Source organism: Cinclus cinclus, chromosome Z (assembly GCF_963662255.1).
Source record: "Cinclus cinclus chromosome Z, bCinCin1.1, whole genome shotgun sequence".
NCBI lineage: Eukaryota > Metazoa > Chordata > Aves > Passeriformes > Cinclidae > Cinclus > Cinclus cinclus.
In genome coordinates, this window is record NC_085084.1 from 63,092,696 (window position 1) to 63,164,784 (window position 72,089).

General features: G+C 41.9%; 3 protein-coding genes across 9 annotated transcripts in view; all 3 read right to left on the reverse strand.

Annotated features, from left to right (window-relative positions):
- Positions 1–380: 380 nt before the first annotated feature.
- Positions 381–40,648, reverse strand: SERINC5 (serine incorporator 5). Its single transcript, XM_062513379.1, has 11 exons — positions 40,622–40,648; positions 27,822–27,989; positions 15,504–15,682; positions 15,209–15,291; positions 12,273–12,366; positions 10,491–10,702; positions 9,625–9,720; positions 6,203–6,329; positions 4,569–4,635; positions 1,821–1,860; positions 381–1,148 (listed from the first exon to the last, which is right to left on the reverse strand). Exons 1-11 carry the CDS (start codon positions 40,646–40,648, stop codon positions 997–999), a joined length of 1,245 nt encoding a protein of 414 aa, XP_062369363.1. The 3' UTR covers positions 381–996.
- A 9,588-nt stretch (positions 40,649–50,236) lies between these two features.
- Positions 50,237–68,064, reverse strand: CDK7 (cyclin dependent kinase 7). Of its 5 annotated transcripts, XM_062512730.1 has the most exons (12): positions 67,926–68,064; positions 67,665–67,724; positions 64,575–64,608; positions 62,712–62,779; positions 60,901–60,969; positions 59,482–59,592; positions 57,609–57,727; positions 56,494–56,593; positions 54,890–54,976; positions 53,003–53,152; positions 51,244–51,391; positions 50,237–50,443 (listed from the first exon to the last, which is right to left on the reverse strand). In XM_062512730.1, exons 1-12 carry the CDS (start codon positions 67,983–67,985, stop codon positions 50,418–50,420), a joined length of 1,032 nt encoding a protein of 343 aa, XP_062368714.1. In that variant the 5' UTR covers positions 67,986–68,064; the 3' UTR covers positions 50,237–50,417. The 5 variants fall into 5 exon arrangements, with proteins under 5 accessions (XP_062368714.1, XP_062368715.1, XP_062368718.1 ...); XM_062512731.1 differs by lacking the exon at positions 54,890–54,976; XM_062512734.1 differs by lacking the exon at positions 64,575–64,608 and having other exon boundaries at positions 67,926–67,956.
- A 1,936-nt stretch (positions 68,065–70,000) lies between these two features.
- The window catches only part of KGD4 (alpha-ketoglutarate dehydrogenase subunit 4), a 7,168-nt gene continuing 5,079 nt past the window's right edge, over positions 70,001–72,089 (reverse strand). For all 3 annotated transcript variants that reach the window (XR_009934139.1, XM_062512735.1, XM_062512737.1), the window contains 2 exons: positions 71,549–71,751; positions 70,001–70,274 (listed from right to left, as the gene is read on the reverse strand). Coding sequence is in view for 2 of the 3 variants with exons in the window: in XM_062512735.1 (XP_062368719.1) it covers positions 70,257–70,274; positions 71,549–71,751 (221 nt within the window). In the remaining variant the exon portion in view is untranslated. The remainder of the gene's footprint in view (positions 70,275–71,548; positions 71,752–72,089) is intronic.

The window sequence follows — 72,089 nt, forward strand, 5'->3', positions numbered from 1 at the left end:
TAGTAGATGCTTTGGCAGTCAGATTTTATATATTCTCTTATTTCTACAGAAGTATTTAGATATGTTTTTGGAAAAAAAATTATCTGGATATGACTTACAAGAATTATATGCTGTACAAAACAGCAGTCCAAATCATCACTGCAAACTGCAAAAGAAACAGACAATGAAAGAGTATAAAAAGGAATTAATGCATATTTGCTGGAGATACCAAACATTCATGGGAAGTAAGATACCATCTGCACCATGAGTTTTTCTCTTCTTGTCAATGAAACCAGAAGAGGATTGTCAGTTATTTGAAGAGTATTTCATTTATACAGTTTATGCATTATGCATAAAACTGTGTTTTCCACAAACCACACATAAGTATTGTAAAGTTTTGAAACAGATTTGTTCCCTTAGGCAATGCTTGTTCATGATAATAAAAAATGGTATAAAAAAAGTCTTCCATAATTTCTTTAGTCTGACTAAAAAGGTAACAACTGGTACATTATGGTAAGTGGGTAATAGGTGTTTCCTCATTCCACTTAAAAAAAAAAGGGGAGAAGAAGAAACTTAAAATTACTTAAAATGACCTTTTAACTGTTCACACTGAGAACTCTCTGGTTGGGCAACAGAGTGGAGCAACAAGAGTCCATAAGTATAGACAGACACAAACCCAACAGGAGACCATCTTAATCCAGAAGATAGACCAGGTTCCAGTGAAGAATTTTTCAATCTGAGCACTTTCGTAACTGTTAAGGAAAAAAAAAAAAAAAACAAAACCTGACATAAAAGACTTTAACTAGGTTAACCCATTACAGGAAGCAAGGGAGAGCAACCCTTTATAGAGCGAGATCTTGCTCAAGAAAGCCCAAGAAAGATTTGTAATGTCTCTTCAAACATCTACCATAAGGACAGGAAACACCCAAACAGCAGAATTTCCTGTTCGCATCTTCCCTCTCAACACAGAGAGATGTTCATTTATCAGCATTAAAAAAATGCATGAAAGAAATACACTTACTGGAACCAATGGGTTACTGTCATCATCACATAGAGAGAAGCCAGGAAGAAAACGAAGTGGAAGTAGGCATAACTGTACACTGTGCCCTTCTTCTCATCATAAACCACAGTCTGGCCTCCCCTTTTTTCAACATGCTCTTCAGCATCAACTGTAAGAGACAGGAAACAACAAAGGTTTGGAAATGTAATGAGAACTGAAAACAGCAGCTGGCTTCACAGAGAACACAGCAAAACATTTATGGTGTGATTTGGGAAAGTGTGATTGAAGCAGTAACACTTGAACATCTCCTCTTCCTCAGGGCATGGGCCTAAACCCTGGGCCAAAAACTGAAATCCTGCCTTGTAACAGCTTCCTGTGTACTGAGTAGATTTTGAGCGTTGAGAGCATTTTAACTGCTCTACCTGTGCAATATTCTTCTGGCAAATCCAAGCTGATAATCCTGATTGTACCAGGTCTGCAAACAGGACACTCCCTTCTTATCTCACTTCCAAACTGCAGTCCCTGCAGAGCTGCTGAGCCAGAAGTCCAGCAGCCAGTTACACCCATGGGCATGCAAAAACCTGAGATTAGTCTGTGTATGTTGCAAGATGAAATGTACTTTAAAGAATCATTAACTATCCTAGTATTTTTGAAACTGTGTTGTGACATTTCTTGCTTCCCTTTGTAGCCTAATTGGAGCACTTCATCTGCTTCAGTTTGCACTCAGTACTCTACTGAATGAGGGTATGAGCATCTCTCCCTCCACAGCTGTGTCCTTAGCCTCTCAGCTTTAGCCCAAAAGCCACAAATAAGGTAAATGGTGCAGTGAAAACATAATTACCATCTCCGTCAGGTACACAGCAAAAGCAGCAACGAGCCACCTGTGGAACAGAAAACAGGAAGGGGGTAAGAACCTGTACTACAGCAAAGCAGAAAGCTGGGGAAGGAAGGTCTGTTATGTCTGAGCTAAGACACTAATTTAGAAATTTTGGTTTGTATTTCCAACTAGCACAAAACTCAAATTAAGATTCGCCCAGTAGCTCAGAACTGTAGTTTCCAAGCTTTGGAAAAACCTGCTCAGTAATCTGAATAAATGAGCCAGTCTTTAAAAATGACCCATTTTACGTAACTCTAGGTCCAACACAGATGCAAATAATTATGACAAAATGGTGGAAAAGCTATAATGAAGCACATACATATTTAGGGGACTTATCTATTCAGATACACATGCAAGTGCTTTTTAGGATATTTCTGTAATAAGACAGAAGTATAAGGAACTTTTAAGCTCTGATGTATGGGTTGGAAATCACAACTTTACCAGTGTAAATCTGAAATGTACTTCTCTTTGCAAGATTTTGCTGAAATGGAGCCAGAATGAGCACAAGAATGAGTACAAGCTGAAACCTGTTTTTGCTGTTTTATTTAAATGAAGATTTACTTTTTTTTTTAACCTGGTTGAGAAAGAAAAGCTGTAATTTGACACTTCCTGTGTTGAATGGTAATGCAAGTGGAGAAAAGATGTTGACCATCCAATAAACAAATATAAGTCTATTTCCTGCACCACACTACAGTAAAAGTCAGCACTTTCTGTACTTAATATTTTCATCACAAATATTATTTGTACTGGTAATAACCTTCTCTGGGATTTCTTTTGCTTGTGGTCTGATTAAGATAATGAACCCTGTTAGGAAAATTCACTTCCCTATTACATCAATCAGTCTTTACAGTACAAAAGTGTATTAACTTCATTTATTTGTAGTAGTTCACAGTATAATGTTCAATGTAACGTTGCACTGGAATTTTACTGAAGACTTCAGTATTGTTCACACTTAAGTAAAACAAACTAAAGGACAGCCCAGTCCTGGAAATAAGGACACTGCTTCTTGGAAACTTAGAGCTGTCCATGAAGGATAAAATATGGCCCTGGACAACCAGTGTAATGCCAGCATCCTAGGGCCTTCAAAACATCCTTGAAACCATACTAGCATCATAGATAAGTAGCTATCTCAAGACTGACATAAAGGATGTCTGTATCGACAGACAAGCAGCAAGACTGCTGCAAAAATATAGTTGCTTTGCAAATTTTTATTATGATTAGTGTGATGATGGTGTGGGTGCCAGTGATTAGAAAAATCATGCTGCACCTGAATGTCTGAAGAGCAGCAGATTGTTGTGTAAAATCACATATGGGGTGCCCCAGTTTGGCTGGAACACCACATACACATGAATAAGTATTTATGCTTTGCACTTCTAAATTTTATTTTTTAGCTTATCCCCTCTTACAGGGACTGGTTGCATGTTTTCCCACACAGAACGTCTTTAAAGTAAAAAAGTCCAGCAGAAACATCAAGTGGCAGGTTTACCCAGCATATCCTTGATTACCTGTACTCACTGGCTTCATAAACTCAGGAAAACCCAAAAAGCTCACTCTTTTTCAAAGGACTCTTTGAGACTTTCAGTAAATCCCTTATTCTCCACCTCTTTCTACTCTTCTACTCCTCCACAGGGCACAGACCCACACCTCTGGTACAGACCTCCACAGGCTCCGCACAGTTGGCAGAGGAGGTGCAGGACCACAAAAGGCAGCTGTTTCCTCCCCAGTGCTCCCTGTCCTGTCCCTCAGCACACAGTGGGAAGGTATCAGGACCTGCCTGAGACAGGCCATGCCACTTCCCAGTGCTCCATGCCCAGCTGGCAGTGAGGAGTGGGCTGGCACTGGCTCCCTGTCCAGCCACAGCATCCTGCCACAGGGCAGTGCACACTGGAATGTGCAGTGCTGCCCCATGCCCAGCTACTGCAAACACCAAAGGCCTCAGCAGATACCTCCATGGTTTTGAACTCTCACACTCTGATTTAAAGACTTACAAAACAGAAGCTAAAACTGCAGATGCAAGTAACACCAATGCAGAGAGAGCTAGGGTTGGAGACTTATCTCCCAAACACACATGCACATACTTGAAGTGCATCACTAGCAAGCCTAAGCAAGGGGAAACTGTTACTTAGCAAAATCCCACTCATTTCCCGAGTTTTCTGGGTGTTCCTAAGACAAGAAAGCCAAAGAAACAGGCAGATGGAATGAAGAAACTTGTACAGCTGAAACAGGGACAAGAAAAATGATCAGAGATAAATTACAGGCAAAAAGAAAGGAACTACTTATGTATGGAAATAAGAACAAGAGATAAGAACTTCGGATCTTAGTTGCTTTGAGAACAAAGGCAACCAGGACTGAAAATGTTTAAGAATGCCTCCACTTTTCCTTCTGGTAGCTTTCCAGCATGCTTTTCCCTTAAATAAGAGGACATGAGCTTACGTCAAACATAAGATGTACAGGAAGTCTGCAGGATGCTGAATAAAGTTCAAGAGCAGCAAATCATTTCAGTACTTAAAGGCATCCCCACAGGACAAGCAAGACCTACAGAAGGGCCACTGTGGACAAAAGATCTGAAGAGTCCATACCCAGAGGCACATAGCATACATGCTACCAAGAACAGCTTCTGTTTTCAGATTACTGGCCACAGAAAAAAAAACAGCAATAAAAGCATGGGAAAAAGTCTGCATAAAAATCCTGCGTGAAGAGGCAAGAACTCACTTCGGTTTCAGCTGTTGCATATATTCCTTTCAGTGCCTCTGAGCTTGCACGTGTCGTTGAGGTCAAACTAGGAGGAAAAGAAGACAGTATCAAACCCCTGGCTATAACTATAGCTCAAACAGGGTAAATCTTCAACATCACAGCAAACACAAATAGTCTACTCCAATGTCTCAGCTAATCATTTGCCTGGATGCTATCATCAAGCACTAAGTATATGAAAAGTTTGTCCTGCACTAGATATAAACCAGCCTGGAAGATGGCGATTGGTCAGTTCAGACTAAATCATGAGCTTAAAAATAGGTCACTCCTGAAAAGTGATGAATTCACCACCATCTGACAGCAGCAAAATCTAAATGCCCCAATTTGCAATCGAGAAGAGATCTCCCCTGCTGTGTACAACCAGTGCTTTTACACTCAGTTCACAGCCATCACTTTGGCTCAGCTCTTCTGTAAAGGCTTTGCCAGCAAACTCACAGGACTCTGGCAGCAGTCAGTTTTCAAAAGTAAATTACCAGCAAGCGTTGTCAGTGTACCAGTTCCTAGAAATTATTTTCTTGCATGACTGTACTTATCTGGGGGGGAATCCTTTCTCCTTTCTTCTGACAGGAAACACTTCTTGTCCAGTCCTGCCCTTTAAGACATGAAATGCCAACTTCCTATTACCCACAGGAAGGCTTTGGTGTACACAACGAGCCTTGGAAAGCAATGCTTCAAAACACTCCCTCTGAAGGTACTCTTACCTCCCCAGCTACATGGTGCAGTTCAGTGGCAGACTACATGAATATTGTCTGTGTGCTGAAAAACCTTCCTGAAGCATTGGAAGTGTCCTTCTAATGTGAACTAGATCCATGATATTCATTTTTATGTATCTTGCATCAGAACAAAATTGAACACATATGCATATTTGATAAACAGAAGTTTCTTGTTTTCACTTCACAAAAATATGAAGGAGTTTCTGTATGTGAATTTTGAAGTGGACCAATTCAGAAGCAGAACCTGCTCAAAAAACTGCAGCAGAGAGGCAAGCTGCACAGCCAAAATAAATGACACACAACCTTTCAATCACCAGTAACTCCCTGTCCCACAGCATAACTTAATTTATTAAAGTGAGCTGCAATAATACAAGATGAACATCAAAGGTGTGCATCATGGGGACAAAGAAGGGTTTTTCTTAAAGCAGATCAGTGGCAAATCTTGATGGCAATACTATGCTCATCATTTGTTCACAGGAAGCCCTAAATCCTCCCAAACATTTTGTTTGTTTTAAAGACCTTCAAGGACAGTCATAGCCTCTGTCAGGAAGTTACAAAAATTTCAGATAGATTTTTCAGGTGGATGTAACTGCATAGAGTTTTATCGTTTAACAGTGAGATTATTTGAGATCATGGACAGGAGGAATTTTTTTCCCTCTGCCTCTAGATCTAAATTGCCTTATTTGATTTTAATTAGATATATTTGTTTCAGAAGTTATCTTTTTAGCTAGAACATCTAAAATTCTGAAGCTGATAACAATATGAACCTGCCAGCTTTATTCCACACCTCTCTGTGACTTTTCATGAGGCCTGGAATAAGCCCTCAGACTTTGGACCACAACATTGCATTTACAGAAAGGTAACTGCAAACTCCCAACTTACCAAGAATATAAAATGCAGCCAAACAGAATTGTAGTACCTAAGCCAGTAACCAGATTTTCATCTCTGTGCAGGCCTTGGCTGAATTCAGGTACACAGATTGTGATATTCCGGTTGTTTTCATCCAGGACTTCACAAAACAGAACAAACAAAAAGAACAGTTTGCAGAGCTCATTTAAATGCATTTTAAACTAATCTTCAGACTGAAGGCTTCAACTGAATTTTTATTATCTGACAGTAGGTAGGTAAATTTCAGTGGTTTCTGTGTGTCTTTTAGAAAGATCACAGAAAATAAAAAGGGTAAATCTGATCTGGCATATTCTGTGTTTCAGACAAAACAAAAATGCAACTTAGTAAGGTACTAAAATTTCCTGTTTGACCACAACAGACAAACATGGAAAAAAAAACTGTTTTGTGAACTAAGAAATAGGAAGTTGGAAATCTGCCAGCAGTTCACCCAAGGCTACAAAACCATGTAATACCAAGACAGTACAGACCTCAGACCAGAAATGTGACAGCAAGGGTGCCTTGAGGACAACTATTAAATCCATACAGTAAAGAAAAGTGGTCAGTTGTTGCCCAGTTCTCAGACTGACTCACAAAAGACCAAGGAAAAAAAGATGCACCAGTGGGGCTATCTGCCCCTCTGGCAGATTTCAGCCACAAGGTCTGTAAGCCCTGCCTATGTAGGCAGTCAGCTCTTTTGGGATTCCATCTTTGCTCACTGAGATCTTCCTCAGCTGACAGAAAGAGATCGGGAGAGCAGCACAGACTTCTTCCACAGGCTTTATTCTTCCATAAAGGGGAGGTCAGGCAGCAAATCCAAATACATGGGTTAATACAAGTTTTATAGGGTTCGGGTGGACTGGAAATAAGCCAATAGGGTACAAAATTGAAACATTATCCAACTACCTAAAAGTTCTATGTATAAAATAACCAATTACAAAAAATCAATTCTAACCGATTATCTTCTAAAAAGATAAGCAAGGGTCTAACATTTTTCTAGCTTTAGTCATTCTAATTAAGTAGTTTTTCTTATCTCAAAGAGAATACCAAGGGGGCCTCACAGGGGTATCTGCAGAGGAATCCATCTCCTCCTCACACCAGTTACAGGCAGGTTTTTATCTTGGCATGTAAGCACATCCTACTTTCGGGCCCCTGAAATGAAACCAATTCAGTCCTTGATGTTCCAAGTTGCATCTGGCTTTTTATTATTTCCCTGGAGTCAAGGCAAGTCATAGAGTAGCCTACAGCATCACCCCAAAGTAAGAGATGACAGCTGCACCTTAATATCAAATCAAGAGCTTTTTGAGTCAATGCTGCTCAACGCATTTCCTTTTACCCTCCAGCAACCACAAAGCATCCCTATTGAGGCAGCACAACTTTTTGTAGGGGCAGAGGGAAAAATGCAGCAAAGACTACATCCAGGTTAAAAATGAACTCAGAGTCATGAACCCTGACCCAGTGGGAGAGGACTTTGTATGGGCCTGCAAAAACAGCTTTATCAGCACACTGCAGGGACAGCACCAAGGGGAGAGGAAACAAAAGGATAACCAGACTTTACAGAACACCTTGGCCAGAGATGTGCAGATTCCCCCCACCTGTGTCCATTAATGACATGTCTGAAGCCAGGCACGTTCACAGTTTGGCAGGTGTTTTAGCCAACTCTGGCACCAAAAAAGCAAAGGTAGGCTGTAATTAACACAGATTCAAGGAAGATCACTTTCTGTTTGCCTATTCTTTCTAAAGACATATGCAACTCTTTAAGGGTGCTGCAAATACTTGTAACTTTCATTTTTTTCAGGTCTTCAACACAAGATGTGCAAATTGGAAATCCCTCCTTGACAAATGAGTCAAGGTTAGGCAAGCTCACGGCAAACCTGAATTACAAGGCTTGGGACACCACAGTAAGTGCCAGCACCTCACACATTCTCTAGCACACACCAGTGTGAAAGATGACAAGCAAATGTAGAGTCCTTATCAAACAGACATGCAAGGAAGGAGCATCTCTGAGAGCAAATGACAACCATCAAAATTCTCAGGCAGGAGAAGACAAGGAGGTCTAAGAGTGTGCTTGATGCATACTCTAAACAAATGCAATAACCACACTTGCAATATATACAAGAAGAATTAGAACATTCACTTAACTGCTGAAGACTTTGTGACAAGCATGAAGCAACATAAGGCAAATTATTTAATTCCACCTACTACTTTCTTCACCTTCTTTTTATTTTTACACTGTGGCAAGACTTTTGAGTATCTCAGATGAACTTGGGACTTCTAAATTCAATTCTGTGTTACTTCAAAACACTGCAAAAGTTCCATAAGTAAATTTTACACCTAAATGCTGTCTAGTTTACTTCCTAACTCTAGAAAACTCTTGTGTGTATATCTGTACCTACACAAGTATGACATACTTTTTCCCTCATCTCTCCCCCTTCTTCTTTAAAGATATCTGTATAAATTTTTCCTTCCGGTCTTTGAACTTATTTTCCTCTGGTTATTGTTGTTTCAGCTATTGAACGCTAAAAGCTGGGCAATAATAAAGAAAGGGTGTTTTAGTACTAACTCAAACTATCTTTTCACTTTGCTAGTGAAAAGAATGCTTCCATTGCAAATATAGGAACCTGACATTTATTTGGGTAAAGGAAAGTTTGAATTGTGCTCTGAAGTCTCGCTCTGGTTTTGTAGTGCAAAGAACTTGGAACTCTAGTGAGTGCCATACTCCTGAACTGCAATACCAGTGGCTGAAAGGCAAGTGGAGTTCAAGAACTCTGCTGAAGAATAGCATCATCTCAGCTCCATCATAACTCTGAGACACAACTCCAAGCTCTTTCTTGGAATATTTCCTCTCAAAACAAAATACAAGTAGTACTCAAATTTTTGCTTCATTAGGAGTCCAGGCCTACCTAGCAGACTAATTCTAGGGTAAAAAAGTGTCATGTTAGTATTCACTTGGATGGCCAGCACCTACTAATTGGACCTTATGAACTTTTGGATGGAGATCACCCAGCTTCTTCCAGAGGAATCCAGAAACCATTTGCTCCAATCCTTTCCTATCATGTGACCTTACACATTATGTATTTTGTCATATCCTATTTTATGAGAATGTGTACTTGTCACAGGAGGAATAGATTACAAGACTTTGGGAAATTTGTTCACAGGAAATAGGAAATGGTGCAACAGATGCAACTCACCCAAGGTAAATTAAGTACCCCTAGACTAAAACATTTAACACACACAGAGAGTGCCAATTGCATAGTCTCTTGGCTGCACAGATTTATTTGCACCATTTGCATTTTTTTCTGTGAAGACCAAACCTAGCATCTCTATATCCCTGAGTCTGTTAATACAGGTTTGCTAAATTCATGCTTTTAATACACAGCATGTTGAAAAGAATTTATATAAAGCATTAGATAACTTACTAGTTTCTGGTGGTTTGCTGGACAGTGCTGAGAAAGTGAGGTACATGACATAGCAGCTGATAACTCCTGACTGCAGCAAGCCAGAATGGGGCTGGCCTTTACAAGAAAGACAAAAATTAGTTATTTTTGCAGACACTTCAATGAACTGAAACAGAAATTTATATCCTTTAAAGAACAGCACATCACTATGTTTTATTTTTTACTTAAGGCCGTTAATAAGTGTTTGAGGCAGTTTTGATAAAGTTCCACTGTCCAATAAAGAGGAAAAATTCTATCCTTTAGTTCTGTGGGCTGTTTTAGAAAAACATTATAGATTCCTGTGGAAGTAAAGAATCACCCCTGTGCTTTTGTCAAACACAACAGCTTTTCAAAAGCTATTGACAAGCTGCCACAATAATTTTATTTGCCTGTAAAATCTCTGTTGGAGTCATTCCACTATTTTCAGACCCAAGGTATGCAAGATAATAACAGCACACATAGCATAAAATACCGCTGGCAACTCCACCAAGCCCAAACTTTACAAAATTATAAATCCCAAGAAGTCAGAAGTAAATGGTAAAACAGTAGTGAGTTTGAGATCTACCACTGCCAGACTTAGGTAAATCTCACAAGCAGTGACAGCCATCAGCAGGTGGGCCTTCTCTATACTACATGGCTGATGGCACACCCAGAGTGTCTCACAGCTCTGTAGTTTTAGCAGTCAAGCTGACAATGAGCAACAGCACTTCACGTTGTAGGTGAAGAGTCAAGAGCAGTACCAATTCAGAGCTACCTTCAGACTTTCTGCCCAGACACGGCTTATGCCTCTAGGCATACAATTGTGGCAGCACCAAAAATCCAGGAAGAGAAAAGGTCAGCGGACTCACGGTTCTGGACACAGGGTGATATGGCCACCAGGGACACAAAGAGGCACAGGCCCCCGTTCACCCCAATCAGGACCTTGTTGTACATGCAGCCCTCTGAGCGCGTGTAGAAAAGAGCCATGAGGAGCAGGGCAGCCACAGCAACAGAGTACAGCATGAGAGTGACCAAGGCAAGCAAACCATTCCACATCTGCTTGTGGTTTGCACCTGCAGTCCTGCAGGGAGAGAGAGACAAGCATCTTATCTTTGTCTTCCCTTACCCAGAACTTAAAATTCTAACAGCTGAAGAGCTCATATCCTCAAACACAAAAGACAGTGTTTACTTCCCCAAAGCATGCGTGTGTCACTATGCCAGCACAGGCTATTGCGAGGTTCCTACCCATGAAACAGAGGGAAACATTCTTTAGCATCAGTGTTTACCTTCTGTACTATCACAATCAGCTCCTTCTGTAATTACAGCCCAGAATGCTGACTCTTAGGATTCCCAGGAGTTCTCTGGGATCAGCCCATCAGCGTATCTCAACTCAACACTTCAGGGGTTTCCTCAGCAACTCCAAGCCTGCCAGGCTGGGCTAATGAGTGGTGCTCTCCACACAAGGAAACCAGAGGTTTATTGCTTGGCATGGCCTCTCTTCTGCTCCTTGTACTACACCTTGATAGTTTCACTACTCTTTCACTCAAAAAGGCTCCTCTCCATTTCGGTCTAACCATTGATCGCACTCAGCTAAAGAGTGGTCCATCTTGTTTTCCTTTCTTCACCTTCCAAACATTTCTTACAAAGCCCACCAGGGTTTAAAAGGAGCAACTAAAACAGTTATTTTGAAACAATGGCCTGTTTTGTAGATGGAAAGTCTTTTCGGTGTTATTTTTTTCTGGTTGTTTTGTGGAAACAGGATTTATTTTTAAAGAATATCTAATGTAAAGAGAGGTAAAGTTAAATGCTGGTGCTGGAACTCTTTCATCCATGAAAAAAACAGCTACAGTAACTGGCAATAAAAATATCTGTGGTGTAAGGAATTCTCACCTCTTCCTATCTGAAACAGGAATTTAACAAAGCCAATGGTTTGCTAGAACTCTTTCTTAGCAGGTAGTACTTTAATTAGAACAAGAGAGAACTGCAAGAATTTGTAGAGGAGGAAATATGAGACAGAAAGGGTGGAGGTGGGTGGGAGGACAACTTCAATATTTTAATTTGATGAGAGGTGAAGGGCTAGGACAGTAATAGGAAACATACTTGATCCAAAAATGAAGTCAATGCCCAAACAGTGTATATCCAGGTCAATAATGGAATCTTGCATATTTAGATGACAAGAAAGAAGCTGAACAAATTAGCAGTTCTTAATTTAAGAAAAAAAAATGCCGTGCGTTAAGCTGACATAGACAAAGCAGGATTCATCAGTTCATAACATTGCAAACAGTTCCACTGCCACCTTTTGCAAATCCAGTTTTATTCTCTTGCACCACTCTACTTAGCAGATGTATTTTCATATATAATGTAAAATAACTTAAAGTAATTTTTGCATCCCAAGACACTACTACTTAATGGAAGCCAAGCAGTTCAGGTTAAGAATAAATCAGCAGAGTAGAAGCAAGCAATGAGGAAACATTTCTGTTGGGAAAGGAGAGAGGGGATGAAGCAAATATGAACAGCTCTGAATACTGACATTCATATGACTTCTTTCAAGAATTATGTCCAAGATACTTTTACATTCTTCATTACAAGAAAAGTATTGGTCAGGAGTCGAGCAGAATTTTAAAGCAAATAACTATTTGCCCAACACATACCAATTTTTATTCCACTTGTGTGCAAACTCAACCAGCAGGATGAGCTGAATGGCAATAAAAAGGAACCCTCCTGTTGCTCCCACGTAGCGCCAGGCTGCAAGGCAGAGAGGCAGAAAATAGGTCAAATGCTGTTCCCTTGAGATAAAATGGATTTATTGTCTATGCAGTGAAGCTGGTAATGTGGTTTGAATATCTGAAGCTCACAAATGTAGCAGGAGATGAGAGATTTCAGATGGAAGGCCATCTCAGTTAACTCAGTATTAGCTCCCTGATGAATTCAGCCTGCAACCTGCTTCACTTTCAATATAATCATGTTAGGACAGCTATTGAGTCTCCCTAACCTAGAAAATTTTTGTGGAGACTATGAGTTACTATATTCAGACAGAAAATACTGAAACCTTTGTGACTGGCAGGAGGGAGGTGGTGTGAAGGCATTCCACAGGAATCTAAACCCTGAAATTGCAAAGTACTGGAACCCAATCATTACTAAAAAGGGTAATTTCTTCTCCTCCAGATTCCAGTACCACAGAAAAACAAAGGTGGGGTTTATCTATTCACAAATGCTGTTCCAAGCCACTCCCAAGGAACATTCAGTATCCACTGACTGATTTTAAGACAGGTTATTTGGGTACTTAACTGTTGACCTACATACATATACCGTATTTGGGTAGCTGCTTGGATGTTATGGACAACAGATTTCTTAAATGCAACAACAGAAGTATCTGAGGAAATATAGATACCTATTTTAATTTTTAGCTGCATATACAGCTTGTACTGCTCTGCAATACACAGCCTACTAATTACTCCAGGTGTGAAGCTGATTTCAGTGAAGAAAAGACCAAGGAAGTGCACCAGCAAAATACAGCCACATCCTACCATTGTGCTTTCCTTTTGAAAAAAAAAGCATGTGTAAGTTAAATGGAAGAACAGTCAGGGCTCAGTTAGCTGATATAGAAGTTATTTTTTTTTCTTACTCTATCATAAGCTCATTATTTAAAAGCAAGCAAAAATGTTATTGGTTTTCTAAATATATTGTATACACTTGACAAGCATTCTATTCTTCAAACACACGCACAAAAAAAAGGGGATTAAGTTATTCTGTAAAAAAGTACATAAAACATAGGCAGGGCACAAAGTGGCATGTGTATCTGGGAGAGGGGCAGCAGGAAAAGTCAGACCACCAGTGGAGTGAATAATCAAATAGACAGACTCTCATTATCTCTTCTGCCACAGTATACTGCAGGACATTTATAGATCAATCACAGATAAGGTCAGCGTATCCAGTGTGGATTTAACACTACAGCCCACAGAAACCTATTGCTTGCACATAATCATCCTTCTCCACGATTAACAAATGACTTGGGAAACATGGCAAGAGATTTTCTTTTTCAAGGAAAAAAAAGGCAGTTGGGAGAATGATCCATCCCTCTAAAAAAACCCCAAAACCAACCAACCAAAAGAACAGTGTAAGTTTCATGAAAGGAGGGAAGAAAACCCCACAAAAAACTATACCCAAACTATCTGTAACTCTCAACTTCAGGGGCAGACTAGAGGTCAGTTTAGTGGGAACTAGAGAATAGAGTTTTGAAGTGAAAAGTCATGAGGCGGTTTGGGTTTGTTATGCTGTATCTCCAAACTACATTAGACTGGTGTTGAGAATTAGCACAAAAAATTCTGTTTCTCCTTTTCTGCAAACACATCAGTTCTTCAAGAGGTTTCACCATGAAAAGGGTCACTTGCACAGACAACAGGCAGTCTCACCTGCTCACAAGTACAAGGCATTGTACTGCTACATCTAATCCAAACAGAATGACAAACACATATGACAAACACTAATGACAAACACATACAGCTGTCCCACAACTTCACAGAGGAGATGGAAGAGCAAACTCATCCAGGACCAAACAAACAGACAGGAAGAGCAAGATGATGAATTACACCTGTCAGTGGCTTATTAGCAGCGGTTTTTACTTTAGTTCCCCAGAGTACTGTGCTCCCAGTCTGTCTGTCCACTGTATTTGATTCCCCATGTTACCTCTTTCTCCTGCCCTTTTAAACACCCTGGCTAGAGCAGGTGGGTGTTCAGAAAAAGATTACCAAGCAAGCATCAGTGGAGGAAGCATACACACTGCTTTACTGATACCATCCCTTTTCACCTGTCCAGATCAAACAGCTTAAGGGCTTACAAGTACCTGTAAGATGTACTTATTGCAAATGTAAGAGAACAAACTCATCTTGGTATCACCAGGATTTTTGCTCCTAGCCCACAAGACTCCTGTGATACACTCCCCTCCCAGCTGGCACTTCAGTACTAGTACCAGCATGCCTGTGCTGTGCCAGGATTCCTTCCAAAACAGGAAATGCTTCTGACAAGGCATCCTCAGGAGAACACATGTACCATGGCCCAAGAACTCTAATTTTACCTTACTGCATGCATGCCCCCAAACTGAAAATTAACATCCCAAATTCTTTTTGGATACTGCAAGTTTCCAGGCAGCAAACACCAGTACCCACCAGGTTACTGTGCCTCCTGGAGCACTGGTTCCCCTCCACTGTGCAGCCTGACTGCTGCCCTATGCCAGAGCTACCTGCACAAACCAAACTAATATGCAGCTCTGTGTTCTTGAGTGAGCAATTCCTTCTGCACCATTATAATTCTGTGTATCTTAAAGAACTGGCAAGAATTATTTAAGAATTGCTGCAGTGGTACTGTTACCTACCACTTTGGCCTGCTCTTGGTCAATTCACATGAAGGCCATGTAGTTTGCACACACAGTGTTTCCCCCAAACAGTTCCAAATACTGCTTTTGTATCTGACCTGTAAAGGTTTTACTTGAAGAAACAAGGCAATATTCATATTGATCAGACCTCTCAGATTTCTAACCACTCACAAGATAGTAGAGAATGAAGTAGTATAACAAAACAAGAGGACATACCATTGAGGAAAGTGTCCTGATCAGGAATGAAGAAGGCTCCTGAGCACATGGCTGCCAGAACTATAAGTTTAATAAGCCAGAATCTGTATGAAAGGAAAAGAAAAAACAAACCATCTGGTTGTAATAGCAATTAAAGATTTTTCTATTTTAGTACCACACGAAATCTCTATTTAAAGCATAGCGAGAAAAAAACCCCATGCTTTGACAACTGATTACTACTTTACTTAGTACATTAGTACTTAGGCATGAACTTGTAAAGAGATGTGAAAACTAGGCATTCAAATAAAAAACTCACCCATTATGAATGTATGCTCGGCAGCTTTTGCTGTTGTTAATTTTGATGGTGAACAAGAAGAATAAAAAGAAGAAACAGGCCATTCCAAAACAGACTTTGTACACTGCAGAGTATCCCACCAACTTCTCACACATCTCACCCGCCTGAATACCCTGGCACATCTGTTTGTAGAAGGGAATCTGAAAAGCAGAACACATTATATGTAAGCTGTTAGAAGGGACACGAAGCACACATAACCAAGCACATCTATGTCTGTGCACCAATGACTTTTCACTAGCTTCATTTAATATATTTGACTTTTGACACCTCCTCAGCCTGGATTTCATGGTTCAGGGGATATAACAAAATCTAAAACATAAGGGACTGAAGTCATCCAGAGCCTTCACTCCTGTCTTTACAGATCCCTTGGGGTACAAGTCCACCTTCTATCAGTTCTCCTGGTTCGTGCCATTCCTGCCCATTACTGCTTATTCCCTCACCCTGAGGCCCTCTTCCCTTCTTCCCACACTGCACAGCAAAGACTCTGATTGCTTCAGTAATCCACCTTACATGAGACATACCAAGGGCTTGTGCTACCCTGGCTGGAAATGCAGACTGAACCCCCCCAAGTGTAACAGGGGTAGCAACCATCCTCCTCTCCACCACAGCTTCTGAAAGGGAGTTGTGCCAGTTGACTTGATTTTGTTTTAAATTAACAAAAAGGCGGAATATTCCTGCCTCTCTTGACTCATTAAATATTTGCCTTTGAGGCCTTTCCCCACCAAGGGAAAAACAAACAGCTGCACATTTTGGCTTCAGTTTCACCACATGAACATGATGCTGGGTGCTCAAAAAAACAGGTCTGTGTGGCCATGACCCGCTGCTGTGAGGCACCTCTGTGTAGACATCCACCTCTTACAGCCATTTCACTGAACAGAAACACAGGAATTTAATTAGAAAACCACAGTCCATTTCAAAGAAAAAAAAGGCCTCCCTTGTATGCTTACAGCCTTCAGCTAAAGCTGGTAAGACCAGTTGAACAACATCATTAAATCCTCTGGAGTTGACTGCTGCTGTACAGGCGACTGGATGATAGAGAACCCAACATGTAGCAGGACACAACATGCACAAATCAACAGCTAAGGAAAAGGAAACCCCTTCATTCAGCAAGCAGGTCAGGAGACAAAGCCATAACAATAAAAGAATAACTGGGCCTAGGTGCTAGCCATCAGGCAGGATTCTCAGCTGCTGAAAATCCTCTGAGAGGCAGGAAACAAGTGATAAACAAGTAAATTGCCAGCTTCCACCCACCAGGCTCTGAAAGTCTACCTCTCTCAGCAGGGTATGAAACTTCAATCCATGTTCCAGGAATCCAAATCACTTAGGAGATCAACAACCCTCTTAGCAGTTTCTCAAGAAGAGGAGCTCACAACACTGAGCCAAGGGTAGCAAACCCAACTACACGTTGAGGGTTAGTTCTCTCCCTTTTTCCCTCTGTGGAATTTTCCCCATTGTCATGCTAAGATACCTGTTGACTGGGGCCTGGTGACATGGGGGAGGGGACGGGAGGGAAGAGGGGGGAACCCCACGAGATTCAAACAGCCAGAAGAGGAAGCGGAAGGCTGGGCCTCGGCCCATTTCCCCCGCGGAGTTCGGACGAGAAGGACGATCGCCACCTCCTGCCTCTCTGTCCCATCCCAGCGTCGGGAAACCAATATCGGACCCTGCCCTGCTGTCTTCTCGCTGTGAACTACCACCATCCATCACTCTACTGAGCACCAGGACCCACACCGTGAGCGGAGAGCTCTCTCTCCATCTCTCTCTCCCCCTGGGACAGCTCTGCCATCACCCCCAGCCCTCCTGCAGCTCTGCGGGACCCGCCCGCCCCCAGCACCGGGAACTGCAGCTCAGGGAAAAGGTGCCTGCAGCCAAAAAACACTGGGACTGAGTTACTGTTCTGTTTGTGGGTAATTTCATAGCTGTTGTTGTTCTTGTTTGTCGTGTTAGATATACTAGTAAAGAACTGTTATTCCTACCCCCATATCTTTGCCTGAGAGCTCTCTTAATTCCAAAATTATAATAATCGGAAGAATCACGTTTTGTTTTTCAGTCCAGGGGGAAGCTTCTGCTTCCCTTAGCAAACACCTGTCTTTCAAACCAGGACAGATTTTGGCGCCCAACGTGGGGCCCGAGGGCATTGAGAGAAAAGGGTGAAAAAGGAATAACAGTTCTTGAGTTACCTCAGTTTTGTGTTAGGTGGCATCATGTTGTCCAGCTTACCGTGGTTTGGGCTCCATGTGGCCACAGCTTTATCTCTCCCATTTGCAATCCCTTACTTGAAAATGGGTCCTATAACTCAGGCTGCTGTAACTATTATCCAGTTCCTTTTGTGGGCTGATAACGTGAGAAATTCATGGATTTTTAACTTCCTCTGGAAGGTGGGCACATGGATTCAGAGCTGTCACACTCTAACTGTATGTTTTTGGGGTTACTTTAATAATGGTACATACTGTGAGGATATGACACCAGGGAAAATTTTGTCCCAACCCCTTACACAGTTTTTTGGGTCTGCTCCACCAGCTTTTGAGGGGTTCAAATCTCTTCTAAGCAGTAATGATATCATACAGTGGCTGACATTGCTAATAGGCCTTGTAAACCTGTTCTATTTAACATTCCAAGATGAGGGGAGATTGACTTGGATGACAACTCTGATACGTCCCCCAAGGAATAGGGATCCTGCCCCAGAGCCTGGCCCTGCCCCAGAGCCTGGCTCTGCCCCAAAGACTAAGGATTCTGCCCCAGAGGTTAAGGATGTTGCCCCTGAGCCTGATTCTGCCCCAGAGCTCACCTCAGAAAGGAACCATCCAGAGTGGGTGGGGTTTCTAGTGAAGGAGATGGGCCAAATGCTGAAGGAGTACCTTTCCCCAGCTCTTGAGAAACTCTCCCCCTGCCTTAAAGAGGGAGAACCTGATGGTGCAGCAGTGGAACCCACAGATGTTACATCTCTCCAGGTTCCAGCTGAACTGCAAGGGCACTCACAGCCAGCAGCAGTTGCCCCTGTGGAAACTAGAAAGTCTAAGGTGAAAACAAAGCACCTGGATAATAAGGATCAGAAAGCAGGGCCCTCACAACCAGCAGGGGAGCCAGAGGTTGAGATTGTCACAGAGTCCCTGTCATACGAGAGTCTCCGTAATCTGCATAAAGATGTTGTACGAAGGGGCCGTGAGGCTTTTACAACGTGGTTACTGCGGGTCTGGGACCTTGTGGGTACAGGTGTGCAGCTGGATGGTACTGAGGCAAGGAATTTGGTACCCCTGACCCAGGACTCAGGTGTGGATCACATATTCGTAAGGGAACCAGGCCCCCTTTCCCTCTGGGAGCGGCTTTTAATGAGTGTAAGAGAGAGGTTTGTCCATAGAGAGAGAATGCAGGAGCACCACCATAGAATGCGCTGGAAGACCGCTGAGGAGGGGATCCAACAGCTGAGAGAAGTGGCAGTACTGGAGATACTCTTTGGGAGGGGTGGACAACATGACAATGACCCCGACAAGGTCAGGTGCACAGGGCAGATGTTGTGGAATCTGGCACACCTGGGGCCATCTCAATACACCACATTCATTGCAGCCATTAATGCTGACACCAACCACGAGACAGTGGGTTCTGTTGCCAATAGGCTCAGGAATTTTGAAAGTATAATGAATGGCCCAATGCAGGCTCAGGTCTCTGCTGTGATTAGGGAACTCAGAGAGGAGTTCAAGGAGGAGATAAGAGGGGTGAGGGAGGAGATGAGGAAGGTCAATGCAGCACCAGTGCGAGTCACAGATCCCAGAGTTAGAGCCCAACGTCCCCCAGCTAGGGATAGAGGATACACCCCATGAGCTGACCTGTGGTTCTTTCTGCGTGACCATGGGGAAGACATGAGGAGGTGGGATGGGAAACCCACTTCTGCCCTGGCAGCGCGGGTGCGTCAACTCAGGGAGGGAAACACTAACCAAGGGAGCTCCACTAAAGTGAAGGTAGCCTCAACTTCCCATAACCAAGATGCAGGGTATTACAAAAGGGAGGATGATTTGTCAGATCCCCTTGAGGGAACCTCCAACATGTATGTCCAGGAAGGAAATAATAACCAGTGCTAGAGGGGCCCTGCCTCTAGCCAGGGAGAGGAACGGGAAAACCAGGTCTTTTGGACGGTGTGGATCCGATGGCCTGGCACATCAGAGCCACAAAAACATAGGGCATTAGTTGACACTGGTTCACAGGTCACCCTAATACCATCAGAACATGTGGGGGAGGAGCCTGTTTCTATTGCTGGGGTGACAGGGGGATCACAGGAATTGACTTTGCTGGAGGCTGAGGTGAGCCTGACTGGGAAGGAGTGGCAGAAGCATCCAATTGTGACTGGCCCAGAGGCACCGTGTATTCTAGGCATAGACTTCCTCAGAAATGGCTATTACAAAGACCCAAAGGGACTCAGGTGGGCTTTTGGAATAGCTGCTGTAGAGGCAGAAAACATTAAGTAATTGAACACCTTGCTTGGACTGTCAGAGAACCCATCTGTAGTGGGACTCCTGAAGGTGAAGGAGCAGCAAGTGCCAATTGCCACCTCGACAGTGCACCACAGGCAGTACAGGACAAATCGAGATGCCGTGATCCCCATCCACAAGATGATCCGTGAGCTGGAGGGCCAAGGGGTGGTCAGCAAAACCCACTCACCCTTCAACAGCCCCATCTGGCCTGTGCGCAAGTCTGACGGAGAATGGAGATTGACTGTGGACTATCGTGCATTGAATGAAGTGACTCCACCGCTGAGCGCTGCCGTGCCGGACATGCTGGAACTCCAGTACGAGCTGGAGTCCAAGGCAGCAAAGTGGTACGCCACCATTGACATTGCCAATGCATTTTTCTCCAGTCCTCTGGCAGAAGAGTGCAGGCCTCAGTTTGCTTTCACCTGGAGGGGCGTGCAGTACACCTGGAACCGACTGCCCCAGGGGTGGAAACACAGCCCCACCATCTGCCATGGACTGATCCAGGCTGCACTGGAAAAGGGTGAAGCTCCAGAACATCTGCATTACGTTGATGACATCATTGTGTGGGGGAACACAGCAATGGAAGTATTTGAGAAAGGAGAAAAGATCATCCAGATTCTGCTGGGAGCCAGTTTTGCCATCAAGAGGAGCAAAGTCAAAGGTCCTGCCCGAGAGATCCAGTTCCTGGGAGTAAAGTGGCAAGACGGGTGGCACCAAATCCCCACTGAGGTCATCAATAAGATCACCACGATGTCTCCACCAACCAACAAGAAGGAAACACAAGCTTTCCTAGGTGCCATAGGCTTTTGGAAAATGCACATTCCTGAGTACAGCCAGATCGTGAGCCCTCTCTACCTGGTCACCTGGAAGAAGAACGAATTCCACTGGGGCCCTGAGCAGCAGCAAGCCTTTGCCCAGATTAAGCAGGAGATCGCTCATGCTGTAGCCCTCGGCCCAGTCAGGACGGGACCAGAGGTGAAGAATGTGCTCTACTCTGCAGCCGGGAACAAGGGCCTGTCCTGGAGCCTTTGGCAGAAGGTACCTGGTGAGACCCGAGGCCGACCTCTGGGATTCTGGAGCCGAAGTTACAGAAGGTCTGAAGCCAACTACACCCCAACAGAGAAGGAGATCTTGGCTGCTTATGAAGGAGTTCAAGCTGCCTCAGAGGTGATTGGCACAGAAGCACAGCTCCTCCTGGCACCCCGACTACCAGTGCTGGGGTGGATGTTTAAAGGGAAGGTCCCCTCTACCCACCACGCCACCAATGCCGCATGGAGCAAGTGGATCGCCCTCATCACACAGCGCGCCCGTATCGGAAACCCAAATCGCCCTGGGATTTTGGAAATAATTACAAACTGGCCAGAAGGCGAAAATTTTGGTCTTGCCGATGAAGAGGAGCAAGAACAAGTGACCCGGGCTGATGAAGCCCCGCCATACAACCAACTGCCAGCAGATGAAACTCGCTACGCTCTTTTCACTGACGGCTCCTGTCGCATCATGGGGATGAACCGGAAGTGGAAAGCAGCTGTATGGAGCCCCACACAACAAGTTGCACAAGCTACTGAAGGAGAAGGTGGATCAAGTCAACTTGCTGAACTCAAAGCCGTTCAGCTGGCCCTGGACATTGCTGAAAGAGAGAAGTGGCCAAAGCTTTACCTTTTACACTGATTCATGGATGGTAGCCAATGCTCTGTGGGGCTGGCTGGAAAGATGGAAAAAAGCTAACTGGCAACGTAGGGGAAAACCAATCTGGGCTGCTGATGAGTGGAAAGACATTGCCAGTTGGGTAGAGAAGCTACCCGTAAAGGTCCGTCATGTAGATGCCCATGTCCCCAAGAGTCGGGCTAATGAGGAGCACCGACACAATGAGCAAGTAGATCAGGCTGCAAGGATAGAGGTGCCACAGATAGACTTAGACTGGCAACACAAGGGAGAGTTGTTCCTGGCTCGATGGGCCCATGATGCCTCAGGTCACCAAGGCAGAGATGCTACCTATAAGTGGGCACGAGACCGAGGGGTGGATCTCACCATGGACAGTATTTCCCAGGTTATCCATGACTGTGAGACGTGTGCTGCCATCAAGCAAGCCAAGCGAGTGAAGCCCCTCTGGTATGGGGGGCGGTGGTCCAAATATAAGTATGGGGAGGCCTGGCAGATTGACTACATCACACTGCCTCAGACACGCCAAGGCAAGCGCTACGTGCTGACCATGGTAGAAGCCACCACTGGATGGTTGGAGACCTACCCTGTGCCTCATGCCACTGCCCGCAACACCATCCTGGGCCTGGAAAAGCAAGTCCTTTGGAGACATGGTACCCCTGAGAGAACTGAGTCAGACAATGGGACTCATTTCAAGAACAGCCTCATAAACACCTGGGCCAGAGAACACGGCATCGAGTGGGTGTACCACATTCCTTATCACACACCAGCGGCTGGGAAAGTGGAATGGTGCAATGGGCTGCTTAAAATCACCTTGAAGGCACTGGGTGGGGGGAATTTCAAAAACTGGGAGATGAATCTACCAAAGGCCACATGGTTAGTGAACACCCGAGGTTCCACTAATCGAGCAGGCCCTGCCCAGTCTGAGCCCTTGAGAACACCAGATGGGGACAAGGTTCCAGTGGTGCATATGAGAGGTATGCTAGGAAAAACTGTTTGGGTGAACCCTGCCTCCAGCAAAGACAATCCAGTTCGTGGGGTGGTTTTTGCTCAAGGGCCAGGTTGTACCTGGTGGATCATGCAAAGGGATGGAAAGACCCGATGCATACCCCAAGGAGACCTTGTTTTAGGGTGAACTACCTACAATACTGTGCCTGTATCTGTAACTGTATGAATGTCTGTAATTTGAAGATTTTAATTTGATTTGGCATAATGGTAGGGGAAAATTCGGGGTGGATAATGTTGAGGGTTAGTTCTCTCCCTTTTTCCCTCTGTGGAATTTTCCCCATTGTCATGCTAAGATACCTGTTGACTGGGCCCTGGTGACAAGGGGGAGGGGACGGGAGGGAAGAGGGGGGAACCCCACGAGATTCAAACAGCCAGAAGAGGAAGCGGAAGGCTGGGCCTCGGCCCATTTCCCCCGCGGAGTTCAGACGAGAAGGACGATCGCCACCTCCTGCCTCTCTGTCCCATCCCAGCGTCGGGAAACCAATATCGGACCCTGCCCTGCTGCCTTCTCACTGTAACCTGCCACCATCCAGCACTCTGCTGAGCACCAGGACCCACACCGTGAGCAGAGGGCTCTCTCTCCATCTCTCTCTCTCTCCCTGGGACTGCGCTGCCATCACCCCCAGCCCTCCTGCAGCTCTGCGGGACCCGCCCGCCCCCAGCACTGGGAACTGCAGCTCAGGGAAAAGGTGCCTGCAGCCAAAAAACACTGGGACTGAGTTACTGTTCTGTTTGTGGGTAATTTCATAGCTGTTGTTGTTCTTGTTTGTCGTGTTAGATATACTAGTAAAGAACTGTTATTCCTACCCCCATATCTTTGCCTGAGAGCTCTCTTAATTCCAAAATTATAATAATTGGAAGAATCACGGGTTTTTTTTCAGTCCAGGGGGAAGCTTCTGCTTTCCTTGGCAAACACCTGTCTTTCAAACCAGGACACTACAACATGGATCTGATCCTTGGTGGGCTGGAACCAGCTGAGGAGATAAAACTGGTCTCAGCTGTGTGGTGTTACTAGAAGGGATGCAAGCTGGGCCACTCCGAATTGATTTTTCAGCAGCAACTCAAAGATTAGTAGCCACTGCATAAAGAAGGTGGACATTAACCAAGAAGCTGTGGCTGAACTGCATCCAAGAGTTTTTGGAAAGCGCCTGTCCGGGGCATCAGCAACAGTTTTCCCAGGTCCTGGAAAGCAATGAAATGTCAGACTGGACAAACATGCCAGCATTCAAAATGAGCAAATAGATTGACTGGAATAATTATGAAAACTATCAATGCCACAGTGATGCCAGGGCAAGCCAAGGAGCCACAACAATGCCAGAGAAAGCAACTGGGCTATCAATTAATGCTTTTCTGTTCTTTGCTTAGAATAATAAACAGTTAATCAGGACAGGGTAGAAAACAGCAAAATATTGAACTAAAAATACTGGGAAAATTACTTATTTGTTTGACCTAAATGATAGTACTCACCAAGGAGACAGATTTCTACAACATCTGTTCACTTTACTTAGAAAACACTCAGAACAAAACACAACAAAACAAAAATAGCACAGCACTTGATTAACTGACTAGCTAATTAGAAACAGATCTCTGTGTAACCATAAATAGGCACCTTCTTTAATTGAATAAGTTTCTACAGAAATCTTGATGGGATTTTTGAACCTATACATTCTTTCCTCATGTACGTATAAGCTTCATTGCAGGTCTGGCTGAGAGTAAATAGATGGATTCACAAGAACAATAGCTCAGTTTGCCCTACATAAGCAACAAAGAGTTTAGCCACCATGTAGTATTCACCACACTATGCAGTAAAAAGCGATGGCCATGGAAACAGTCCTGTGGGACTGAATGCTCTTTTAGGAGACCCATGGTTCTGAAGAAACAAAACAAGAATAAAATCAAACTCTTGGAGACCCTAACAGATAAAACACACAAGCACAATGCTGGGGACAATAGGACTGGTGTAATAAAAAGGGCATGTTTTTGTGAAAGGATTGTCTACTGCTGCGAACAATTTATTAAGACTTATGTGACTTCACTGACAGACAAAAAAGACTAATGTTTCTTGTCAATCTGTATCTCTGAAAAATGTTCAGCTGCCGAGAAGGCTGCTCACCCTACTGTGCTTTACCATGCTACCCATTTGCTTGATATTTTTGATACCTGTTAAGTCACATATTAGTTATTTGTCAAGATACAGTAGAACAGCTATTTTTGTACCTTTAAAAGCAGCAGAAGCTAAATTCTTTGGCCACGACATATAGGACAAAGCATTCTTGTTGCAGAAACTCAGTATCAGCTCCAATAACAAAAACGCCTCAGCTGCTGCACAAGCAATGATGTTATCACAGCAAAGCTGGCAATTTTCCAGCATGCACTGAAACCCTCAGAGATGATGGACATTTGAGCAGCATCTACAGAAAGAGGATGCCCCGAACTTGCTCTCCTCTCACAGCAAGGTGCAAGCACACAGAACCATCTTGGTGCAAGAAGCCAACACTGGGGCTGTATGGGGTCTGCACCCCAAACAGGAGTTTGTGCCTAGCAGGCACAGGAGCACGGCAAAGTGAGGGGAACAGGAAAAAAGAGCTGTGCAGAAACAGCCCTGGAGGACCCTGCTTTCACCTGGGTGTCCTCATCCAAAGAGGGAGAATATGGCAGGCAAACTTTGTTAGGGAAAGAGAAGAAGCATGAATGAAAATCTATGTAGGTGGGAAAGCAAGGGCAAAAAACCCCACACAAAGTCACCTATCCAAAATTTTCCTGCCAATAGCCATCAACTTCTTCCCTATTCCTCTGCTGCCTCTTGCTTCTTTCCCCAGGGATCTACTACTGTAGACTTGGGAACTTACAGCAGAACAACCAAAGAGAGAAAAACACCTCTCACTGACAAAAGAGAGATTCCATCCATATAAGATCAGCATGAGTATTTGAACTCAACACTGGTAAAGGAGACACACAGTTCCTTGCCAAGATTACAGTTCTAAAAAGGACTGCACTAGAATCTGAAATTTTAAATTATTTTCCTAAATACAAAAAAAATTTAAAAATCTGATTAAAATTAATCAAAATATGTCTTCTCAAAAAAAAAAAAAAAAAATAGGGTGAGGTTCCAAAAACATAATGCAAAGTATTTGATTACAGTCTGGCTTCAGGAGCTGGGAGTGTTCCATGACTAAACCGAAAAAAAAAAGGAATCAATAAGTGCACAGCACTTTCAAAACACTTCTCTTCACTGAGAAGCTGAGACTGGTTAGTCTGAATAAGTACTTTCAAGGTGCACTTCATTAAAACTGTGCTGAATTAGCATCAGGGGTCTTTGAACTTTTAATAACCCTGAACATAATTATTAAATTAGAAAGCAGATAAAGAAAGCCTACTTTCAGATGGTCCATTTCCCATTCAAAGACAACAAATGCTCTAAACTAAGAGGTGATTATCTTTCCACTTCAAACTAACAGCTAGTCTTTGTGCCATTTCTTCCCACACTGAGCTTTCAAGACTATGAACTGGAAAAGAAATTTGGCAATACTGAAAAGCATGTTGTTGAAGGGTTCTTGAATCACTTTTCTGTTGGATAGAGTATTTTTTGTTAGGGATACAAGCTACATTAAAACCACACTACTGACGGAAAAGAACTTTATGAAATTTGGATATGAGCACATAATTTGTCTCCCACACACTGAAGTTCCTTGGGTTATTCATTTTATTGCCAAGCTAAGCATCTAGTAAGTCAAAGTAATTCCTGGCAAGCAATTTCAGCATGCACATGTTGAACAGTTTTTAAGTCACAGCTCACAGGCAAGCATCATGTCTGTACTGGGTACTCCTACAGGGTGGTCATCAGCTTCTGGTGGCCTGGGGTAAAATGTGGCACTAGGATAACTCATGCGAAGTGCTATTAAATGAAAGAAAATCAGGATAGAACATACAAAGAATGTACAATGGGAAGAAAGAAAGGTCATAGGCAGCAGAGCGCAGAAGCCCTCAAATTAGCCTGCTATAAACCCACTGGTTCATCTGTGCTGCAAGAAGGGGGTGCTGCCACCAGCTTCTGCACCTGGGATGATCTGCAGGGAAGTGTTTCAGAGACAACCAGAAGTCAAGCACAGAATGTAACCAGGGCATCAGCTTGTTCAGCAACTGGTTCAATGAGGAAAGAGGTCTCACTGTGCAAACTTACTCTCTTGGGACAGGAGCACAAAACAAGATGCTCACACTGATGGAAGCCTTCTGAACCTCCAGGACAAGCACATACACAACCCCAAAGTAGGTAGGTCCAGTGATGCATTTGGTGCAGAACCTTCTTTTTTAAGAATTAAGCAAGGCAGCCTTTGTTCCCTCTAGTTAAAAGCAGAGTTTTATTATTGCAGTTTGTAGTGGATGAGAGAGAGGATTTGTGCTACTTGGGTGGCTTATGAAGCCAAACCAAATATGTGGTATAACAGGACCAGTGTGTGAGCACAAGCAGGCTGATGAGCATTTAGCTTAGGAAAGTTATACTAAGACTCTGAAAGAAACTTGAGTTTTAAAATCAAGCTTTAGCCACAGCTTCTTTCATGTTTTTGAAGCTCTCTAATTAAAAAGACAATTAGAGACGAACACTATTTGCTGTGGTTAGAGGCCATGTGAACACAATGAGTCAACACACACTGAAGAAAACCCCTTGTAGAGACTCTGCAGCACTGTGCTTGGCAGTAGTCTGTCACACCAGGAAGGCAGAATTAAAACCACAATGCTTGAAGAGTTATTTTCTAATTTGCTGCTTCTGCTGCTAAACAAGCTACCAGAGACAAAAATCAAGGTTAGACTGAACTGATTTGTTCTACTCAAACAAGTTCCCTCATGCTTCTCCCTCTTGTGACAATGCCTGCACAGCAAACCTGGGGTGGGGTCACTGCAGCGGATTTCTGCACCAGAGAGGAAGGATGCTAGGCTCTTCCTGTTGTGAAACATACTCAGTGGGTCACAGGAAGACATTGAGCATGGAAAAATCAAGGGACTAAGCATGGAAAACCATCCTGTCTGGGTTTAGAAGTGGATGGGTGGAGGAAATTGACTACCTCTTCTGAGGGAGCATCCCTACACACAGGTGGAAGGAGCCCCATCTTCTTCCAGGGGCAGCAGTAACCACACCCCTGTTACTTACATGAGTTTTCATTTCATTAGCTACTGTTGTAGACATCATGACACAGCAGATGATGGTCACCAGGATGAAGTAAAGCGCATACATGAAGCGGGTGCTGGTTGATTGTTTTATCTTGGGGCAGCATTTGCAGCACAAGGAACAAGCAGCAGTACCGCAGCAGCAGGCCAACTGAAAAGTAACACAAAAAACACAAGTCAAAACCCCTCCACCTTAAGGTTTCTGTTGCAAAAGTTAGACAGGGAAGCTGGCAGACTTCCTGCAAAACTCCAGAATTTCTCAAATTCTCTCCTCCCAGCTGAGAAGCATGTTAAGTGGAAGCTGACTGTCTTGTTTATTAAAACTCACTAGTTTTAAGCACATCAGTGTCTAGTGTTCCCAGATTTGCTAAGGCTGAGTGACAGATTACCCTGTGTATTTTAGTCTTCTATCAAAAACTGAGGGTCCACCAAGATAAAATCCATGAACAATATCAACACCCGTGTAATTATTTTATTCAACAAGGAAAAAGGTAGTACTGAATAAATCCTGAAAGGGATCTAGACTGAGGTTCATTATTTTCTTGCTGTCAACAGTATCATTGACTTTCAAAGAACTTGGATTCACCTTTCCTGCCTTCTACTTTTAGAAAAGTCATATATAAAATACAAAGGTAAGCCTTACTCATTATAAGGCAGCACTGCCCATGGACAGGCGTTTACTTGCAATAGGCTGCAGCTCCATATGGTTCCTGTCTGTGCTTAACCCACCAACCATGACCACAGGAGGGATTTTTGGACATCAGTGGGCAGCCAGGAGTAGGGAGCCGCCCTCCCACGTCTCATTACTGCCAGCACACAGTAACCTCACCCCCATAGCCCCCATATTCCAGGGGCTCCCTAAGGCTAGGTGTGGTGTGCTGCCAGAGCCTGGCACTCCAGCACACCAAGGCTGCTTCTTACTGGTGTTTCCTCAGCTTTTGGAGGGGCCACAGGAACATTCGGAGGACCCTCTGCTTTCAGCCAACAGTTGTACAAGGTGGATGCTTGCCAAAAGATTGAAAATCCACAGGCACCACATCTGAGTCATCCAGGAAAATACCACTGGTTGTATGTGTCTTCAGGCACCCAAGCATCACGCACTGTTTTCCTCCCAGGGCACTTTCTCTTCCAGCATCAATGACTTGTCTGATAAAGAGGAGGGGGTTTCATTTGTGTCTGCAGACATATAAATCCAACTCCACAGAATCTCACAACCAGACTGATTGTTCAAAGAGCCTCAAATCATTTTGAAAATAATTTTCTCCTGAAAAGACTTCCAGTTCATCACTTCCTAGCCATGACTATCTCTGCAACACTCAAGGTCATACTTCCTGCCTTCAGCCCCCAGGAAAGGGGTGGCAGACAGGTCCTTCCCTTTCTCAACAGCAGCTCTTCAGCTGCAGAAGACATAAAATGGGGACAGTCCAACCCAGCCCCCACACTGCTCTTCTCTCACTTCACCACTGGATCTCATGCCAGAGGAGATGGGGCCTCAAAGCATGCAGCTGCTAAAACTGCTGCTACTGCAGAACAGAAATCCTCCGCAAAACACAGAGCTCCAAATCTGGGGAATAAACAGAAAGGGCTGATGTTGGCACCTAAGCTGGAAATTAAAAACACTATGTGCAAAAGCACACCATGCAAGTACACTTTCAAAATAGAAGGCTCTAGTGGCAATCTGAGTGGCAATTTTATTTCTCATAGGTAGTGAAATTACATTACCTTTTAGAGCATCAACACAAGTTCAGGAAATAAGGAAGCTACAGCAAGTTACTGATTCAGCAAACAAATGGCATAACATTTTTAAAAAAAAATGCATACCAGAAATGTGTCATTCACCCCCTTCAGAACTGTAACAACAACAAAAATTAAGACTAAAGGTCCTTTTAACATTAAAAGATTTGGTATCAGCCCAATCCAAAGTATCCACAATGAACATGAACTGTTTGCCTTAGCATAACATTAACAACTACAGTATAGAAATAAAAAGGTATGCAGCTTTGGCATTTTTAAGGAGAAAAACATTTTCCTGCACCAGGTGCTAGACAGCTCTGCCAGTAAAATCTCATCTACATCCAGCAATTTCTGCTATTCTACTCTTGGGTCCCTGGAGCTGCTACTTAAAGCAACAAATTCTTAAACAGAATATGTAAGTCATTTATGTACTTTTCCACATTACTTAGACTTTAATTATAGTTTCTAATACTGAACACATACCCTATAAATAGGAAATATTTGTGAAAAACACTGTATTTCCATCTTTTTCCAGATGCACCTCTTCAAGCACTCTGAATAGCCATGGAAACCATAGAAAGTTGGTTAGACTATTCAGCCAAAGCCCCAAATTTGGTGGTTTGGGGGTTTTTTTGTGAGTTTTTTTTTCTTTCTTTTTTTAACTGTACTTCTAACATTCCAGAGTAGGTCACAATGAAAAAGGTGTTATCCAAAAATGAATGAGAACAGTCTTTGTCCCAAAGACCAAGATGCTGGCCACAACCTACTGACCCAAAAGGTTTCAAAGATACTATCTTTGGGTGACAAGACTTCAAAGCCCACATATACACAGAGTTCTCTGTTAAGTTTTGGTCAATGTGCAGTTAAGCTCCACAGATGCTCTGATGCCACGTCCTTTACTGCAGGCATGGCCCATCTCACTTCTCCTCTCCTTTTGACTGCAGCAATGGTCTGCACAGGGGCTCAAAACGCACTGCAAGCCAGCAACAAATTTTTGTCATGTTATAAAAAAAAAGAGACTAAGAAAGAAAGAAAGAAAGTAATTTCAAAAATCTTTTACAGATTTAGCTCCTCCAAAGAATGGGGTTGTGCAGGAGGAAGAGGCTGTGCAGTTTTGAGGGCAGAGAAAGCTCAAACAAAAATGAAGGTCTGTGACCACTGCCAGCAGGCAGGCCCTGTAGTACAGGTCTGTATGTACAGATCCTTCAGAGTCTCATGATCAGCCCAAGCCCAGGTTCTCCAAGAGCCCAGCACAATAGCACCTGAAAGCCAGTCTGCTCTACCAGGACTTTGTCATCCTGCAGCAGAATCTGGCTTCAAGTCCTTCTCATCCTAAGACTCTCACAAGTCAGGCAGCAAGTGCAGCCAGCCCAGCTCTCTCTATAGCTTTACATCTCCCCACTGGGGTGAACACCACAGTCTGACAATAATTACAAACACTGGGCAAATATTGATGCTTTCCACAAACACTTACCATCAGCCAGCTCCCTCACACTAACCCACCACAATGCCACAGTGCAGACCTGCTTTGCTCAGTGCTGCTCTTTCAGAGCTCACAGAGTACAACTTGCCAACTTGCCTGAGACCCCGGAATCTGAAAGCCTAACATACTTGAAAACAGACTGTTACCAGGATTTGAACTGCCAGGATGATGGCTGACTTGACCTGCTTCACAACAGCAGCTGTGAAAAACTGTGTGGGAAGTATTTCTGTTAAAATACATTCAAGGTGCACTTTCACAGACATTTCCGGTTGCCAGGCTGGTTTAACAATGCTAGGCTTGACCCAGCTTTCTCCCAGTGACACCAGAGTTGTGGGTATGATCCCCATATGCATCATTCCCATAAGAGCTGGACTCAACAGTCTTCTTGGTTCCTTCCAGCTTGAGACCAATCTGTGACTCCTCTGCCAGCACTCACTCACTCCTACCCCTGTTCCAGCACCTCATGAGACCTGACAGTTCTTTCTTCTGCTGGGGGTGACCAAATAAAGCAACCTCATGGCAAGGTGAAAATTACATATCAACCCTTCTCAGCTGCTGATTTATTATCCAACAGCACGAACAGTTCTACCACTTCACCTGAGGACAGAGTGCACAGGCAGGAGGGGAAAGCAGAGGTGGATGTTTTGCAGCTGTCCTACACACCATCTCCCTTCTCTGAACAGATGTTTCCAGTGGCATTTTTCTACCACCTCATTCAATCTGAGTGCTGTAGGTGCCTCCCAATGCAAGGAACAGCAGTTTTGACATTCACCCAGTAAAGAGCAGAAGTAAGCAGACACGTAACAGCCCTAGTTCGTGCAAACCACTTTTCCAAGTACAGGCAGGCCTGGACATATGGAACAGTCCCATCTTAAAACAGCCTGGGGAGCACCTATGGTTAACAAGAGTTAGACAGGTTAACAGAACAGGGTAAAAGCAGGCTTACCAACTTGCGCACAAACTATTGCTTCCCTACAATAAATACTCCACTAACACACACTTAACATCTGCCACACACTCAAGTCTTGATTTTTGCAAGCTGTGATGCAACCCGACAAATCAGTGGAATGGGGTATGAGAATAATGTTAAGCACATGTAACTGTTTGCATACAAGACTGAGAAGTAAGAGAACCTATACTGCCTGCTGGTTATATAGAGACAGTGAGATTTTAAGAATGTATTTTCCACATATGTTTCCAAAAAAGACCTTGAAGGGTTTAGAAAACACTCTGTGCAGTCATTAAAGTGAAGAGTTTCAGGATCACTGCCCAAAATAGCCTATGGTATTTTTAAATTATACAAACCATGGGCAAACATCAAGCTTATCACAACAAAGAATTTCCTTTTTGGAGACTTCAGCAGAAATGGTAAAAATCAAAGGGGATAACAGCACAATGGGGAAAAAAACCCTGCATTCTTAAATGAAATGAAGACTTAGAAGATTTTCATTTCTTCCTTCCTAACTGACAGCCTGGTGAGAGCACTGGGGGAGAATGCATGCCTTGCAGCCTGTCCATGGAGCACAGGAATGTGCCTTGCTGAAGCTTCTTTTCATGGGGGCCTAGAGCAGCTTAGTTTTTCATGCACTGCTTGATTACTTGGGCCATAAGATTTGCAGATAATGCAGTCACTGAGCTGTTAACAGCAGCATCTATCAAAAACATCCAAACATCTACTCTCACAGCTACAGCCAACATCCAAGCAGGCTGCACAGGCAAAGCAGCCAGCCTTGCATGAAGAAGATCCTGAAGTGGCCATACATCTGCCCTTGCTTGGACTTCTGGTTTCAGGAAAGAACATCTAGAAGCAAATATTTTATTAGTGCATTGGTTCATAAAAACAAGAGATGTCTGATACCATGTGTCCTGAGTGTTAGCAGCTGGTCTCACACTATTATTGAGAACCTAGTGCTGTTATGCATATGCATTTTCCAAAAGCTTCTTCAATGGGTCACATGATTACGCAGCTGCTTGTCCCTCTGAAGTAACTAAACTTACAAAAAAGGAGGCTTTATTTTGTCCTTTGTCTGACTTAACTGGCTTTCCACTGCTTGTTATTTAATATTCAGACTCACCATGTGACTTAAGCCAAGAGGCTTTGTGAACCAACATACCAGTTAATCAACTGATGACTTGTTTTGAGGAGCACATCTCACACTGCAAACTCTACAAAATTAAAACAGATTTCAGAGAAAAGTCACACCAGCCCAGACACTGCCTGAGTCATGTTTTCCAGTGAGGGTTTCCTGCCCTCAGCCACCACAGGGCAGAATTGCCATACATCCATACTGTCACAGCACCAAGCATCTCGAAACCTAGGTAAGAAAGCTACACTGAGAGTTAAACTGTGGGTGAGCCACTGCCAGACACTGGCGGAGCTGAAGGTAAGCTGGACTGAGGGCGACTAGCTTCTATCTCTGCACAAACATTACTAAATGGTGACTCAGGTCAGCATTAGAAAACAGCATCACTGCAAAATGTCTAAATTCAAGTCTGCTCAACTGCTCTTCTCCCAGTGATTTTGGAAAAATCAAGTAAATTGTTTAGTCTGACCTAAGCCTCACAGCATATCATATCACCCAGTTCCTCTACTGAACTATTTTCCATTAGCATAGACCATCTGGATTTGACAGCAGTATGAGGCAGACTGTCCATCCCTGTGGTTACTTAAATCCGACACTGAAAAGAGGGGAGAAAAAACCCACCTTCTAATTTGTCTGCTACAGTTCCCCAGGCACGGGTTCCTGGGTGAGGCTTTCTTCACTAGCTTAGACAGCCTTTTAATTTCCTGGTCTTTCCTCCCTGCTCATCAAAGAAGGAAACCAAAACATTTATCCTTAGTCTCATTTGAATGCTTTAAGACTTCTCATCCCAGCATCTAAGTTGTTCAGGGTCTTTCTTCCTGGAAAAAAAAAAAAATCAAATTTGCCCAGTCCCTCCTACAAAATCATGGTAGTCCAACTGCAAACAGTCCAACAAGTCACCTGAGTCCTCTCTCCAGCATACAGCCACAAAGGGGTGGGACTCAGCCCTGCAGCACTCCACACACAACGTGGGCAACCAGCTACATGGCTGTACTTAAAAAGCTGTATTTTATTTACAGTGGAGTCATGCTGTCTGGGTTGCATCTACTTCAACGGTAGTCTCTGCTCCACCAGTCCTTTCACCCACCTGTGTGCTTCTGGGAGCAACTTTAAATATCCTCTCAATTCACTCAGGAAAACAGACCTGATCCTGAAGCTTCTTTGCACTGATGCCCTGACATTCTTCACTGACAGCAACCTCTGCTGGGTAACAGGTCCAGCTGTCCTTTCCCATCATTTCGTATTTCACAGTTTTCTCATCTGCAGGTAGTTTAAGCTCATGCTGCAGCCACTTCTCAAACTTTCATAGCAGAAGAGATAATAACCAAGCAATTGAAAGATGAAAGAGAAATCAGGACTGGCAAAGTTTCACAACTGGGGCCGTCACCTCATACACAGAGCAGATTTTCTCCACGTCAGCTCTGATGCTTGAGACCAGGACTCTAGAGGTAGGATGGCACATGGTACAATGTGCTACATTGCCAGGTACAAAGAACAAAGTGCAGGGCAGTAACTGCTTAAATCCATGTACCACTGGAGTGAAGAAGCAGTAAAGATGAAATTTTCATATGCATTGGCTTAAAAGCACATAGCTGGAACAGCTTCTTTGATTTTGAATGAACAAGACAGCTTTGAGCTGTTCCACAGACATGCTATCTCTGTCTCTGAAAGATGGTTTGAGTACTGAATCCAACAGGACTTCAGGATGGGGAGTAAAAAAAAAAATAATAAGATTAACACTTTGTACAAAGTGACAAAAGCCAATAAACTGGTACTCTTTCTCATTCCTTCAAATTAAAATCAAAAATCGAAGCACTGCTAAAGATGCTTCAGTTTACATCAGTGCCACAACATTCACACACTTTTCCATACTGGCAGGTTCCAAGTGGAGCCTGCTCACATCCTGACATTGCTTCTTGATGAGCATTTTTAAACACAATGCCTATATCTTCCTGACATAGGAAGTATTCCTGAATTACTGTTTTCCCAGTGACTGTAATAAGACAAGAGAAAAACACTTGAGACAGCTCTTTTCAGAAAACATGAAGAACAATTCCTGTTAAAACTCAGTACCAGAGATTACAGGGTGATGTATTTTGGATCAGTGCTACTGGACAGAAGGAAGAGCAAAATTTTACATTTTCAGACTGTTAACACTTATGTTTTTAAATACTTGAGCACATAACATCTTTAATTGATGGAAGACCAGTTACTAATTACTAGTGGTAGCTACCACTAATTAAAATGATGGTATCACTGGTGCGTAGGTCTCCCTTCAAAATGGGCACAGAGCCACCTCCCCTCACATGCCATCACAGGCACATCCTACAGTCCCCCCACAGCTCTGGCTGGCTCAGTCCCTCACTCCCCCACACTTTAACAGGCTGATGCTGAAGCTTATCTCCTGGATTACTTGAACAAGGCAGCAGGACAAATCCCTTCCACAGAATGGTCAGCTGCAGCCTAAATATCTTGGAGGCCAGGCATTTAAATTACTAAGGCCTATTAGGGCCTGAACAATTGAGAAAGAAATGGAAGCACCATTGACTGGGGTCCTTGAGAAGAACACAGGAAGCAATCTAAGGTCCAAGCATCTTCACATGGATAACTTGAGAACACCATGCTTGGGATGAGAGCAGTCACTAGTTCCAACGAGACCTTCATCTTCTACCATAGTCACAGCCCAGGCTTTCATCCCTGAATTAAGCAGGTCTTGTAACTACAACTGTGAGTGTTTCCATTGCAATGAAAGCCCCAGAAATGGGAAAAACATATCCTGGAACAACCACACTTGCAAAAACTAAAATAAAAACAGCAGTGGTATTTAGATCCTTGGGCAGAAAAATACTCTCTTGCCCTTAAAAGTGAAGTCTCTGTTCTTATACTGCATTCACCGCACAGGTCTACAGCTATGGGTATTTAAGGCATTTCTTTAAACCCACAATACAACCAACTCATGGGATGCAAGAGAAGAAGTCTAAAAAAACAGAAAGCAGTTGGAAATCAGGCAGGAATGAGAAAGACTGTCATCTTCTTATGCAGCGACAAGGAAAGAATTCCAACCTAGAAACACAATGCCAAATGATACAACACTTACATGATCTCCCCATCTTTTGGTCACTTTTCCTTCCCTTTTTGATCACTTTTGAATCCAGGAGAAATTTTTATCCCACTATGGCAGGCAGATGGAACCTCAAAGATAGGTTTTTAAAGTTTCCTTGAAAAGCAGCAAAAGTTTCAATGGGAGAAAAAACAATCTCTCAACCCTAAGCAAGGAAAAGCTTGCAATACAACTTCATATTTATTAGAAAGGGAATCAGCATGAGATACCAACCTCAATGGACAAAGCTGCAGGAAACCAGGCTTTGCTAATTCAGTTATTCAGGAAATCATTTATTTAAGGTAAAAACTCCATGTTTCTACAAATAGGGAAAATAGTCCTTCACCACACTTTTTTTCCTAACATACTGGAGTATACTACAGTATTCTACATCTGACCTTAGAGAGCTAGTTTCACCTTCTATTGCAATTAATAATAGCAGTGTCAGAGGCATGGAAATATCCACAGTTAAATGTTCATGTCAAACACACTAAACAAACCCCTCTCACCCAGGAAGACCATTTGCAGAACAAGAGATGGTATTTTTGGGAGCACTGTGCGTAGCCAGGGGCACCACCTTCACCATCTCACAACAGCATGGTACATCACACATCCTGCAATGCTCCTGTGACCTCAGAGGACACATGTCTGGATGAGGGTGACAGAACCACCCCTTTCATTCACCACGTAGTGAAAAGAGGAGACTGTGGGGATAGGACTGCAAGGCCCCTTCTCAACCTGCAGGTGCAAACAGGCAGTGCCAGAGAAGCAGGCAGTCCTGGAGTGTACAGGGATCTCCCTCCTTCCCCCAAAAGCTATGAGTCACAGAAATCGGAAGATGGGCCAAGCTGAACCTTAAAACTATAGCAGCACTGTTTTACCTCCCCCCCCCCCTTTTTTTTTTTCTTTAAAAACCCTCCACCAGAATTAGAATTCTGGATAGAAGATGAAAAGCTGATAGTTTAACTTGCAGCACATCTTATATTTACTACAGGACATGATTTCTAAGTGCAGAACAGTATCAAGGACATCTTGCAAGATTTAACAAACCTACAAAAAGAGTTTCATAACCTTTAAAAGCTACCAGCTCGAACTGAAAAATTCATCTTCTTGAACAACCCAGCTACAACATACCATCCACCCAAAATGAATGTTAACCATCTAAATTACATTTATTTAACTCTGGAAAAAACATATTCATTGTAATAAAGATTTTCTGCAACAGCTGCTTTCTTTAACCATGATCTCAACTTTATTCTCTTGAGAATCACTACTGAAGAAAAGCCAAATATAAAATCCTGTTTCCTGTCAGTTTAAGCAGAGTTTTTATGTAATCAAAATCATTGTTGAGGCCCAAGCCAAACTGTATCCTCACTGCATTCTCAAAATAGCTCTGTCAATGAGACAAGAGCAAAAGAAGAAACACTTAGCAAGCTCATTACAGCTCAGAAACCTAAATATCACAATTGTCTTCAAAGCAAGGTTGTACATTGCCTAATAAAAAACAAATGCAGAAATTAAAGATTATAAATGGCCAAATTCCTTCAAAGAATGTTTCCAGGGTCCACTTGGCAAGGATGCAAGTCACACAGTAATGTCCATTAAGATGATTTTAAATAATTTTGCAATTGCAAGATCAGCATAACCAAAGTACACTGAACTCTGGCAGCTTGCTGCTATATCCTGTAACAACAGGAATCTGGGCTGCAAAACCTGAATGCATTCATTCTGACAGCCACCATCAGCTAGACATTTAGCATGGTTTGACTCAAAAAAAAATACCAACCACTCATCTACTTCACACCAGGAAAATTTTTTGGAGTGAAAGTTAATTGTCATGTTAACTCACAATAAAATTTTGATACCAGCTGCAGACAAACAGCAATTACACGCAAACAATTGCACTTAAATAGCTTAGAAAGGCAATACCAAAGTTGTCAGTCAGTTCTAGGAAAGCAGATCCACAAACAGGCATGCATAAGATATAAACAAGGCAAAAATACTTGCTACAAAAAATCGTCATGCTACAGGACACCAAGCACATTAGACTACTATATTTTAGGAAAAAAAAAATCAGGGACCTAAACATGAGAGTTGTTTTGTATAACTCTTATAAAAGTTTCGTCTTTCTGCAAGCACTTAATCTCTCTTTCTGGACACAGGGTTAGCTTCATCTTCAGACACAGGGTTAACTTAATCTTCAGAGAAACATTGAAGGAAAGGCCAAATTCCTTCTTGATTTTCCAGCTTGACTAACAGTACCCACAAAATGCCTGAGGAAGCCTGGATGAGACAGAATGAAGAACTTCTATCCCTTTTGTTTTTCTTGTGCATTAATCATGTTATACAAACATGCCCTCATCAAGGTTGGAATAAATCAAGTAAAAAAGGCAAAGACCATTTTTCATTTTAAAAATGTGACACTGCATGCTATTGAAACATGGTTTCTGCTGTTTATTCTCTTAGCCTAAAAAGAAAAGGTTATCCTCACTATGTTTGCTGGTGTAACTCCAGCAATATGTCATATCTAGCATAGATAAGTCTTACATCAATAGTAGTGCTTGAGTCAGAGAAAAAGTCTCCCCAGCGATTTCTGGCACTATGACTACATCCACCTTAAGGCTTTCACTTCATCTTCAACAACACTAAGGAGTTAGTTTATTTACAGACTCCAAAGTGATACATCAGTGTCAATGAAACACATTACTATCAGGGATTACTACACGGGGTAGGGACAGAGGCTGTAAGAACCTCTCAAAGCTTGTGCATGCTAAAGCCATGCCATTCACCACTGAGCATCATAACAGTTCCACCCTCTTGGTAATTTACTTCTCCAGGATCTACAACAAAAAAAAAAGCGCAATGAAAATGCAAAAAGCCATGAACCACTGTAGTAACAGCACCTACTAACTGCTCTTTGTCCAGCTGCTCCACAACTAGTTTCGCGTTACCAAAATGGTTATGAAGCAGCAGTCAGGGAGGTATCAAGAATATTAGCAAATATAGTTACTGCTGTTCCCGAGGTCCACAGGACTGTGTGGAGAGGCTCAGGGCAGCTCCCAGAGGATAAGCAAGGGATGCATTCTCAGTAATCCTCCTGCCATTAAAGACTGAAAGAACCACAGACAGAAGACCCAATCTAGCCCAGGATTTCAAACTAGAGAAAAGATGTAAGATTTTTCCCAGGAAAAATCACACAAGAGCAAGAGAATAATCAGATTCTAAGAGTGGGCAGAGTGAGCAAAGGAAAAGAAATATCAATAGAATTAGGCCCACAACATGTTTAAATATGTAAAACAACAGGAATAAGATCACTGGCTAGTCTGTGGCAGACAGAACTAGTAAAGGGCTTATAGTGAAGAAACAGAGATTTGTGAAAATAAAGGACAAAAATAAAGTGCCTGGACAAAATGTCTAACATCACACCAGAGAGACAACTATTACGAATAGGAGTCCTTCCCTTCAGTACCACCAAAGAGGAGATCTGGAAAGGGCCCCACTACTGCCTATCTCCTCCAAGTCATGATCCTTCCTCTACTGAATTGATTTGAATAGGAAAACAGGTGCACCATGGTAAGATGAGGAGTAGTGAATCCCCACCCCACGGACACTGAACAGTGTAGGTCCTGCACTGCCCTCCATCACCACTTGCTCCTGTCTCTCACTTCCTCTGCCAGCACCTGAATATGCCGAAACCTCCCACAAAACCGAATTTAAGCGAGTTTGTGAAAGGGTCTGAGAACCGATAGGCAGCCAATGGCTACGAGATTAGTTAAGACCATGCCAGTTCTTATACCATGTGGTCTCATCTCCCCACCACCTGCAGCCAGTGGCTACTAGTCTACCGCCTGCCGCAGCTCTGAAGGATCTGCTGCCCTTTCGGAAATCACTCCTTGCCGTGCAGGGCTTTGGAAAGGCCTCTCTGCGTGTCGGCGCCTCCCTTCTCACGCCGCTGCCCTGCTGCGGGCGCCGGCGAGCGGAGCGGCTCCGGCCGATCCGCAGGCACCTCGGGCCACAGCCTGCGTCCAGCCTTCCTCCTGAAACGCGAGGGGAATCCACCCAGGAAACTGGCAGGAACACCACCGTGGGCACTCGGAGAGAGCCTGGAAAGGCACCCCCGCTCGCTGCGAGGGCTGCTTTTCCTCTGCAGCTCCGAGGTGCCGGGGAGCGCGGCGCGCAGCCCGGCCCGGAGCCCGCGGGGCAGCGCAGGGACAGCGCCCCGGCCCCTGCCCACCCGGCCCGCCGCCCCGGCCCCGGCTCCGCCGCCCGCTCCCCGGCACCTCGCTCCCCGCCGGCCACGGAGCCCCCGGGCGAGCTCCCCGCGCCGTGCCCGGCAATGTCCGCCCGCACACCTGCCGCGCTCCCCGCGGCCCCGACCCTACCTGGCCGGCGCAGCAGCGGGCGGACATGCCGGCGGCTCCCTCGCCGCTCCCGCACGCAGGAGCGCGCAGTGCTGGGACGTGCTGGGGTGGGCAGCGCTGGGATGTCCTGGGCAGGGCAGGGCAGGGCAGGACGGTGCGAGGCGCCGCGGGCGGAGCGGCACCGCCTCTGCCCGGCTGCCGGCCCGGCCCGGCCCCGCCGCCCGGCTTCCGCTGTCGTCAGCCGCCTGTCAGCTTCGCTAGCCCGCTCCCCGAGTCAGCGGAGCGGCCGCGGGTCCCAGCGGGGCCGTCCTCGGCGGGCTGTCCTGCTGGCAAGGACTCTGCTGAGATCACTTGTCTGCCAATACACTCAATAAAACACCTGGTTTTGAACAGCTGGAATCTAATGAATGCAATGAATAGGGCATTTGAACGTGCGGATCTTACGAGGCTGGGCATCAAATTGAAGTTTAACGCTGTAGCGCACCAACCCCGTCCAAACTGCTTTGCCACATCGCACGGCCGGCACACAAGCGCGTTCCTGTGTGGAAAACCCGAATTTGTTCCAACAAGACAGCTGTAAGGCTGTGCGTTCCTAACAGGAGCTGGGACCTTCCCTCGGTGTCTCCAAAATGCATTCTCCAGCCTCAGTCGCTAATAATCATGCGCCGTACTAGGCAGTAGCCAAGGATTTCTCAGTTTCCCACGAGACGATAGGAACTTGCAAAACCCAATTCAGATATGACAAGTGTCATCATATCAGATGAATGTGTCTTTACAAACACACTGTGTGAATCTGCTTGAAGATAAGGCCAGAAATTTGTAGATAAGGAAATAATGAGAGAACCCATTAATTTTAGAAATCTTTACTAACTGACAGACTGCTGCTCAGCCAACGTCATGCTAAACTCCTGAACTTTGTAAAGAAAAACAAACACTTAACAGAGCTATGAATATTACTTTCTCTGCCCAGGGTGGACTTAAACCTAATTTTAATGATCATGTGTGTTTTACAGGAGGGCTACATATTAGAGAGATGTGTTGTAGATGGATAGGAAAGTCTGCACTTTCACAGGACTCCTCTGTCTCCTTTGTGGACACTAACCTGTAGCGACATGAATTTTCTGCACAGATAGGAATTACTACTGCAAAGCTATGAAAAGTAGAAATTAATGATTCTATGGAAAGATTCTCTGGTCTTGACTGCTTTGTGTCCTTCCACATGTGTGTGTGTGCATGCTGTAATATTTAATATAACTATTTTAATTTCTATTTATAGTCTTAACTGCTCTTACTTTAAGAATTCAGTGCAACTAAAAGCTATTATCCTGAATAGGGGTGTAGATAATGTAGCAACACCTACCAAGGAAACTGGGATGAATTGCAGGATGTAAAACTCCTTCCTCTTTCATCACATATGCAAACAAATGGAGTTGATGCTTCAGAAAGCGGATCATATGATGAATCAGCATTACATAATTTGGTGTTATACTGGGGACTGAAGAGACCGGTTACCATAGTGGTACAATTAATAAAAAACAGATATGTACTTTGTTTTTATTGGTGTTCCAAAAGCTGTGTATACTCAGCTAGAGACAAGGCATTTACCACTCTTACAAGATTAATTCTGTCAACCAGATAGTTATTAAACTGCAAAGGACACCAGTTTGTGGGCATCCGAGAGCACCCCAGCACAGTTCAGGCACTGATGCAGCTGATGCTCCTGCTTTGTACAAGCAGTAAATTTCCCAGCCTCAGGTGAAGACTCCTGAAGCCAGGACTGGGGCTGGAAGCTCAGCACACCTTCTCTGATTTATATTTCCTTTCTCCCAGACTCAAGAATTGAACAACGATCAGGAAAGCAGCATGACCAGTCAACAGGCAGTGGAAAACCACTGATGTGTTTAACTTTGAAGTACAGTCAGCTTCCCAAAGAATGTGGTTAAAACATGGGAACACAAGGATCACAGCACAGTGAGAACTCAGCAAAACTGCAATAATCTTCTATTTCTGTCCCAGAGTTCTTACACAATTGCAAGAAGCTGTCTGATCAGGCTTTGCTTAATTTCCACATCTGCAAAATCAACTCAAAACATGGAGGAGAATCTGAGGTTTAATTTAAAAATGGAACTGTCTTACCAGAGAGATTGGTGAAGGTGATGTATAGGCATGGTGGAAAAGTAAAAGGGGCTGTACCATACATCAGCATGTCCGCAATAGCAACAAGCATTCACTGCATGGGGTGCACCATTAATTCACTGCTCTATGCAGGTCTGTTAATGCCAGACAGTGCTATTATGAACAAATCCAGCCTCTGCACTGAAGAAAACAGCAGAGCTCTGTAATGGCTTTCCAATCAGTTAGAGCACCCTAGAGCTGGGATGTGTGCCTTGGCTTTTTCAGTAAAAAATGCATCACCAGAAAAGCTTGAACTTCCCTGCTGTGTTGCTGGCAAACATTACGCAGACTAATGTGCAATGTGCAGATGTTACTACATACAAAGAATTGTCACTCTCAAACTATAAGTACGTAAGGTTTATCCGTCAAATATACATTCTGAAATCAGAGAAGGCTGATCTGATTTATTGGACAAAAATCTTCAACCAGTAGTTATTCCTGCCTCAGAATCTTCCTTTTGTCAGGGGGCCTCTTTGAAGAGATTATAATTCTGATTTAGGGCTTTCAAGTGACAGCATCACTAGGAAAAGGCAAGATGCCTTGGTCTTGCTTTGTATAGGGAATGTTATGCACACAGAGAGTTCTAGTAAATCAGGGAGAATGGAGGCATGGAGTGTCCCCACAGGACAAAAGACAGCCAAGGAGTACCCAAGAACTGACTCTGATCTCCATTCAGGTGTCAGGAAGCAAAGAAAGAAGGAAAGCACTAGGTTAGAAGTTGTAACCATGGGGCAATTCTCAGGAAAACCCCTGGTCAGAAGCCACTTGTACCCAGGGACCAAACCATTCTCATCAGAATGTGTGCAAGTGGAGAACAGAACCTGAAGCATGTCACTTTGAGGCACCTTTAAGCAGCCCACAAAGATAGCCAACCCATTTTTAGACATACTAGTGACCTCTGGCACATCAGCTTTGCTCAGATCACTGAGACAGGTGTTACTACCCTCAGATGCCACCCAGAGTCTCACTTGCATGTGTTGTACCTCTACACATACCCGATTTACTCCTCCCCTGCTCATTTCTACATGGAGTATTGTTACAGAAGCAGAGGTTCTCACCATTCTCCTTCACTGTGAGAAGAATGCAGTATTACTACTTCTGCATAGAACTCAAAAGATGTTTGTGGTGAAGCAGAAAGCTTTTTGGCATAGCATAGGGAAATCATAATTTATCAGGAATGCTCAACACTCTCTGCTTCCTCAGTATGAATTAGCCTAGTGTATTTTACTATAAGAATACTAGGAATTGCATTGTTTTATTCTCATCTTCTGAAATAAAGCTACAATTTAGAATTATGTTTTCTAATTTAAGTATTTTCAAGTTTTTTCAGTAATGAAGCAGTTTTGGTTTGTGTCAGTTGCCAAAATGAAGAGCACAAAATGTCTGCATCTAATGAGAAGGAGAAATATATCACTTGGCTATTTTTCAAGTGAAATTAAATAAGGCGGGTTTTTTCCAAATGTAAATGCAAGAAGATAGAAAACAAACCCAGATTGTTACATGTTGTGGTGGTCACTTCTGTAAATTTAGAATTTGTATACCTGTTGAAATAAAAAGGCTTGAAATTGCTTTTAAAAAAAAATCTATATTTTGGTTGAGCCTAGTAAAGAAAGCAGGCAAAAACTTGGTTATAGGAAGGAGGAGAAATGTCTACATGTGCATGCACATTTTCTGGAAACCACATGGAGTGGTTTCTGATACAGCCAAAGACCTTACTGTTTGCTACAGTTGTTTTCCTGTGGAAAAGATATTCCAGTATAGGGAATCACTGTGCAAAGGTGCGATCAGACAGCAGAAGTAACTTACAATCTGTAGTTTTACTTGTGTGTCACTGCAAGATCATCTACATCATGCAGTCTAGGTGGCTAAAGACCATAATAAGGTTGTGGCTTTCTCCATTTGTTCCTAAGTGTGCGCCAGCATCTGGGTTATGGAACACATCTCCCCATTTTCTTGCAGGCAGCAAAGCGTTTCCAGAAGCCCTGGCCTTTGAACATCTTCCAAAAGCCAGTGTACCCTAGGAATCACACCAGGAGCAGCTGGAACAGCACAGTGTGTCCAAGCTGTGGGCCTGACAGAAAGAAAGTTGGAATATCCCAGTACTTGTTACTGCTATGACTGGATGATCACCCTTATGATGACTGTGCATGGAGACTGGGGAGGCACAGTGAGCAATCACAACAGCAACATGAACACCCAAGGATCTGCCAGTGCAAGGCAAGAGCAGCCTGCAATTATAAATCCCTGAGAGGGAGTGATCACAGAGACTATCAGTGCATCTGGCACTGACAAACAAATGTAACTGCCCCTTTCAAAACAATGGGTTGTAAATCAGAATTTCAACACCTGCGATTAAGTCAAATAGACTAAAATCAGTTTCTACCACTATATATAAAGATGAAAAACATGGTGACACTTTCTGGACTATTGACTTCTTCAGGATGCTGATGTGAGAACACCAGAGGAAGTTCCTGAACCTACAGGTAAATTTAGAGTAGCAAGAAAAGGACAGTTTTACATTTGTCAACTCTGTAGCAGACTTCTTCAGGATTGGCAGACTGCAATAACTGCTAATTTTGACAGTGAATATTTCCTTAAAAAAAAAAAAAAAATCACAGATAACAAGTCCATGCAGGACAGCGCAAGTATTCTTTGAGGGTACCTGCCTAACACCTTGGCCCAAAGTGGAGATTTCCCCAAATCAAAGCACATAGCTTCGATATATACCTGTTGTATGAACGAGCTTAGCAAAACTACAGTGCCAAAGGAACAAATCTCCTGTGGTAGGCAATAACCTACACAACAGTAATGCATTCTAATTAAAAGTGCCTCATCTCCTTCTTCCATCTCTGCAGATTATTCTGCTCATACCACAGTAATGAATACTGTCACTATGAAGCTTTCTGAGCACAATTTGAGCCAGCAGAATAAGAAGTGGTTACTAATGCTAATGGCCTCTGTACTGTCCACACAGCAAGACCTCAAAAATACTTGCACAGGACCTGCAGCCCATGAATTTGATTCTTTGGAAGGAAGAGACAGAACCCTTCTCCCCAGCCTGTCCCTTTATTTGAAAGCATTTTAAAAAAGAAATAAATAGAAAATTCCTGAATAAGTTGCCAAGAAGAAAAAAAGATTGGAAACACCAGAATAAAACACAGAACTGCTATGAATCTGGTTCAATAGCATCAAAGCTGTACTTTGGAAAACCTGAGAATGAGAAGTTGGCATGATGTGATGAAAAAAGTATGACCAAATATTTCTCTCACTAGCAAGACCAGAGCTGCTTCAGGAATATTCCTGGTAGTGGTGGGCTATGGGAGGAGTCAGTCTAATTCCTAGAAGGTCTTCAGGAAGATTAGGATCAACAGAACAGTTTCCTAGGCAGTGCTGTTTTGCAGCCAAGAAACTGCAGCCGTGTATGTCTTTTGCAGAGGCACTCACACTACTGGATACCAGCAAGGTATATGCCAAAATACAGCCTGCCATAAGTGTTCAAAGCACTTAATTTAGTTCTCTGAGAAGTTTTTCTGTCTCAACTTGATAAACCATATGCAGATGTATCTGTGGTTTATCCTGTAATTTTATTATAGGCTTGTGGAGAGAACAGCTTAACTCAGAGACAAAGTTGACATACCTGAGTATAAAATGCAAGGGGGAGGAGAGGGATTAAAAGAAGAACAGACCCAGTGATAGCCTTTTTTGTATTGACCCCTTCCTTCTCTTGCAGTATTAAAAGGCCACAGGTGAAACTACTCTGTAAAAGAATCATTACATTGGAGCATATGGAGCATAAACATTTGTGCACAAGGAGAAATGGCGAAGCGAGCAGTGCACATGCACTAATTCAAGACAACAAGAACAGTAACAAACCCCAAGAATGATGGTAAAAACAAAGAATTGGCAGTGCTGCCTGCAGCACATCAAGGCCACAGGACATAGAAAAATACCAAAAATGCAAAACAGTAACTGTATGTTACAAAACAACTCTGAACTTTCTTTGTTAAAAAAAACAAAACAAAAAAAAAGCTGCTGGGATCAGCATTGGCATTAATCAAGAACCAGGGAGACAGAAGTATGTGATAGTTAGCAGTCCTTGTTCTTCATGCCACCACAAGTAATCTTGGCATCTACAAGAAAAGGAAATAAGTTTGGCTTAAAACAGAGAGCACCTTTCTGTATGGTGTGCTCACACAATGAGTTTTGCTACATTTATTGTGGCAACAAAGTGGAAAAAGAAAACAACATTCTAATTCTAATTATAAACAATACCAGTAAAATGCACAGAAGTCATTCAAATTCCATCAAGTCATGAAGTAAAAGCCATCATGTTTCCAAAGAGGAGAATTGACCATTCAGGAAGAAACAGCAGTAACTCATGAGAAAAAGATGGTAAAGACAGAAGAAACGTCTCAAGCCAAGGGAAAAGGCATTTATATTACGCTCCTGTTTGTTCAGGTGTAAAACTGAGAGTTTTGCACAAGCATGCATGTTGCATGCTCCAGACAAACTGGGTTTGATTGTTGTGGCTCTGAACAGAAGCCAAATAGATTGCAGCAGCTGCATATTCAGTAAGTTGGTGTGATTAGAGACAGATTGTCAATGCTAAAGTATGATTAACATAATATAAACCTTACAAATTGAACAGTATTTAGTTGACTAGTTGCATGACTGCATATTCACTCCAAGTCCCAAATACTTCTTCCAGAGTTCTGACCTGTCACAAAAGTTAAACGAAAGCCTGAGATTAAAAAAAAAACAAACAAGTTGTGCTAATCTTATCTTACTCGGTGATGCACATACATTTTATCTGTGTACACCATCACTAAAAGCAAGGTAATTGTAGTCCCTGGCAGAGGTGGCTTTACTCATCTCCATTCAACAGAAACAACTCAGCTGAACTCAGCTGAAAACAAGACTTACTGCACAGTCATGGTATAGAACAGGGCCCAATTGTACATATAGAGCACAGTCCAAATTGCTGCATGGGAGCTGGAGGGAAACAGGTCCTGAACTTGTATTACATAAAAAATGGCACTTTGTGAGCATCTGCTATGGCACACATGCATACAAGACAATGGTCTTGGTTACAAAATATCCCCTCACTATATTTGCCAGTTGATGGGGGCAATTTAAAGGACACAGACACCAATGAAAAAATGGTCTTACTTTACCGTGAGAATTAAGGCAATATAAAAATAAAATTATACATTCAATAAAACAATAAGCTTACTATGTGCTCAGCTTTAGCAACATGAAAAAATAAGCATGGTAATGCACCTAGTCATTACTACACAACAGAAAGGTTAGTGATTTAGAAAGATATATCACTGATTGCCTAAATACTTTACCATCGCCCAGAGTACGAAATTGCTGGGGAGCCCCATTTCACAGTGAGGACCTGGAAAACCCTTCTGGGCAATTGGGAAAATCCTGCGCAGTGCATCCACTGTAGATGAAATCTTCAAATTCACCCTGAAAGGGGGGTCCAGTTTTTATATGCCCAAATCAGCAAGTCAAAATGTCTTGACTATATTTTTAGTGCAGAAGCATCTGGATCTGATGGCATACTTCCCTCCCAGTTGGGGCCAGGGCATGGCCAGAGGCCAGGTCTTGGCTGGGAGGGTTTTCCCTAAAATATACTACAAACCAACCTCTATAAATGCTGGTTGGGAAAATTCCTTAAAATGATACACTTCTTGCAGATAGTTGCACAAGGTTATGTGGAAGTTTCTAAAGCAGTCAGTTTGGTGATAAACAGCCAGCATAAGCATCTCAGTAACTTGTTTTTAGATAAACAATACTGATGTTGTTAGTCACATAATGCCCAGGACTCATCTTGTTAGGTCAGAACTAGCTGAGGCCTGCTGCTCAGACCTTAGCACATTACACTTCAAGCCCACTATGACAGAGCATAGTAACCACACTCCATATACTAATACACTGACTGCCCTTCTAACTTGATACCTACTCGGCAACTTTTGCCAGTAGGAACTTACAGGATTGCTACTTGTTCTAGTGGAAAAGGTCTCCTTCAGGGAAGGGTATTGTCTAGACAGATACAGCTTTTTTACAAGAAACTGTACTCCTTTCCTAAAGCAGAACTGACAGAATACTTAACACTGTCCCTGTCATACAAACCTTATCTGTTATACCCAATAGTAGGGACCATATCTGTTTTAGGGGCTGAAGGTTTCCAGGCTTTTAGGACCAGTTAGAAAAATATACTAGATAATCAAATGCAAAAAAATTTACAGTACTCCTAAATCCCTCTTCCCTATTCAGATTAACTATTTTTGAACCTGTACCAGTGAGAAGTAGGACTGTAGTTATCTTAAAACTTTAGCCTGCAATGATGAGGGTGATGTTTGATTAAGCAGACAATAAAAACTTATACAACTAATATTAATGGATAAAACTTTTCTCTACAGTGTCAGTTAGATCTTAGGAAATCTGTTGACTTCTCAACTGCCAACAAGCAATACAGAACACATAAGTGTACTGGGAAAATACTAACTCTTCTCCCTTATGAGGCCTAATACTTCACATTAGCTCAAGTAGCAGCAAAATGAAGGAACACACAAGCAAGAGGATGGTTGCTGCTCCTCTACAAGCCTCAAAGTCCTGCATTATTACATTTGGCCACAAAATTAGGAAAGAACATTGAATGCAGTACAAATGCAGAAAGATGACAATGGCTCAGCAGGTATCCCTGAGACTGACTGTACAATAGCAGTGGGCACAGAGGTAAGATGCAGCAACGGCATATATAAGCTTGGTTCTCTCCACTGCGGAAGTTAGACTACCCAGCAGAAAGCTTGCTACCTCTTCATGCTGGAATTCAGGCAAAGCTGAGTCCAGTGTCTGCACTATAGATCGTTCTACAGACACAGGGTGACAGAAGAACTAGTATAGTTCTCCCAGATGGATCTGCCTCCTCTGTCTCTCACGGCAATCTTCAAGGCTTTGAAGGAACAGCATTTCTCTATTCTCAGGTAACCTCCCACAAGACTAGAATAGGGAAAAAAAAAAAACCCTCCAAACAATTCACATTCAATCTGCACTTCATACTGTTTCCAAGGCAGTGGATGTGTCTTTGGAGAAGTCTTAATGCATGACTGCTGAGAGAGAATATGCAAACTCATTTGTTAATACTTCAGTCTACTAACTGGAACAAAAAAAAAATCATCCTCTGTATCCCTTTCCTTACAGGGATACATTTTTATTACAGGTCTGGAAGACAGTCATATGTTCATCTAAGTTGCATGTGAGAAGAAAATGTTATTTGTTATTTTCACCCTTAAGATATACATCTGTACAGGATAGCATGTGATTCAGCACAGAGGTTCTGAAAACTAGTCTGTTAACACCTGTAGCCTGCAAACAGTTCTGACAGCTATTGTCTCAGAGCATAACTCAAAGGACAAGACAACAAACCAGAAAAAGTAATCTGTTTTTCTTAAGAACGTTTTTATTGAAAAAAGAAGGGCTAATGAAACTTTTGCTTTCAGTAAGGAAATAGTTTATAAATATTTTACATATTAAAACATTAAAAAATAACCATCCAGCAACTATTACAGTGTTTTATCAATGGCTGGGACTTGGAGCATTTTCAGTCATTTTCATTCGTCATCCACAGCAATCAAAAAATCAGTTTTTTTGGTAATCCTGAAAAGTGTAAATCACATTGTTAGCAAAATACAGAAATCCAGCCCCCTCCTCAAGGTATTCTCAAGCTCATATTGAAACTGAGTCTCATGCTGGCAATACCAAAGAGGTGATGTTAACCTGACAGCTATCACCTAGCATATTCCAGCTGTTGAGCAGACCAACTCCAAGGTTAAGAATAGTATTTGCCTCCCTAATAGAAGGCTCAGGTAATTTACTGTCAGATACAGATCTTGAGTCCTGAGCACTTTTGCTGCCACAAAGACATGACATACATGCTACTGTCTGGGGAAGAGAGGAGGTAGGTCACAGAAGTGTGCTTAATATTCCTTATGCAGTGGTCTTAACAGTTAACTTCCTTAACTTAAGACAGAGTGAGCAGAGATCTCTCCTCTGAATCTGATCTACACTTTCCAGCCTGTCATTTCACAGATTATCACGCTATGTTTCAGACTCTCTCTTTCTCTTATTTTTAAATGGTGTGTAGTTAAATTAATTCCACCTGAGTAAGATGTCTCGGGTAAAAAAGGTTCATCATAACACCCTGTAATTTAGTGAGGAGCACCACTCTCCATTACAGAAATTAATGGAATAGGGTTATTTCTTCTAACAGACTCCTAAGAGCTATGTTTGCACTAATTCTGTTAGAACACAGAACTAAGACCCCAAACCATACATCATTAAAGGCCAGTGTCCAGGGAATTAGTTCATTTAGAGAGCTTTTCTTCTGAAACACTGGTAGCATCCCATTGTCTGAGCATGTAGCTTTATTTAAAACTGATGACATATTACAAAGTTACCTTGATCTATGCCTTCTGTTCTTTTCCTTTTTAAATTTAAAAGTGCATGTTGTTGCTCCTTTGCAGCTTCTGCAGGACAGTTGGGTCTTGGCAGCTGATTTCCTGGAGTGGGCGCTGGTCGGTTACTGAAATACTTCTGTTTCAATGCCTTAATGATAATCAAAGAAAAAGAAATAAGTAATTAGTATGAAGTGCCATTTATAAAGAGACTGTAGTGAAACTAAGCACTTTTAATTGGGACTTAAACGACTTGAACACTTTTATACTACAGGGTGGCCTTGGGGCAAATAAAGATTGTGTTCACAATTACTATCCATCCCACATGGATCTATTAAGCAAGGGGCAATTGTGTACTCCTATTTTTAACTAGTGCTCAGACATCCTGACAAAACTAGATTATTTTGTAAGAAGTTTGTATAAGCGACTTCTAGCTTTGAAGAGCTTACATTCTGAATAGGCAAATCAGATGAGAAGGATAAAAAAGAAAGTAAGAATAAAGAAAAATTAAAGGAATATTTTTGAAGTCTTGATCAGGTTCAAGTTCTGGACACCACTTGTTTTGTCAGCTTTAAGATGGGTCTTTCCCCAATATTTCTTTAACTGCACTGTTTCCACCCTGTAAACTGTGAGAAAGACATCACTCATATTACAGCAGAAGACAAACACTAGTCAGCAAGATTGGTTTCATGTAGTGGAATTATATACCTTACTTTAAATTTCAGGAACCATGATATCTGGTTAACAAAATGTGGCTGTCTCTTAGGTAATCATTACTCATGCCAGTTACATAATATTCAATGTCAGCTATAAATCAAACCAATACAGTAAGCACAAGTTGTTTCTTGTCTTAAACTGTGGAATTGTCAGTAAAAAGTTTAGACTAAAAAAGTGTTATATATTCAAGTCACTATTCTACAATATGACCTGAAAAATTATTTTGTGAACTATCACAGAGATGTCTCAAGCATAGCAGAACCAATTACCTAGAAACTTATACTGAATGTTGTTAAAGACAGTAGCCAAAACAGCCTGAAAGTGCTCTGAAAAAGTATTCTAGCAAAAAGATACATCATAAATGCACTAATTTCCTGGATTCAGATCTAAACAGCAATGAGGGAGTCCTGACCCTAAGAGGACAGCTGTGTATTGCATGCTTCTCTATCAGTGGAAAGTAACACACATAAAGAAAGACAGTTTGCTATCTGCCAACTAGTATATCTTCCTCATCACAGAAATCTGTATTGTTAACTAGAACATTCTGCAAGATTTTTCTTCAAAGTCCTTCATTTCTCCCTGTCAGGGAGTAGTGAAATTGAAATTATCATGGGAAAGGATAATTAAATAAGAATGATGGCTAATCACAGCAGAGTTTTATGTTTAAAAAGTACCACAGAAGTTTAACAAACATTGAAGAAAAGACTAGATGAAGTAAGGAGGAAAAACCTTTCAAACTCAGAAAGAAAGATAAGCTATGTTAAGACTTAACCTTCAAGTTTGAGGTGACTGAATTGAGCATGTTAAACATGACTATTGGAAGGTTCTCGTGGCTCATACATATTTTATTTGTCTACCTTGACTCTACACTGGGAATGGAGGTGATCCATGCCTTTCACAGTTCTCTCTATGAAACAATGGGATTATGTTTGTAGTAATTTATGTGGTGTTTCATTTCAAACCTGGTTTACTGGCTTCAAAACACATTTATCTGATATTAACAATAGTTTAATGAATATTAGGAGATACCCCAATTGTACTGTACCTGAGTAGCTGTTACTCTGGTGCAAGGATTAAATGTGAATAAGCCTTGAAGAAGACTGAGTAGATCATCACCAGCTGCACTGAAGATATGTTGAAGTGGCATTCCAGGGAAAGGCTTAAATGTGACATAATCTGGAAGACTTGTCATACCCTACAAAGACCAAAAATGGAATATGTTTTCCCCAAAGAAAGAGTTAAGCATTTCACAGAAAGGGAACTTCATATGGCTGTCTTTCACCAGAAGCAACTCATCTTTCAAAACACAATGCTAACACTTAGCACTGAAATAAATATTTAGGTCACTAAAATAAAGTAAGGATAGTAATAGTAAGTCATAAAAGCTTTTTTAAAATAACTGTTACAGAGTAAAGCAACTTCCCAAATGACTGTCCTTCCCTTGCTTTACTTGTGACCAGTCAAAAGAAAAAACTGCTAAAGGAAGTATGAAAGAATTTTATACTGGGTCAGACAAATGAAATAAAACTTATTTTAGTGAATGGACATGGAGGGAGGGAGGGAGAGAGAGAAAATATTTGCAAAAGAGTCCGTCTTCACTTTCTCTACATTAATAAGTTAGCTGAACATCATGTGCATTTTGATTTTAAATGCACAACTGAAATTTTATATGGGCAATGGGAGGAGGAAAGGAAAACATGCACCAAGCAGTTAAACAAAAAATTAACTGTGTACTTTTTTGTCCTTTAGGTATGAAATCAATCCCATTATGTTCACATTCCAGCATAAAAAATTACACAGAATATTAACAATTACACCAACGTAATGCTTTTGTAGTGTTTTAAATATCTAAAGACTTAGTTATCACACTTCAAGTTCGTCTAAGTAAAATAAAATATTAATGCAAAGCCAAAAATGGGTTCAATCAGCTATAATCTTGATAGTAAAAGTTTCAATTTTTAAAATGTGTTTAGAAATCTACTTGGGAATGCACAGTCTTTGTTGTGCTAGCCAATCTCCTATTCTCTCTTTTCCCCACTTGCATCTTAAATCTTCCTCTCCAAAGGAAGCAGAAATGTCATTGCAAAAACCTTAATGCATTCCATTTAGAAACCTTGAGAAATATCAGAATTGTGGGGGGCTAGCAGTGCCTCACACAGCAGTTCTCCATTTGGCTACAGCTCCATTTTGCCATCATTCCAGCACCACTTATTTACAATAAGGAAAAGCTGCATGGAAAGGGAGCAGAGGTGAACAAGTCCAACATGTGCTTCCACAACTCAACAACAAAAGACAACAGCCTGATCAGAGAATTCAGGACTCCCTGTGCCTGGCAGCTGGTACAAGTTGCTCATCAGACATTATGTCCCACTTCCTGTCACTCTGTTTAATAACAATGGTTAGGTAGGTCATTGTCTGACCTGACAGTAAGTTTGGCCTGGTGTTACTTAATTTGCTATCATCTCGGAAAATTCTACTACTGATTTGCATTTGTTTCAGGATCATTACTGAGGCAAACTGTTTATCCCTAAAGATGTTAGTCTGTGTTTCTTACTATCCCCAAACTATAATTTACCAATGCCAACTTAGGTCCCTACAAACCGTTCCTGCTTCTGAAAGTGGTTAGTCTTCCAGGTTAAAGCGTGCTAATTAAGCAAGCATTTCAAAAACATTAAGCAGCAACAATAATCTCACACAAGTAACCATGGGAAACTATGCACTCAGAAAGGAAATTAAGAAGTGTTGATAATGTCAGTATTGACCAGAGGTTTGCCAAGAGAAACAACAAATCTCAGCTGCTACATGAGATGAAGCAACTGCCTTCCAAAAACAAAATCTATTTATGTATTCTGGTATAATAATTTAATTTCAGGAGCTAACACAGAGTGTATCAAGTAAAAACAACGTCAGTACATTAAACAAAAAGGCTCACAGGCCATTGTTCTTCTGTTGGAGTCCCCAGTGTTTCAAATATCCTTGTCAGCTGGTCAAGATCAGAGTCTCCAGGCAAAAAAGGAACCTGGAAGAAGGACATGGCATTTGATTGAATTAAATCTTCTGAACTTCAATTTTAGAAAGAAGCTTGGAGTGATAACTCACAATTGCAAGGCAAAAATTCACTGTATACCATCTTCCCACAAAGAGGTACAATGGATATTTGAGGTATTCTACTTATTCTCAATCAAATTCTGAAGGTTTCCTGAACCCAGGCTTGGTATCACTGAGTTGACAGCAGACAGCTTAAACGTAAGATTACACCACAACCACATTAATGTGAAATTTACTAAATGCAGAAAAGATTTTATATCTCAGTTGTCTCAGTTGGTCATGGCGATATTTTACCACCTGTTCTCTGGAGTTAGCTTTTATACATATTTAAAGTGAATTATAACTGGATTACACAAGTTAGCCTTAGGAAATTAAATCAGGCGGGAGAGTAAAGACCCACTAGGACAGAAAGCTGATCAGAATCACATGTCATTTAAACAAAGCAGAAGACTTAAAAGGAGATATCTACCCAGACCAACTTCTAGCTCACATATCAGGCACACAACGCAAGTAAAAAAACTGTGGTGACCAAAGCAAACTTATGAAGAATTAGAGGAAGTGTTTAATTAACTAGGATGGAAAAACCATAATGGATATCTTTAGTAGACAGCATATTAATTGTGGCATCATGAAAGCCCCTTGAGTATAAACTGCTTTCATAAAAAGCTCCCAGAAGATGCACTGTCCTGAAAAAGGACACACACATTTAAAAACATCACAGTGATCAAAACTGAATCATAATACACTTACTGTTTTGTGACAAACCAAAGAATCAACTGAATTCAAGAACTATTGGCTTGCTAACATTGCTTATATGTAATCAACTTTAGCAGATCTAATGCATATTTATGTGTCCATCACCAGTGCTGCTTAAAGAGCCACTGTACATTTCCATATCTGAACTGCCAATCAAATTGAACCAGCACATCTATTTGGTGTGACCAACTCAGGTAGAAGGTTTCTTTCAAGGTGTTTTCACACAGAAAGTTCTTCAGTCTGGTTATAATATGGCCACAAAAGCATCCAAAGGTGCAGAAACCACACAGAAATCACTTAGTCATGGAAGATAAATTATACTGCAGGTTACTTCATTACTTCAGCCATGGAATAAACCCACAATCAAGGTATTGGTGATTAAACTTGAGGAACAGTGTATAAGGGAGAGCATGTATCTATGATGTTAAATTTCTAGAAGGGTAGTGAACTAAAACAGGTGTCAAGAGTTACCTATTTGACCTTGCTCAAGGCAATTCTGTGACAGTTTGTTACAACTTTTTTGCTCAGCTGTTTTTAAAGACTTTCAGTGCTTGTGATGTTTATGAAGCCTCAGTCTACTCCAAAAAAGAACATTTTCATTACAGTTAATAAGCTTTTGGAAAGATTCTTCAAGCCTGTGCTCACCTTCTGCTTTCAGCAGGAAGAAGAAACCCATAAAAAGCTGTAGTGAATGGAAGGGAAAATACATAATGCTTACATTTCAATACTTACTCTGAGGAGCAATTCAGCTAAAATACAACCAACAGCCCACATATCAACACCAACACCATACATTCTAGCCCCAAACAATAGTTCTGGGGCTCGGTACCACCTGAAAAGAAAACACATTTTGGAAGAATTACCTGGCCTTGTTCAAATGCTACATATTGTAGAAATGCAAAAGCTAAAAAAGGGATATTAATTCTGCCTATATACTTTTCAGATATTGAAGAGCTGTATTCTGCAAAGTGTTTTGTTTAAAAAAAGAACAAACAGATTTTTGCACATGTCCCCACAGGGCCATGTACAACTACAGATGAACTGCAGTTTCAGCTGACCTGATCACAAGTATTGAACTGCAGATATGCAAGGAAGAAAGCTCTTAACATGCAGGTAAACCAAAATTTTCTTAAAATTCTATATTGAATAAATCACAGCAATACAGAATTCCTCCTATCTTCTAACAATCTCCACATCAAGAGACCTAAGTACACAGACCACTTTTATGTGAAATAAGGCTTGCTCTGAAACAACTGCTCACACTGCCTAAGAACAATCAAGTTTAATGACTGACATTGCATTTGACACAGCAGAATTTTCGTCTTTTGAATAAAGATTAAAACAGATTGGCCTGAATAGTTTTAGCATCAGCAGTCAGAAAGCAACACATTGCACATATTGCAGCTCCACTTTTCATAGCATATCTTAAATAAACATGGCGTAAAAAAAAATTACAAATATTTTCGTTGGTTCAAGTGTTTGTCTCAAAACAGGTAATGTGACTAACTCCAAAAATGGCCCTAGGTTCTGGTGATTAGCAGAAAGTAGCAGCTGTCCTGCTCCAAAATCCAGGCTTATAAGCAGATACTATTTTCACACACTTCAAAAAAGCGTAATTTTGATAGCTAGGACAACTACCCTCACAGATGCATACTCTAGCAGGTCTTACTGAGACTTTGTTAAACAATGCTTCCTTGTGGTTTTGTTTTGGTTTTTTTTTATGTGGCACTGTCACATCATATAACCAGATGTGGTACCTAGTACATTGATTTGATATAACACATTTCAAGAAACACCTATAAAACAACTAAACAATCTCTGTGTGCAAAACAAAGAGAGTATCTTACCTTGTTACTACTTGGTGTGTATAAACTCTATTTGGGCTTCCAAAAGATTTTGCCAAGCCAAAGTCAGCCAATTTCAAAACTCCATTTTCATCTAGCAGCAAGTTATTTGGTTTAAGATCCTGTAAGTATTGAAAACAAATAAAGAGATTTGTCAGTATTGACAAAAACAGACATATAATGAATCTCCTGGCAGACATGTTGTAACAGTATTGTAAAATGAAAGATTTGATTCTATCCCAAAACCTGTATTGTGAACAAGAAGTTTTAAAAACCCCAGGAAAGAAGTATTTTATCATATATGAAAATCATAATGAGAGTGTTGGGGGTTGGTTCTTTCCCTTTTCCCTCTGTGGAATTTTCCCCACTGTCATGCTAAGATACCTGTTGACCGGGCCCTGGTGGCAAGGGGGGAGGGGAGAGAAGAGGGAAACCCCTTGATATCCAAACATCCAGAAGAGCAGACAGAAGGCTCTGGCTCAGCCCATTTCCCCCGCGGAGTTCGGGAGACCCTGCCCGGCTGTCTTCTCACTGTAACCTGCCACCATCCAGCACTCTGCTGAGCACCAGGACCCACACCGTGAGCAGAGAGCTCTCTCTCCATCTCTCTCTCCCCCTGGGACTGCGCTGCCATCACCCCCAGCCCTCCTGCGGCTCTGCGGGACCCGCCCGCCCCCAGCACCGGGAACTGCAGCTCAGGGAAAAGGTGCCTGCAGCCAAAAAGGGACTGGGACTGAGTTACTGTTCTGTTTGTGGGTAATTTCATAGCTGTTGTTGTTCTTGTTTGTCTTGTTAGATATACTAGTAAAGAACTGTTATTCCTACCCTCATATCTTTGCCTGAGAGCTCTCTTAATTCCAAAATTATAATAATTTGTAGGGAGGAGGGACCATACTTTTTCATTTCAAAGGGAGGCTTCTGCCTTTCTTAGCAAACACCTGTCTTTCAAACTAGGACAGAGAGCCATTTGAATATTAACACATTTAAGCTGCAGAGTTTGAAAAAGCCTCCTGATAGCTTTTATCTGCAGTTATCTGCATAGCTACCAACTGAATAATAAAAAGACCTGGCCAATGCTTCAAATAGTGGCAGAAATCACAGAAGTCACATAGTTCAATACGTCAGCTGTGTATTGTGGGTTGACCTCTGACCAACAGAAAAATATCAACACAGCCATTTGCTCTTTCTTGCCTCATCACATTCAGTAGTACAGGAAAGAGAGGATCAAAAGCAAGAAAACTGTAGGAGCAGTATAAAGGCAGTTTAACAGGTGAAGGAAAGAACCAAAAATCCAAGCAAACAAGCAGGGCCATGGAAATTGCTCATCACCTCCTAACGCGAGAGTGATAAACAGTCTCCAGACACCAGCCAGCTTGGAAACCAGAATTCCATCTTTTTCCTCTACCCCAATTTTTACCACTGACTAATGCTTTACATGACATGCAGTACTCCTATGGACAACTTGTGTCAGCTGGCCTGGCTGTGTCACCTCCTCATTTCTAGCCCCAAGTCTATTTATCAGGGCAAGGACAGAGTGGGAAAAAGAGAAAGTCTTGATACCGATAGAAAGGAGAAAGCCTCAAGAGTTCAGCTGCTTTGGAAAAAGACCAATCCATCCCAGGCAGATCCAGCTCACAGTGATAATAAAAGTCACATCTAACTGGAGAACCTTTTATGTAAGTATCAACATCATAATCACATCAGTAAATCTTAACATTTCTGGTACTGCTATTATGTCTCCAAAACAGGAAGTATGAATACTTAGGGAATGAGAATGTCTGAATTCCAAAATTACCTTTGCTGGGCTTTAGACTCTAAATCCACCCAATGTGGTTTTTGTTGCAGGATGAAGGCTGTCAATTTAGTACATGCTTACCCTGTGGAGAATCCAATGCTGATGTAAATATTCTAATCCTTGAAGTGTCATGAGCATATATGCTTTGATGTGAGACTGTGTCAACACAATGCTTGTATCCTTGATAATAACCTGCAAATTGTTAAAATTACAGTAAAACTCAGCACACAAGTAAACTTATTTCCATTCTTTCAGCTCAAGAGTTATTCCAGCCTTAAGCAGGCTTCAAATTGGCAGTCACATATTCTCTGCCGTTTCACCCTTTTTCCAGAAAGGCAGGTCAATCCTGGAGATCAGAAATTGAAATGGGGGGGTCCAGATAGCTTACGTGAACTTTGCATAACCCGACAATGTAAAAATGTGCGGGAAACAGAAGTTTAGTATTTAATCTCAGCTACATGTTGATGCCCAAACCTCCAGGACAAAGATTTACACATCCAAATGATGAATGTGTTACTAAACTTGAAATTATGTTTCCACTTCTTCCTTCTTTCTCTTTGCAACCTACACAGCTAATCTTTGTAAATACAATTATTTCCTCCTCTATTTCCAAAAGGACCAGAGGATATGGCCACTTTACTGTATGTTAAAAAATCTACTTAAGTTTTCTACATTCTTTGACTTTTAATGTTAAAATTCAATGCGAACAAATCTTGTTTGTTAATACTACTGTCTTGTTCAGTAATAGCCTTCCCTAAGATGAGTTACAGAAGAGCTAAGAGTGCACAGAGTGCATGCATGCAGCATATGCTTAATCACAACAGGCAGTAGTCTCAGGGGCAGCCTGAGTGATGCCACAATCTAGTTTAAAGTCTGCACACCACAGCACCATGCAATACAGGAGTATTTAATTTTTCTTTGTACACCAATCTTCTTCATCTCTAAACTCTGCATAACTACTATGTAAACAGAATGAATCCTCTAAAAGTCTACTCATCACTAACTTCTATTAGCAAAAATCTGATCTAACCTTTTCAAGTCTTGGATGCATCTAAATTTCAGCAAGCCTGAATCCATAAGGTACTGATTTGCAATAACCTAGCATTGTGACATTTGAAAACATGTTTTAAGTGCACACGATTTTACTACCAGATCATCTCTTACTGTATTTTAGTGTCACACTTATGTTTGATATCATGCTTATCAATTGCATTACAGAAGCAATGATCTGTGCCGGAGGTTCTACACTCTGACTGGAGTTCCAGAAAACTAACATAGTAAACACAGTTGGTTTCTTTAAGATCATGATGACAAGTGTTTAAAATCAAATGAGAACTCATAAAAACTGAAATTACTCAAGCTACTTTTAAGACGTGATCTTCATCAACTGACATAATAAAAGTCTCCTTTCTAATATGGGCAAATATAAGCCTGTTAAAGCAGCACTTTCATAAACCATCTTAAGATACTGAAATAAAAAAGAATCTTTAAAAATTTTACCTCTAGATCTGTTTCCATAAAATCAAACACCAAACTAATATTTGACTTGTGTCCAAATGCATCAATAAGCTGCAAAACAAAATACATTATTATTAAGCATGTTCTGATTTTTCCAGTTTTCTGAAATTCAACACCACTGTAGTCTGCATGTGGATTTTCATCTTACTGAGAACTGGTTTAAGTTTTCTGACTTGTAACACAAAAATTCTTTTTCAGTTTTGCTTCTTAAGGCAGTTTCTAAACCAGAAAAAATCCCCTTTCAGTACGGAAGTAACATTTTACATTATACCCTTCCTTTCTGGAGACAGGAAAAAAGAGAAATAATTAACTTTATCATGTTAACTATAACAAATAATGTAATGCACACCTTGTCTTCAAAACTTTACTGTTCTACAAAATTCTTACCCTTTACTGAGACAAGACTAAGTTTGCCCATGGAGTCAGCTTTGCGTATCAGTTTCCTACAAGCATACAGCATTTAGAAATTTTAAGTGTTAAGCTTATTAGCTTCAGATATTTTTAGATGTGTACTCATTTTTGCAGCTGGTTTTCCAAGATAAGTAAAACTCTCTGGAAAACATCCAAACAGCCTTTTCTTAGGATGAAGCTGTGTAATAACATCATCGATTTCTAATTTGAGATAACACAACTGTGATGTTGAGCAAAAGCAAGAGATTATCTAGCCTGGTATTCTTCTGTCAAGATGAGGAAGGTATGTTCTCCCTGGTGCAGCTCATTCCTTAGTCTCAGTGCGATGACCACATGAATTGGCCAATTGCATGATACTTGTTTGGATAGTTCATAACAGCAGTGACTGTGCCCCTTACAGTCCCAAAACCCACACAGGTTTTGTAAAGACTACTAAGAGGGGCACAACACAGTCTCATTTTTAGAATCTGCTTATGGAAGTCCTGACCACAAATTTGTCTAACTTTCTTGAACTGTTGATGCAATTTGCTTCTTCATGGCAACACACGAGTGAGCCAGTACAATTTCCTCTCCTGCTGCCAATAGGTTTTAAATGCATCTCTTGTTTCTAGGACAATGGGGTTTGGAAATAACAATTTTGCATGGATATCACCTATCATCTTGGTTTTGTAGACCTCCCCATTTACAGCCTTTCCCACTCCAAAGTGATGAATTTCTCATTTTTTCATAAAGAATATGCTCATCCCTATGCCATTTTAGTTGTCATCCGCTGCATATTCTCTAACCTCAATAACTAAAGCAACCACTATGAAAGTAGGCTCACAATCCAGAAGAGAAGCACATTTCCCCTTTGAAAATTATATGGAAAATTCATTTTTCATGTACTTAATCACATTTGACACTTTCTAATTATCACTATAAGCTAACTTTAAAATGTCTTTATCTCCAGTTGGGTATCTGTAGGTCTAAGTCTACCAAAATGCAACTGCAACTGAAAAGATACCAATTTACTCCTTCCAAAAGGGATTTTAAACATTGTATCTTTGTGCTAAAATAAGCATATTACTGAAAAGCCATATGACTTCCCTTTCACCATTGCTTAAAAAGCCTGCTTTTTGACTGTCACCAGTTCCATATGAAGCAAACAATCAGGTAAATTCAGCACTGCATTCATTAGCAATTTATCAGAGATGCAAAATCAAATGATCTACATTTTCACAATTCTTTCACCATTAATATCTATGTAGGCCAGGCTGAAAACTAAAAGGACTGAAAAAAAATACTTTGCCTTTGTTATTGAAATAGGCACTTTGCCATAACAACTGTTGAACTATTGAAATTATTTGAAGGTTGAGTCTAAAACTAGCATTTATTTTACTTACACCAATAATATTTGGATGGCTTAGCTCCTGTAACAGTTTTATCTCCCTGAGGGCAGTCCTGTTGATTCCTACATTGACGGAAAGAAAAGAAGATGAAAGAACAAAATAAAACCTTTGGATTAAGCTCCAAATAAACCTGTCCTCCTGCTACTCAAAAACTATTTACTACTATAAATTACATTCTTAACACTCAACAATTCGCAAAATAACAAGGGCGTTGTCATAACTAAGTAAACTGCTGCAAAATTAAAGTGGGCATGCACTTTCTTCCACAGCAAATCCATCTCACACCACAGTAATCATGCTTAGATTATGAAGCAACACATCTACATTTTGGTAAAAAGAAAAGTCCTAGCCAAAAAAAAAAAAATCACTTTTTTTAGATTGTTGGAAGGCTTGCTTTGATTTTCATCTTGCAAACATCAGTCCCTCAACACATCTCACTTCCAGAAGGAGGTATACTGTCAAACCTCATGAATATCTTTTCTTTTTGATACAGTGTTATCTAATAATACAAGGCACATATTTTTCTGTATTCATGCTATAGTATATGTAAAGCATAAAAGAGACAACCTGCTTACTATTGCTTGCATCTTCTCATAAGCAAATTTTATAGAGGAAAATCAGGGGACAACAGGGAGAAAACAGTGCCCTTCAGCAGTCAAACTGATGGCACTGCATCAAACCATGATTCCTGCAGGGTACCAATTCCTCATTCAAGAATGCTAGTATGTGTGGTTTTTATGAAAACTGGCAAGCAAATGCTCCTGTGGTGCATCATGCAGGATGCTGCACAAGAGATGAAAAATAGCGCTCTCCCAAAATCCAAGATATGATTCAACGCCAAGACTAGCAAAGTTTTGGGCTAAGATACATGGATTACTTCACATTCCTGCTTCGCCTGTTTAAATTTCCTATTTTGCAATCAAATTAACAAAGGCTATTTTTGGGTGGGCACAGTCCTAGAGGAAAACCAAAAAGCATGCCATGTCATCAGATTAACACAGGGAAAGCAGATATGATCATTATTATTAATGACATCTTTTATCTACAGCTAGACACTGTAGAGCCAAAAGTAATGACGGTCCCCAAGGGCCATTAGTCCACTGAAGGCCAGGTGGATCATGACTCAGGCAGCTGGCTCAATTTTGAGACTCTGGGATGAGTGACCAGTTTCTCTTTGAAAGAAAGGAACTAGAGAGTTGATAGCAAAGACTCTTCACTTGAAAGCTGAGAAGCTGATGAAGGAGTCCTGAAGGACAGCAGCCTGTACACAAAAATCTGCTTCACCACATAGGCCATAAGCGAAGACCAAAATTACTTGGTTTCAATTTGCCATATCCATGCCTAGAGGCACAGAGCTGGTCACAGCACATCCTCTACAGCACTGAACACAAAAAGGACACTGAGACAAGAGTTTTGATCTTGGTTTTATCCATTTGTGCCTCTGCACATATCACAAAAATAGAACAAAGGAAACATTTGAAAACAGACTTAAATACTCTCACTCATCTTAAATATTTAAGGCATAGAGAAGTATTGATGCAAAAAGGTATTCTAAACTCAGTGCTGTTATTATTATTATTATTATTATTATTATTATTATTATTCTATGCTACATTAATGTTTGAATTCCATTAAAATTGAGAAGTCATATACTCAAATTCACACATACACCATGCATGCAGGTATCTATGCTGCTTTTGGTTATCCCTGCAGTTTGTGAAGCAAACATCTACTAAGCCTTACAGCAGGCAGTGAGCTCAATTTTATCTGCCAACTGTATGGGAAATTAATGTATCAATTCAAAAACAAAGCAAACAAAGCACAGCTTCTACAGCATGAATTTATTTTAAAACTCACCATCTTTAGCTTCTGATCTATGCCCCAGTTTAATCTGAAAATAAATATTTCACGTTAAGTAAAATTCAGATGGTGAGGAATATATTTTTTAATATTTCTCCTCTAAGACAGAATGAGTTTTAGTATAATTAAGCATTTTACCAGCTGGGTTGGTTTTAGTGTTTATTTCCCCCTTGAAAACAACTACTATCTCTACAGCATTGGTTTTTACAAAAAATAGCCACAACAGGACTAAATACAGACATAATGCAAACTGACAGTATAAACTGCTTTGTAGCCATGAAGCTTTATTATATCACTAAAGAGCTTCTCCTCAGGGAGAAGTGAGAGCTAAGTAATTGACAGATTATCTCAGAATGATTATAGCAAAACTAGCATAGGCTGTGAACTTGGGCAGACTCTAGGTCATTTTGTCTCAATCATCCAATGCCAAAACATCAAGTCCAGAATCCTACCATTGACATTTCCAGATGATAAAAGTTAAGAACATATTCCAATACAATAAAGAAAGCTCTTCACCACAGCCTCTACCAGTAGCAACCATAAAAGAGAAGTATTGCCATGCTAAAAGGGATTAGTGGATTAAACAACATTACTTACTGTTGATACAATTCAACTTAAGTCTTTAACTAAAGAAATCACTGTAATATGCATTTTCATCCCTTAAAAAAACAGCTGAAGACCCATTTTTAATACAAAAACTTCCTGCAATCCCTTCAGATAGTAACAAGTGAAATACTTTATGACAACATAAACATCATTTGTACTCAAACAAATATGTTGGAGATCCAAGACACTTCATAAAAAAAAAAAACTATCACGCTAGATAAAGGACATTACTGGAAAACTCTCCAGTCTAGTAAGGCCCTCCGATTATTATTCATTATCAGTTGTTCAAGCTGGCAGCAACACAGTAAAAAATAAAAGACCAAAGGCACTCCACAGAGAATTCAGGGCCCCAGGACATTTGATAGGACATGGAGCACACGTAGTGATTTCCTCAATCCTTCTGATATCAAGAAATAATACTGACAGGAATATGCAGATCCATCAGATTGACATGTGGCTCTGAGGTTGGTGCCATAAGAAAAACTTTGGGGTCTACGGCCATGGGATAATCTATTCAGTACCTGCTCACTATACCTGATGGGTTACACCTTTCTCAGACTGGAAAAAGACCTCTAGCACAGGAGCTAGCAGGGCTCACTGACAGAGCTTGGAACTGGCTTGGAAGGGAGAAAAAGAAAATACCCAGCTTGCCAGTGATGATCAGAAGGATGGTGTGTCAAAACTTGAGGAAATGACTAATGGACTACCTCCATCTGCCTCCTGAGGTGCTGGCTACAAAGTACAACACCTGAAATGTTTCTCTACCGATACACCCATCATGAGGACCAAACAAGAGCAGCTCAAAGCTTTGGCTCAGTCCCAGAGATTTGCTGTCCTTTGGTAATCATCACTTAAATTAAACCTGGTGACTGGAGTGCCCTGTTGAGCAGCTACAGGCTCTTCAGGAGACCTACACAGAATGAAAGAGGCAGGGGGTGACATCACATGTAATGGAAGGGCTGGAATGTACAAGACTCACAGTTGTCAGTGGTGCAGTTGAGAGCTTCTGGATAGGAATAAGGGACAAATAATGTCATTGTGAGAGTCTGCTACAGACCTCCCAGCCACGATGATGACACCAATGAATTCTTCTTTAAGGAACAAAGGGATGTTTCCAAACCAACTGCCCTTGTCTTTATGGATGACTTCAGCTTGCCAGAAATCAACTGGAAGCATCACACAAGAGGTACAGCATGGGTCAGAAGATTCCTAAAAACCTGGACAACTTTGTGGAAAAGGTCCTACAGGAACCACCTCAAAAAGACTCCTTTGATCTGCTGCCTGCCAACAGAGAGAATCTCATGAGCAAAGTGGAAATTGGGACCATCTTGGCCACAGCAAACACAAAGCCATTGAGGTTAAAATCTCTGCTGACAACAGGAAAGTGCCAGCAAAACTTCAACCCTGGACATGAGGAGAGCAGACTTCAGGCTGCTCAGGAACTGGTAAGTAAAATTCCCTGGGACAACATTTCTGCAGGTGCTGGGCTCCATCAGTGCTGGCTACTTCTTAAACGTCACCTTCTAAGGGCACAAGACCAGGCAGCTCCCAAATGTTACAAGTCAAGCAGATGAGGCAGAAGGCCAACTTGGCTGAACAGGGATGTCCTCTTGAACATCAGGCAAAAAAGGAAGGTGCATTCCCAATGGAAGCAGGGTCAGGTGACATGGGAAGAATAGAGAGATCCTGCTTGTTACTTCAATATTTATTAGAAAGGGAATCAACATAAGATGCCAACCTCAATGGACAAAGCTGCAGGAAACCAGGCTTTGCTAATTCTATTATTCAGGAAAACATGTCTCTAAAAATGACAGGTCTTGAGGTAACAGCATAAACCTGATTCAGGGGAGGTTTAGGTTTGATATTAGGAAAGGATTTTTCATCCAGAGGGGCTGGGCACTTGAACAAGCTTCCCATGGAAGTGGTCATGACACCAAGCCATGTTTGGACAACCGTCTTGGGCACATGGTGTGATTCTTGCATTGTCCTACACAGAGATAAGAGTTGGACTTAACAATGTTCTTCAGTCCCTTCCAACCCAGCATATTCTATGATTTTATACACTTTAAGGAACTTCATAAAGGATAACACTATGTTCTGAAGGAAATTGGGCACCACAACAACAAAAATTTAAAGTAAAAGAAAAAAAGCCACTAAAAGGTATAGTAAAGTCTGCAGTTTGGAAATGTGTGTGTGGTGGTTTATTTGTTGAATAAACCTAACAAACAACTAGAATTTCAAGTCCCAGACAATACATCCCTTCAGAAACACGGCAAAGCCACTCCCTCTTCTGGGGTGGGTGGGCATTACAGACAGGTTAACCAGACAATTTAAGCAAACTTCTCTAGAAACAAAAATGCGTATTATGTCATTCCACATCGAGTCATTAAAAAAAAAAAAAAAAAAAAAAAAAAAGCCGTTAGGTAGGTCAAGAGCAAGCAGACACTTAGAGAGACACTAAGAAGACATTCAGACACTTACCTTCTTAATAGCTACGATTTGATTGTTCGTCTTGTCCTTGGCTTTATAGACGGTGGCGAACTAGGGACAAAGAGAGAAGCCGCCGTGAGCAGGGCCTGACGGACTGCGCGAGGGAGGGGCGAGCCCTTCTCATGCCCGGGGCGGGCACCGCCCGGCCCCCCCCGCGCCCCCACCCGCCGCGGGCGGGCGGCGACACGGGCCGGGCCCAGCCGGGCTACTGCAGCCCCAGGGCCACGGGCCGCCTCCGCCACGGTCGCTCACCTGCCCCTCCCCAAGGAAGTCGAGCTTCTCATAGCGCTTGGCGCGGGCCCGCGCATCCATAGCCGGCGGGACGCGGGGCGGGAGCGGCGGAGAGATCCGGGAGCAGCCGCCGGCCTGCTCGGCGCTTTAACCCCACGGCCCCGCCCCTTCCGGGCCCGCCCCCCGCGCGCAGCGGCCCTGGGCGAGGCGCACGCGCCATTCCCGCACGGATCGGCGCGAGCTCTCAGTTCCGGTGTGTGGCGGGATGCTCACTGCGCCTGCCTGCTGCAGGGGACAGGACCCCGTCCCAGAAGCTGCTTCTGGTTTGACCCTGGTTTCGCGTCTGACATTCGGGGAAATTTCTGTACACTCTCTGCGTAGAGAGATAGTTTTTTAATTAAAATGTTATTATTCTCTGGAAAGGGGGCTCTCAGGAACTTTGTTGGGTTCTATTGGAAATTCTTAATTATACTTCTATAGTTTCTTCATTATGAACAATTACCTACAATGTAGTACTTAAAACTACCATTCAATAGCCATCAGAGATAAATACTGGAGAAACTCTCACGTGAAGATTTAATTTCCCTACATGCTCATGCTTTGCTATTAGTGTGTAAGATCAATGAAACTGTGAAGAACAGCCATCATCTCTGAGAGCACTTCAGTGTCTCTTTCCTGCCTGTAAAATCATTCCCAGTGAGTCACCCAGGTGAGTCAGTCTTACCTCATTCCCTGGAGAAGTGGTGGCATGCCTCATACTGGAGGCCATCTCTATGTTGGCTTCACCTGTTGTTGTATCAACTATCTGACGAGGTGGTGATCAGGAATAGTATCATGGCTTCACTAAAGGCACGTCTTGCTTGATCAGCCTGATTGCCTTCTATGGCATAACAACTACCTGGATGGGTAAGGGGACAGTAGTGGATATTGTCGATACCAGTAAGGATTTCAAGAGTCTGTTAACAACATCCTCATAGACAAACTGAGGGATGTGGGCTGGATTAGTGGACAGTGAGGTGGATCGAGAACTGGCTGAACAGCAGATCCCAGAGGGTCAAAATCAGTGGCACAGTGTCTAGGGGGAGGCCTGTCCCTAGTGCTGTCCCTCCAGGTTCAAGGCTGTACTGTTTAATTTATTCATCCATGACTTGCACGAAGGGGCAGATGCCTGCTCAGCAAATTCAGAGGACACAAAGCCGGGCAGAGTAGCTGATACCCCAGAGTGCTGTGCATCCCTTCAGAAGGACCTCGGTAGGTTGGAGAGATGGACAAAGAAGAAACCTGTGATATTCAGCAAAGGCAAGGGCAGGGTCCTGCACCTGGGGAGGACCAACCCCAGGCACCAGCACAGCCTGGGGCTGACTGCTGGGGAGCAGCTCTGCAGAGAAGGACCTGGGGGTCCTGGTGCACAACAAGCTGTCCATGAGCCAGCAGCGTGTCCTGGTGGCCAAGAAGGACAATGGGATCCGGGGGGCATTTGGAGAGCATTGCCAGCAGGTGAAGGAAGGTGATCCTGCCCCTCTATTCAGCTCTGGTGAGGCCTCACCTGGAGTGCTGTGTCCAGTTTTGGGCTCCTCAGGACAGCAGAGACATGGAGCTCCTGGAGTAGGTCCAGTGAAGGGGGACAAATTTTATGAGGGGTCTGGAGCATCTCTTACGAGGAAAGGCAGGGGGAGCTGGGGCTGTTCAGCCTTGAGGAGATAGAACTGAGGGGAGACCTCATGAGTGTGTACTAGTATGGAAGGAAAAATACCAAGAAGATGGACAAGGCTGTTCTCTGTGGTCCTGAGCAACAGGACAAGAGGCAATGGGCAGACACTGATGCACAGAAAGTTCCACCTGGACATGAGGAACAACTTTATAATTGTGCACATGACCATGCACTGGAAGAGACTGCCCAGAGAGGCTGTGAATTCTCCCTCACTGGAAATACTCAAGCACCATCTGGACACAATCCTGTGCCGTGTGCTCTGGGATGACCCTGTTTGAGCATTAAGGTCAGAAAAGATGACCCACTATGGTTCCTTCCAATCTGACCCATTCTGTGATTCTGTGATCTCAACCAGTGGAAAAACAAAATGACTCTGTTAGGTTGCTGACTTTTCAAATGGCTAATTAGAAAAATACTTTAATGGTGCAGACATCATATGTATTCAATTGCTATTAGCCGTCATCATAAATTCCTTCTCATTCACAAATCAGTATCTTGTGTGTTGTGTCAATCTTCTCACCCATCATATGGCATTTTAATAAAGCTATTAGCATATAGTAATTTTTAGTATTACAGAAACGCCTTTATTGTGAATATAATACCTCATTCTTCAACAGCAGCCAAGAAACTATGTTCTACATTTATTCTGGACCTCCACGCTGTAAAAGAAAAGCATACAGTTAAATATATTCCATTAATAGAATAAATAGTAAAACTGAGATCAAATTCTCTTTTGCAGTGTTATAGACTAAGAGTTTATAGTTCTACTAAATCTGTAGTTAGACTAATAGTTCTCATTTTTATTTCTGATTTAAATATTTACTTTTCTACCTATGTAACAAGAGAGTGTCAATTATCAGCATCTACCAGTCATTGCTGTTTTTTTCAAGAGATAATACAAAAAAATCAACACGTTTCCTACAATTACAACTGCTTCCATGTCTCTTTCTCTAAAGAAACCTGCCTCTTAACCTTAAAAATGTCTAACAAACACAATGCTAACAGACACAAATTTTAAAATAACTTTCACTGCCTAGATTCCAAAGTGTAAAGTGAAAACAAAGCCAGGTTGAGTCATTACAATCCTAATAAGAAATCAGAAAGCTATTCAGTTCATTATTTTCCCAACAAAATTATTTTACAACTTACCTCATTGTTAGGTACTTAAGCAAAAAGTCAAGAAATGTATTACTATGGGAAATAACTAATTTTATTTCTACTATATACATGCAGTCTACTTGCATACATGAAAGAAAACTAATTTCCTCTACTAATATGGTTATGTTATACATGTTCTTACCATTTAGCAAAGCTTTGCAAGCATCTTTTCATTTCAAACTCACCATCACCTCACAAATTCTTCACATTTTGTACATTTTCCCTTTTGAATCATCAGCTTTTACAACTGAGAATTATTGCAGAACACAAGGAGGTTTTTCTTGCCTTTCATGTACAATGTCATATTTACAAGTATTGCAGAAAATATTTATGTCAAGTTTAATAAAATGTTTCCACTACTAGAAATACAAGAGTTAATTTACTAATAAATAACTTATAAAACCAGTTTGAGAAATATTTTGGACTTCAATCACCTGGTAATAGCCTTTCCTGGTCTAAGAACAGACTTCTGTGCTCCTTCCCAGCACAGTCAAATTACACATTAAACAACTGTTATAAAACAGGTAATGTTGGCAGTTAATGCACACTGTAATTATGACCAGCTTACCTGCACATCTGTTCTAAGTCGAAATCTCTCTACTCAATGGCACCACAAGCTACTAAACAGTGAAAGTTGGATATCTTCTGTATTAAGAATTGGTACATTGGGTATTGTGTATGAAAACCACTGAAAGCCCAGAGCACACTCTTATATAGAATTACTATATAATACCATATCAGAAGACTTAGAAAAAAGCTAAAAAAGAAAACTTACTTGAATATATTCAATTTCTTCATCTGACATTTGTTTCCTTCTGTATTTCTGAGGTAAGGTTCTTGTTAATTCAGAAGTGTCTGGTGTACCTTGTACTCTACTAACAGGTGAAATATTTTGAAAGGCCAGTGATATGCCTCCTACAGATTCCTGTGCTTTTGAAGCAAGGGGAGATGGCATACTTGCTTGTAGAAATTCCTGTACTGAAACCCAAATTTCAAAACCATTTACAGAAATATTACTAGACTACAAAATTAATAAACAGCCAATAAAATCTACCATTGCTTGAAAATCTTACTTTTTAAAACAAATACCTAAATAAATGCGTCACTCCTCACAGCCTGCTTTTACTGTTCTTAAAGGTATGAGGTCCAGAATCTAAAAATTCTGACAGGAGTTTGAATGGCAGAAACACTGATTTGGAAACAGAAGATGTATCAGCACATACACTAACAATGGCTTTTTTATTCCACTGTACTTGGAGAAAAAAAGCATAAAGTTATGTAAATGTTTGTGTGTGGACAATTATGTAGACAGATAA

Excerpts from the sequence above, each read along its gene's own strand:
- SERINC5 (XM_062513379.1), bottom strand. The coding sequence starts at position 40,648 with ATGTCCGCCCGCTGCTGCGCCGGCCAG. Across the intron at positions 15,292-15,503 it reads CGAGCATACATTCATAATGG|ATTCTGGCTTATTAAACTTA; the intron begins GTGAGTTTTTTA and ends CCTTTCATACAG. Across the intron at positions 6,330-9,624 it reads CAGCAAACCACCAGAAACTA|TCCTGGATGAAAACAACCGG; the intron begins GTAAGTTATCTA and ends TGTTTTGTGAAG.
- CDK7 (XM_062512730.1), bottom strand. The coding sequence starts at position 67,985 with ATGGATGCGCGGGCCCGCGCCAAGCGCTATGAGAAGCTCGACTTCCTT. Across the intron at positions 67,725-67,925 it reads ACTTCCTTGGGGAGGGGCAG|TTCGCCACCGTCTATAAAGC; the intron begins GTGAGCGACCGT and ends CTTTGTCCCTAG. Across the intron at positions 51,392-53,002 it reads CCAGAGTAACAGCTACTCAG|GCATTGAAACAGAAGTATTT; the intron begins GTACAGTACAAT and ends ATTATCATTAAG.